The sequence below is a fragment of the Cibotium barometz genome, chromosome 6 (assembly GCF_041138505.1).
Source record: "Cibotium barometz isolate CiBa-2024 chromosome 6, ASM4113850v1, whole genome shotgun sequence".
In the NCBI taxonomy this organism is placed as follows: domain Eukaryota; kingdom Viridiplantae; phylum Streptophyta; class Polypodiopsida; order Cyatheales; family Cibotiaceae; genus Cibotium; species Cibotium barometz.
This window is the reverse complement of record NC_141051.1, coordinates 4136642-4208730: the sequence shown is the minus strand read 5'-3', so window position 1 is coordinate 4208730 and position 72089 is coordinate 4136642. Positions and strand designations below refer to the sequence as shown.

The 72089-nt window shown below is 43.2% G+C and overlaps 1 protein-coding gene across 2 annotated transcripts; it reads right to left on the bottom strand.

The window, feature by feature from the left end:
• Positions 1–22445: 22445 nt before the first annotated feature.
• LOC147637361 (putative beta-1,3-galactosyltransferase 2) lies at positions 22446–60113 on the bottom strand. Of its 2 annotated transcripts, none has more exons than XM_086799145.1 (11): positions 59333–60113; positions 58845–58926; positions 58707–58771; positions 58408–58610; positions 58206–58269; positions 57986–58058; positions 57752–57872; positions 57552–57639; positions 23342–23467; positions 23151–23260; positions 22446–23052 (listed from the first exon to the last, which is right to left on the bottom strand). In XM_086799145.1, exons 1-11 carry the CDS (start codon positions 59422–59424, stop codon positions 22904–22906), a joined length of 1173 nt encoding a protein of 390 aa, XP_086655271.1. In that variant the 5' UTR covers positions 59425–60113; the 3' UTR covers positions 22446–22903. The 2 variants fall into 2 exon arrangements, with proteins under 2 accessions (XP_086655271.1, XP_086655270.1); XM_086799144.1 differs by having other exon boundaries at positions 58408–58622; positions 59333–59910.
• Positions 60114–72089: the final 11976 nt, after the last annotated feature.

Genomic DNA, 72089 nt, shown 5'->3' with positions numbered 1-72089 from the left:
GTGAGATAGAGCTAACCCCCGGAGCTCAGCTAGTAGCCCAACGTGCATATAAAATGCCAATTCCTAAAGCCATAGAACTTAAGGAGCAATGAAGAAAACAACTAGAGCAAGGATTCGTAAGACCCAGTGTTTCACCTTGGGGTGTGCCCATTCTCTTTCAGAAAAAGAAAGATGGAACATTAAGACTCTATATTGATTACAGAGGATTAAATCAGTTAACAATTAAAAATAAATATCCTATCCCTAGGATTGACGAACTCTTGGATCGATTAAGTGGAACCCAAATGTTCACAAAGATAGATCTCAAATCTGGATATTACCAGATCAGAATCAAGGAACAAGATATCCCAAAGACAACCTTCAATACTCGCTATGGGCATTATGAATTCACAGTCATGTCGTTCGGATTAACTAATGCCCCAACAACGTTTAATCGTCTCATCCAGGATATTCTCAGAGAATACTTGGATGATTTTGTTCTTGTCTTCTTTGATGACATCCTGGTATACTCTAAGAATGCAGCAGATCATGAATATCATGTGCGTAAGGTCCTGGAGATCCTAAGGAAGCACCAACTCTTTGCAAAGAATAGCAAGTGCACTTTCTCTGCTGACCATGTCGAATACTTGGGATTTATAGTATCTAAAGATAGGATTTGTCCTGACCCCACTAAAATCCAAGTAGTCGTGGATTGGTGAAAGTCCAAAATAGTGAAAGAAGTCAGAGGATTCTTGGGATTAACCGGATGGTATAGAATCTTTATACCTAGGTATTCTCAAATAGCATCCCCTTTGACTAACCTTCTCAAAAAGAGCACCCTATTTCATTGGACCGCTATGTGTCAGAGTGCTTTTAATAAGCTAAAGACAGCTTTAGTAAACCAACCTTGTCCTAAAATTGCCAGATTTTTTCTTACCCTTTGTGGTAGTGATAGATGCCAGTGGTTTTTCCCTAGGAGGTGCACTTATGCAGGAAGGTCGTGCAATAGCCTATGAATCCAGAAAACTCAGAACGCATGAGAGAAATTATGTTATCCATTGCTTGGAGTTACTTTCAGTAGTTTATGCTCTAAAGTTATGGTGGAGACATTATCTCTTAGGACAGAGATTCACCTTGATGACAAATCATCAAAGTCTGAAGTGGATCTTCACCCAAAGGGATCTCAACATGCGTCAAAGAAGGTGGATGCAGACCCTGCAGGAATTTGACTTTGAGATAAAGTACTGACGAAGGAAAGAAAATGTGGTAGCCGATGCGCTTCGTAGGAAAGCCTCCTTGCTTGCAATAACATTGGTGTCAAATCCATTGATCAGTGAAGTAAGAGAGAAAATCATGCAGGACAGATTCTTTGCCCCCGCATTGCTACTCTACTGATGCAGGAAAGCAAGACTCCTCAGGAAATGAGTCAAGTTCTTGGGTACAAATTGGACGAAGGATGCATGTATTACAATAATTGTCTATGCATTCCTAATGATGAGGAAACAAAGGGAAAAATTCTGAGGGAAGCCCATGATAGCCCGATAGCTAGACACCCAGAGTTCATAAAGACCTACATGTCTGTAAAGAAAAGCTTCTTCTGGCCAGGACTCAAAAGGGATGTACTCAAAAGGGATGTACTCAATCATGTAGTGGAGTTTGCTTTTTATAATGCCTCTTATCATCAAAGTATCGGCATGAGCCCATTCAAAGCTCTGTATACGGACAAGATTGGCTCACACCATTAACCTGGTCCGACCCATTGATCATGGTCGAGATGTCCAAATAGATGCTTGATGACATGAAGCAGCAAATGCAGGCAATCCGCAAAGATATTAAGGCTGCCCCCAAGACAAACAAAAGCAGTATGCTGACAAGAAAAGAATGGAGAGAATATTTGAAGAAGCAGACATGGTCTTCATTCATGTACGACCCAAGAGAAGTTCTTTATCTCTAGGGAAGTACAAAAAGCTATCTCCGAGATATTGTGGGCCGTACGCCATTACTAAGAAAGTACGAGATCTAGATTATGAACTTCTTTTGCCTCCCCATCTCAAAGTACATAATGTATTCCATGTCAATTTACTTAAAAAGTATGTACCGAGCCCGAGTCATGTGCTGGATGATGAACAGTTGACTTCTCAGACTCAAGGCCAAATGGAACTCCAACCCGAAGAAATCCTTGATGTTCGGGAGAAGGCTCTCAGGAAAAAATTTCTTAGAGAGTTTCTGGTCAAGTTGAAGTTCTATCCTTTAGAGAGGACGCCACTTGGGAGAAAGAAGAAGAACTGATAAAGGACTACCCCCACTTTGCGAGATGAGGACATCTCGCGTTTTTCAAGTGGGAGAGGATGTAAGGTTCCCCCTAAGCCCTAAAAGATGTATAAGCTCTCCTCTCAGTCCCCTGTAATCATCCCCTATTTTAGAATACAAGAAAACATTGTTTTCCCTTGTTTTTGTCCTAGAGAGAGATAATTTAATTTTGAGATATTTTTGGATACAAAGTTTTTCCTTATATTTAAGATGAATTCCCCTAAAACAAAAGCTCAAAAAGAATTTTCCAATGTGCATTAGAAATTAACTGATTATGTGTATAAGAGACCTTAGCCTAAGGGTCCACATTTTCAAAAGAAATTCATTAAGGTCCAAATAAGATTCTAAAGGGCCAATACGATTAATCCAAGTGTTTCAATAAGAAAAATGCAAAGAATAAAAGACAATACCCCAAAAATGAGTAAATGCTCACATAAGATGAAGAGTTGACCAAGTACTGGGTTTATTAGTAAAAAAAATGAGGTTTATTAATAAAAAAAAATAAACTTTTGACACCTTAGTAAGGAGGGAGGGGGCTCATGAAGGAGGCACCTATTTCACATCATTACCTTGCATTTTTAATTCAAAAAATTTGAGATATTTCATCTCTCCTCCTGCAAACTAAATCAAAAAGTGAGCCAAACTCGTCCAAAACTTGTCCAAATTGGGTCAAACTGAAGCTAGAAGTCTCTAGAACCTAGTTGGACTTGGTTAGTGGCGTCCCTCACCTATAAATAGACCCTTATTCCTTTGTATTTTCATCTTTGTGTATTTACATGCCAGTATTATCTTCATTTTAGTGTAATTTTATTACCCCTCTATTTTGCCTCTACTTTGGGAAGCTTTGGAGCTTCACAAAACTCCATCCTCCCTTGGAGATTACCCCTCTATTTTATTACCCCTCTATTTTGCCTCTACTTTGGGAAGCTTTGGAGCTTCACAAAACTCCATCCTCCCTTGGAGATTACCCTCCCCATCTTGGTGGCTAATCTTTCCTTGTGGGCTTCACTTCTTTTTAAAAGAATCAAGCCAAAAACCAAGGGTAAGCCTTAATCCATGGTGTTTTTTCTATCTTTCTCAATGGTTATCTTCTTCCCAATCTCTCTAATGCTTGGGAAGCTTTTTAATCAATGGTTTTTTCTTGAAATCAAGCTTTTTAGTTATTCATAATGTTTAATTGGATTAATGCTAATATTTTATGCTTAAATTTAATATTTTTGATTAGTAAATCTCTCTTTTTGAAAGATTAATCATCTTTTTGGATGGATCCTTGTTAGAAGGGTGGATCTTAGTGCTAATCTCATTATCTTAATCAAAACTCTAGCCTTGACAAGCTAGAGAAGAAGATTAAGTATTTTTATGATTTTAATCTAGATAAAAATAATGATTAATTCTTTTAAACTTTTTTATTAAGAAAAATCATATTAGTTCATTTTAAGATTGAAAAAGAGTTATGCTAACATTTTTGTAAGTATTTTCGTATAGGAATGATAAATGGATATTTTTAAGATTAATCAAGAGGTTTAATTATAATGATGCTATGTATGCATAATAAATTTTTTTGTTTAAAAGAGGAATTCCCACCACATTTCATAATTATGAGTATTTATTTAAAAGTAGAATTTTGAGTATTCTCAGAAATTGTAGCAAAGCTATGGCAAAAAAAATTCATTAAAAAATGAATTTAATTTTATGCATAAATTTGTTAATACAAAAAGAGGAATTCCCATTGTATTCTAGGCATAAACATTTTTATGCTAAAAGAATGATTTTTATTACATTTATGAAAAATACTTTTATAGTATTTATGCATAATTGTTTAAATAGAGAAAAGAGGAATTTTTGTTATATTTATCTTTACATAGGTACATGCATAAAAATTTAGATACAAAAAGAGGATTTTTCACGATATATTATGTTGTACAAAAAGCGGCAATTTCATATTGGGTGTGTAAGTGGTGTGTTTATTTTATATTTTGCTTGAGTGCCGGCTAGGGGGCTTGGGAACTCTTTTCCCTAGTACCCGAGATAAAACACAACCAAATTTTTAAAAAAAGGGATCCCACCAATTCTCAGTGGTTGGGCGGTTGGCTAACCCATGGGCCGGGCTGGATCGGTGGATTCCTACAATAAATTTAGATACGTTCAAGTTACGCTAGTTAGAGTAAGTCCTAGGAAGATTCTTGTTCTATATGGGAAAGAATCAACGACTGTGCCTCGCTTAAGGGGAAAAAAAGCGATGATTTCTATGAACCAAGTGCAAGTCCCTTTTTTGATCTGGCCATGTGACCTACGAGTTCGGTCAGAATAGAAAGGATAGTTAAGGCCTTGACCCGTTAGATAAAATTTTCGTTAGAAGATTTTTGCTGATGGAATCACCCGTGCTTTCTGGGCGAGGGATGTTTTTTCGGTCTCGGTTTTGGAGGAACCGCCGGATTAGTCTCTTGTCCAGACATTCGTGGGGCGAGGCCCCGAGTGGGAAATCCTGCCCTCTGCATGCGAGAGGTTACTACTTCCGCTACTAGCTCCCCAGATTTCGGTGCGCGGAGGGGGCAGGGGTCTTACAAAAGAGGAGTATGAGTTGTTGAAGGATGTGGGAAACTAACTAAGAAGTAATAGTGCCATATCCTCCAAGCCGATTTCTTTTCCACATGAGTGAATCTCATCGCAAAGAGCCTACATTTTGTTGATTCTCTCATGGTCTTCAAATTTTAAAGATTTCAATTTTTTGAGTTGTACCACAAAAGAAGCTTGCTTCATGGGAGTCCAATGGTCATAGAGATCTCCAAGACACGTCCAAATGGAAGAGGCCAATGTCTCGGGTTTGATGTGAGAGATGATTGCCATTTTGTAGTTGAGAAAGACAAAAGAATTACCCCCCCCCCCCCCCCCCCGCGAGCATTGAGCTTGTCCTATATGAGGGATTCCTTCTTTCGTCTTCCTAGTTGTCATGGAGATCTTCTCAACCGGATTTGGTTGAGGAGTTGTGAGAATCTCTACCAAATCATAAGTCTCGAGAATAGACCCATAAGTCTTGAGTTGTCTCATTCTTCAAAAAGCCATATATGGTTGTAGTGTCAATTACCTCACATGGTGATTTGTCTACCATGTGTGAATTCTACCATACATATGCTGATTTTGGGCATATATGAACTGATTTAGTGGCTAGATATGCACATGCCTCTTATGTGATCAAAGAGGGGTATCTCACAAAGGATAACTGCCTATGTGTTATGTCAAACATGAGGCAAAAGTTCATTGGTGAGTTCCATGCTCTTATGTATGCAGGACATAGAGGTAAAAGGTCATTGGTGAGTGCCATGCTCTTATGTATGCAAGACATAGAGGTAAAAGGTCATTGGTGAGTGCCATGCTCTTATGTATGTAGGACATAGAGGTATCACAGTCAATGGGAGAGAAGAGGAGAGAGAGAAACACTTGATGACATGAATGCACACTCTCTTGCACAAGAGAGAAAGATAGAGCACAAGAGAACTTACTTCAAGTTGATTGCATTTATGAATAATATTACACTTTATATAGGCATTGGACCTAGCCTCAAAGTGTGTGAACTAAAGTGTATTCACACTAACCTTACATTTAATTAAGAGACTAATCACATGGCCATAAATATAACACTATACGTATGCACTCTGATGACCCCTCAAGGAGGCTCACAAGCCACACGACCAATGATGTTGTAGAAGTGAAAATGTTTCCCTTTGCTCTGGAGCTCATGCCTCATTGCACTAATTCTCCCGAATGAGCTATCCGCATTTGACCTAGTTTCTTAGATCATGATGAAAATCTCAAGTCCTCCAAAGAAGATAATGACTGGTCCTTTGGGAGAAACCCATGACCAATCAAGTGTTGCCACCCTAGATCTCCTCAGCACCAGTGTGCACTAACATAACATGGGAGAATCAATATCCCTCTGGATCTAAAGAGATGTAAAAGCCCAGCTCAAGACTAGAGGACAAGTCAGGATTGACAGATGCCATTGTATCCGCCAAAGTCAACATTGAAGGCTTCTTGTAGCTAGACTATGGAGGATAGAGCTCCATAGTGGAGAGTGCAAAAAGACAGAGAGAAGAATGTAATGCTCAAGTGATTGCATGACTCAATGATGCTGATTTGATTGGTGCATACAATGTCTTTTTTGTAGGTGTAGGACCTTATCTTTTGACTTTCACACAATCACACACACACATACATATGTGTTGCCACATGGCACACTTATCTTATCTCCTCATAAGGGGTGATTCGCATGCATACACACAAGAACACAGATAAGGACGCAAAAGAAAGATGCCATTTTCTAGCCTCATCAAATGCTTTGTCAGAGCTAACTCATCATGCACACATCCCGTGTCATGATAGCCCTTCATTGCATAATGCAACCGAGGTAGCAAGGCCAGCACTTCAGTCACCCCCTATCTCCTAACTGGGATAAATGAGAAAAGGAGCCTTTTATAGCATCAAGGCCCTTGTTACACATAGGAAAGGAAAACATAGATACATTCAGATTTTCAGGGGACTCCCCGGGGCAAAGAATCTTTATTGATCCACACATACATAAAGGTAGCTAAAATGCCCACTCATTATCTTGGAGACTTAGGCCGTTTTGCTGTGTTATGGGCTACCACACCTCCCAAGAGGGGACTCCACAAAACCATAATCGGGAGAGAAGCAATAGAAAAAACTATCGTTGGGTACTTACCAATGCTTCGAGCTCACATCCCTTGAGGCTCCCCAAGCTTGCTTTTGGAAGCTCCACTCCTCCAATCTCCACCTCTACATTGTCATCGTGGAGTTGCTCGCACCACAATGCAAGACAATCTACCTCTCACTCTCCCACACACATGCATAGAAGAGGAACATGCACTAGAGCACACACACACAAGACAAAGCAAGAGCTCTCATAGCACAAAGGGAGATTGTGTTCTTTCATCATGAGAAATTGCCATTTATTATCGAGGTCGAAAGACCTGGTTGCCAAACTCATGTCTGTAGAAGTTTCGATGGGATTGAAGCTTTTTAAGGGTACTTTTGAATGCTGAGTGTGATGTCCAAAACCCGGTGTCTACCATGTCTTTGAACGTGACATACATGTAACTCAGAAAACACTGGAGGTGATGATAATAAAGCATCATGCCTCTTTCAGATGGGCCTCTATTCATGTCAAAGCAAAGCTTCTCTGCCTCTTTCAGATGGGCCTCTATTCATGTCAAAGCAAAGCTTCTCTGCCTCAAATCCATCATAGCTTTCCCTTGGTTGATCGATAAGAACTACGATCAAATTCATGAATGTGATGGTGGCTACTATTCTAGATCTAGAATTCTACACCATGCTCGTATCCATGTGATCAGTTGATTCCTTTAACTTGTGCTATCCTGGAATGTAGATGGCAAGAATCGAGGGAAGTTGCAACAAATGTGAGAATACCTTTGCTTTGCTTAGTGGAACTAGAGTGGAGTGAGCCATCTTTTGATTGGCAATTGGCAAGTAAAGTGGATCCACTCTTTGTGTTGGTGGGGAGCAGTGGTACTGAAAATTGTACTCTGGCACTGTCAAGTACTCCTTGTGCGCCAATCAGATTGTCAGGTCGAGTTTATCTACACCATCATCCAGGATGTCTCATTGTTGCAGCACCCAACACCAACTACGAAGGTTTAGCACTATGGGATGTAAGGGGAAGAAGAAAATATCAGTTGGGTTAGTAAGGATTATATCCCCTCGAAGTATTCCTGTTACCAAGGTTGGGTCTGCATTCCTTTCTGTGTTTTGATGAATTAGTGTGAGGTCTCCTAAATTGAGGTCTTTGGTGAGGTTAATTTTGTATTGAAGAAGAGAGAGGGTTAGTGTAGATAAAAATAGGGTTAGAGTCTAAGCAGGGGCCCGAGGAGTTACTGGCAACAACAAACATATCTTTGAGGCACGTTCGATGAGTTGGTGTAATTCATTAGGTTGCTCAGTCCTTTGAGAGCATTTCTGGAGGGCGAGCTATCGTTTCCAATTCTTGAATCGTGGAATCTTTGTTTGTAAGGAGTCCGAAGATGGCTGCCTCATGCACCTCTCGAGCATCTCTTCATATCTTCGTGCAGCTTCCTCTTGTGCTATCCTAGAAGTGGTGGCTTGAGCATTCGCCTCTTCAACCTGCTTTAGCTACTCCTCTGCCAAGATTTGGCTATTGGTAAGTTTCTGGTATACACGTTCAAGTACCTGTTGATGGGGCTGACCAGCATTTGATCTATCTCATTTGTCTTTGCATTGATCACCTCATTGAGGGCTTTCAGCTTTTCAGCATGTTCCTTGTTCAATTGTTCATGGTACTCAAATCCCCCTCCGAATTTGAAACTAAGTTAAGACTTTGATTTTGATCTGAGGATCAAGTTAACATAATTCGAGGAATTTTGTTTGGAATTCAGACCTAGATCTAGAAGTATTGGGATACGGATTTAAGATTTATTCATGGTATTCAAACAAAATCAAAACTGAAAACTTGCATAGAAACCCTGTTTTCTTAAAAGGACTGTCTTACGCCAAAATGCTGGAGGGAGCATTTGGCATTTGTTCGAAGACAATAATTGTTTCTTTGAGCTCATCGATGTGTCTTGTGAACCCCTCTTCCTTGGCTTAAAAGGTAGCGTATACATCTCTCAGATGTTATGTGTGCTGTAGCTCCTTTCCTTTGTTGGTCTCCACTTCTTGCTGAAGTTGTTCTTTGGCTTGTTCTAATTTAGCCTTGAGCTCCTCATTCTCTTTGGTGGTGCAAACTATTGTCTTGCTGATTGGTGTGTTATTGCCCTCCAAGGTTTGGAGACTTGCCTTTTGTTCTCTCTGGATGCCTTTAAACCCTTCAGAATTACTTCTTTGTGCATGGCATCGACTGCTGCCGTGTGTTCCTTAAGAGCTTACACTTGTTCAGTATCCTGGACCTGTTTCTAGAGCTCGGCATTTCTGTCATGCAACATATGAGAAAGTGACAACACCATGCTCGTTGTTCTAGGGACATATTCCTTCACTTGTGGAGGTTGAACCTTCTGTTTCATGAATTTGGTGCTGTTAGCAGCCTGTCGAGTCCTTCCATGGTCTCTTCGAGGAAATGATCAACCTGTAGGTTGTGTAAGAAGGACCCTTCCTGTATAGTGTCTCCAGCATCCATTCTCCTTCACTTGCTGGGGCTTGGAGTTTTGTCAGCTCTCTTTCGCTTCTTAGCTTCTTGATCATTGTGAGAAGTTTTTGGGTGTGCTGAAGTGGCCTCTTCATTCTTTTCACCCTCATCTGTCTGTGGAAATTGTTGTTCGCCTTAAGCTTGTGTGGCACCAATCTCTGTTAAAGTGGACAGATATGAGATAACAGAATCGTAGAGTGGCGAAAGGTTTTTGAAGACCAAATGGGCAGGGCTAGAAGGTGGTGTGTGTAGTTTCGACTCTGAAGTGGCACTGGCTGTCAAGCTTATATTCTCCCTTTCCCTTGCTTCCTGTTGCTCCAAAACCTACTGAAAGGATGCAATGTTCTAGGCAACCTCTTCTTTCAAACGTTGTGTCTCTGATTCTACCTGTTGGAGATTGCCTCACATCTTTTTTTTTTCTTGGACTTCTTACCACCCTCCTTTAGCTCCTGTACAAGCTCCTTTGTCTCTTTTAGGACAGCTTCTCCTTGTTGCTGCAATTCCTCTGGAATGTGGGCAGGTGGCTCCATTACCTCTTCGGCCTGAGTTACCTCTGCTTTTTCCTGAGTACCTTGGGGAATGGGGATATTTCCTGAGTACCTTGGGGAATGGGGATATTTCCTGCATAGCTAAGAACTTTTGTGAGCAGGTAAGGATTACTTACACACCTTTGATTAGTGAGATTTCAAATAATTCTCCATCTCCCTGTGTATGTACCATGCCCAATCTTCCTGCTTTTCCTCATGTACCCTTGTGATTCGCTGGAGGGGTATCCTGTTGTATCTATCACTGATTTGACTTGTATGAGAATTGGCATTGCTCTACAAGTTCTCTCATCTACTTCCTCCCATATATTCTCATACTCTTCCCCATTCGAGTTGTAGGCGACCTTCTTTAGCATATCTTCCATGGGCATTTGATCAAGTGTATGGACACGTGATTAAATGGGAGGGGGCAATTGTAGAGCCTCACGTATCATTGTCTCTATGATGAGGATTTTCTCGGATGATCCATCAGACTTCGTGATTATACCTCTCTTGGTTTTTCTATCATAATAAGACTTGAGGAATTCCACACATAATGTTGGATTGATGGTGCGAGGGAGGACTTCTACCATCCTACAAGTCCAACCTTCTCCAGCTTGTTCTTTACATCAGTATCCTCCAAGATCTTCAGACATTGTGGGATGTGATACTAGAAAATGATTTTCCCCTTATTTATCTGTATGTTGGAGTGGATCATGGTACCTTGCAACTCCTGTGCATACATACCAAGATAAGTCAGCTTGGTGTTGCGTGGTGCTCTCTTCTTCTTCTTGGTTCTAGTGACCCTATAGCACTAGCCTGAGTCACGACTGGACTCCCCTCAAATTTTGGGTCAGAGGTTCTTGAGGAGGTCATCTATAACATTAGCATTAGGGGGTCAGCCATTGTTGACTAGTAGGAGCTCGCGGCCTTAGTTTTCTCTTTTTCTTTTTCTTTTTCTTTTTTGGGTGTGTGTCTGTGTGTGTGTGTGTGCTAGTAAGCATTGGTGTATGAGTGTTAGTCTGGTGACAATAAAGTGTGGGTTTAAATTAGTGTTTTTGTTTATTCCATGAAGCAGCAGACTGTGAAATGGCAAAGCGTGAAGTAGCAGTGTGTGAATTATTTACTCGTGAAGTTGCAGAGTGTGAAATGTTAAATTATGAACTAGGTAAGTCATGAAGTAGTAGTGCGTGAGCTGCTAGTCTGTGAAATGTTAAATTGTGAAGTGTTAACCCGTGAAGTGTTAACACATGAGGGGTTAACCCGTGAACTAGCAGCCCCCTTAGTTCGTGAACTAGCAATTTTTGGGGTCACGAAATTAGAGTGTGGTATGAGTGTTAGTGGTTTGCACAGTGTTAACCCGTGAAGTGTTAACACATGAGGGGTTAACCCGTGAACTAGCAGCCCTTAGTTCATGAACTAGCAATTTTTGGGGTCACACAATTAGAGTGTGGTATGAGTGTTAGTGGTTTGCACTTTGGTGTGAGCAATCTAATTTGAGCATTTAGTGCATTATCCCACAACCCGAGATTTTAGTTTTGACTCCGTGAAATAGCAGACTGTTATTTCACGAGGCCATTCCCTTATGCCTTTGTGAGGGGATTTGATGGGAGATGTTACTTTGAAGAATGCAAATGGAGTGGTGATGTAAACAAGAAGGAAACGGAGGAGATGCAATCATTTTCGATTTTGCAAAACTACAGAGATGTGTAATAGCTCCAAACAATGCTTTTATTACCAACAATTGAAACAATCGAAAGTGTGATTTGATCTCCTACCTGAGAAAGGATGGTCACAAGCAAGCGATCGATGATGATGAAGATGAGTAGGCCGAAAAGCACGTCGATGATGGAGAAGTGCAAGAAGACGATGATGACGGAGGATAAGCTCGTGAAGAAAGCCAACGAAAAATGCACGAAAAAGGAAAAAAATGTATTTATGATCTAGCCGCCATCAGCATCGACAGTCGTCTCAAGTGGGTATGCCACGTGTTTGCCTACTATTCGTGGTGGCTTTTTTTATTATTTCACGACGTGAACTGGCATGAGTCGATTCACGACATGAACTGGCTTGAAGTGTTTCACGACGTGAAATATCTCTAAGCATTTCATGACATGAACTAGCCTGAACCGGTTCACAACGTAAAATAGCATGTTCCCTTATGCATGACCCCCGCTGATGCCATGTGACTCAATGATCTCTCATAAATGCATCATGAAGGGAGAAACAATGCTTTACAAAATATGCATCATGTGAGCGATCATCACTAATGCAAAAATGGTACTCCGTGATAATGGTGCAAGCCTCTAGGTGTGCTAGCAACTCCATCCAAGTGTATCTCTACATGACGATAGAGGTGATATGCACCAAAATAACAACCTTAAAGTGTAATAATATTTAATCTTAAATACTATGGTGAGAAGCTTCACGTAGTTATAAAAGATATTATACCTGTTGTGAAAGGTAGTACTCAAATTGTAGCTCCTAGTAAGGCGGGAATGTGTAGTTCTCAACAAAGTCCACCACTAAGATAACCCATCAATGGGATACTCCTTCAAACATGCATGAAATTGGTGATCCTACCACCATTGGCATAATGAGTGTGTTGTATATAAGGGTAGATGGGAACACGCATGAAACTAGCAATCTTGCCACCATTGGCATAATGGGCGTGTTGTATATAAGGGTAGATGTGCTTTCTAAAAGATGTAGCAACAAAGAATGCATGTGGAGTATGTTTCTCCACAAGTTGAAATCTCTTGGATTGATCTCCATCATCGAGCTGGCACACTACATACTCATATTGCCATCAATGCTCTCTATCTCCATGTCATTGACATCTCCCTCAAGCATAAGTAGCGCTCCCAATCTCCCACATGCACCATGTATACCCTTGATACACAAAAGGTAATGATATAAGGCATCTAGCTTGTGTGGACACAAAAAGAGAGTATGAAATATCACTATCTAGTGGGCCTCCTATTGCTCCCAAAAGGGAATGGAACACATCATAGTAGAGCTAAAACTCTGCATGCTATCGATGATAACATAACGTGTCATGTTGAAGGGAGTAGCACATAAACCATGGCTTGCATTCCTTAAAAGATCTTTGGCTAATCTTGAGGTGAGGGTGTGCCTCCACAAACTGAGTATGTAACTCAATTTGACTCGCCCTCAAGAAAGCAAGCCATGTTTGATGAGAATGATTTCTTGAACATTAGTGAGGCTCAACCATTCTTTTATTTTAAACAAATGATTATACCTAGAAGCACGACCACTAGAGGCCCACAATACCCTAGCATCATCCACATCTAGACTTTGCCTCCTCAAAAACAAGGAAATACCTCTAAGAGTGTGTGGTGTGATGCAAAGAGAATGCATGATGTAGCTCTCATCTCACATGCCATGTGGGGTCTACGTATGGCCACTACAATAGCGTGATGAGCGGCCAATGCATCCAAAGTATTCCTCTTCTTGATTGACACATATGAGCGACAAATACTATTGAGGACCGGGAGTGAGATCCTGAAAAAGTTGTGAATAATCTTGGACACACGACATCGTATAGCTAGCTTACCTATGGTGGTTCTTGCCTCCACACTTTCACTAGAAGGAGGAGGAGGAGGAGGAAAGGAAGATTCACATGATTCATCCAAAACAAGGGGGGCAATAGTTGGCCCATCAACGTTAGAGGCTGCCCGTTGGCATACTCTGCACTCTCTTTTTTGCTCTCTCGCGAGCTATTCTCTTCCTCTCAGCTTCTTGAGTCTAATGAGAGTGGGGGGTGTTGAGAGATGTAATCGTGGTGTTGTGTGTATGTGGGAAAGCACCCTAAAGGTACAAGATATTGTGGCAAGATAGGAATGCCACATGTAATATTGAATGGTGTGTGAGTGTTGACCAAAAGAGTGAAAAAAGAGTTGCAACATGGATGATGACATGTAAAATGGGATAAGGCTAGAAAGCCTATATCATTGTATGGTTCATTTGTGATATGCAATAGAAGGAATTGAGTGTTGAGTGTGCATTCTCTCTCTCTCTCTCATGGAGTTCTTAGTGTGGTTTAATCCACCCTAATTATGTTGCTTAATCTATGTCCTTCACCATGATCAATCCCATTTTTGGATTGTTAACATGGTATCAGAGCTTGGGTGGGCTCTTGGTCATGGTGAATACTTATGTATAGTTTCTTGGTTATGAGTTCTTTGATTAAGCATTATTTTCAGTTATATGAGAAAAAAATTATGCACACTCATATTATCATTTGGATTTGCATTTGTGAGGATTTGAGAGAGATTTCGAGCTGCCATTCTCAAGTTTGAGAGGAGATTTGCAACAAAGAGGTTGCATAGAAGCTGCCCAAGAGAGTTGCAAATGGAGTTTTGCAACATGGAGAGCTTGCTCATCATCATGGAAGCTGAAAATGGAGATTTCAGCATTATGAAGGCTATGGAGTCTTCATCATCGTCAAGGAAAAGCTGCCAAGAGAAGATATGCTGCTGATTATGCCTTAAGAAGGTTGGTTTTGTGAAGTTTTGCCTCAAAGTTTTGTGTTTGAGCATGGAAGAATGCTCTATGAAGGGTTGCTATGTATGGGATTTGTGTATCCCATGAATCTTGTGTGGAGGTGCATGCTTGTCAAGATAATGGCAAGTGAGATGGTGAACTCAATGGAGTTCACATGTATGTGCATCAAGAAGAGGCTGTACTTGTGGATGTTTGCTCAGTGAAGAGAGCAAAGAAGGGGATGGAAACCTTGGCAGTTTCCACATGTTTATGCACCTATGGTTTCATTTGAGAGACCATGTGAAGTAGCACCCTTGAATGGATGCATGCATTGAAGCAAAAGCATGCTGATTTGGAGGCCATGAAGGCCATGGAAATGAAAATCTCAAGGAGGAGATTTGTTGGTTGAGGCAAAGAAGAGGTAATTGATGAGGCAAGGAATCAAGTTGCATGTGAAGAAGAGCATGCACAATGAGAGATCAATGGGGAGCTCACTATAGCTTGGATGTGATGTTGATAGAAGTTACAAAATAGCTCCTTATAAAGAGTAGACTGGTAGTCTCATAATATCTCAATTGCTGTGGGGAGGAGGCAATAGTAGCTACATCACTACAAAGAAAGATTCAGTGTGAAAGAGACGCGTGGGCAAGCAAGAATAAGAAGAGGCGACGACAGTAAAAGCAACTAATGATTACTGCAGAGGAGGAGAACCCAACTCATGAAGGCGCCCAAAGGCATTGGATTATGCACGAGTATCGTCTTGCTGACGAAGGAGCTGGCTCCACAAAGAGAAAGCAGAGACGAAGGCATAACAGTGTTCTGCATAAGAGTACTAAGCAAGCGTCAGTAGAAAGCAGCAATTTGAAAGGCAGCAAGACCGGTATCATTACCGAGCTACAGAGAAAACAAGCAGTAGGCGATGCAAAGAAGAATCTCGAGAACAACAGTTCGTGAGAAGGTCGATTACCATGGGAGCTGAGATGATCTCCAACAGAGAAACAGCAAGCAAGCGCATCTTACAGTAGCTATGTCGGTGGCAAAGAAGACAGCGGGGCTGGTACTCTTCACAGTCAGATTGGGAGAAAGGGGGGTTGCCTTGATCACCCCCCCAAATTTCCAGAGCTCAGCATGTGCAGAACAAAAGGAGCTTACTGTTGAATTTGATGGCGTAACCGCAAGCAGCGAGCAAGCTATTGCGATGGAAAAAGAAGCCAGCTGGCGCGCAAGCAGTCTCGAGAGGAAAGAGAAGAAGACAGCCCACTAATGTCAGGGGTCAGGGAATCCGAGAATGGCGCTGAAAATTTAAAAAAAATGAACGTGACGCGTGCCAGTAGCCTGCAACGCAAGTGACAAACATTTTTTAATTTTTGAGAGAAAATAATTCAACTTTCTAAAAAATAAAGGTCCATTCACACAAGGATTCTAACTTTCTTCAAAGATATGTTCACACATCGAGAACACCTACCCGGTTGCAACTAAAATAAATTGTATAATTTTTATTTTTTCACCCAAACATGATGATGGATAAATCGTCCACGAGCATGCGTGCTCAAAAACAACAAAATTTTGTAAATCATCCATGGTATGAGGGTCGCTCTGCCCGAGCTCACCTAGAAGCTCGAAATGAGTGTTGCGTGATGTGTGCATGAGCGATGCACGTGTGAGGTGCATGCGCATGGGTTGGTTCCCACCCGAACTTCCATGTTCAAATCAGACTCAGTGGTTCCACTGTGAGCGAGTTGGCTCAAAACGGACTTGGTGTCTAAGATGGTAGACACACGCACACATGTTTGCTTGATGGACACTCCAATGTATCATTGAGGGGGAGTGTTGAGAGATAGCGATTGCGGTTGTACAATGCTACATTGATGGGTGATGGGTGAGTTGTAAAACACCTCGATTAAGAGGGGGTGTTGAGAGATGTAATCGTGGTGTTGTGTGTATGTGGGAAAGCACCCTAAAGGTGCAAGATATTGTGGCAAGATAGGAATGCCACATGTAATATTGAATGGTGTGTGAGTGTTGACCAAAAGAGTGAAAAAAGAGTTGCAACATGGATGACGACATGTAAAATGGGATAAGGCTAGAAAGCCTATATCATTGTATGGTTCATTTGTGATATGCAATAGAAGGAATTGAGTATTGAATGTGCAATCTCCCTCTCTCTCTCATGGAGTTCTTAGTGTGGTTTAATCCATCCTAATTATGTTGCTTAATCTATGTCCTTCACCATGATCAATCCCATTTTTGGATTGTTAACAGGGGGTTTCCTTCTCCTATCAGATTTTTATCTCTTATGAATTTATGAGTCCATTCTCTAAAATTCTATGTAGACTAGACACCAAGCTATGATTGAATGAAATGGGCATAGAAGTGTGTGCATTTGTAGAAAAGAACACTATCTCAAGTATTGTATTGGATATTTTAATTCATAAGATAAGATTTTTCTTATTCAATTGGATGTTTATGTTCAAATTATATATATATATAATAGAATAAATAGATAATTTTTATAAATGATTTTTTAATAATTCATATAAGTATAACAAATATATTTTCAATTCATGTACATTTTATTTAAATAATTTTTGATATCATAAGAGTATTTTTTCATACATATGCATGGATTATCTATAAATTAAATATATATATATTATATGCATGTGAAACTATGAATAGATGCACCCATGCATGGGATGATGACGACATGGTAACTTGAGTTAATGATATGGCATGGCAGATTGTTGCCATGTCATATACGTGTGTGATATATGGCACCAACTCAAGATGATGTGATATATCCGCATGGTGGATGTTTTTATGACATGGAATGATGATGTGGCAATTAGAGTGAGGTGGCATCTCTCTCTTCTTCTTGATATATCAATGAATGTGGCATCAAATCAGGTGGCATGCCATGTAATCAATGATGAGGTGGAATGCTATGTTATCAATGATGAGGTGACACAAGATTGCAAGGCTTTTATCATGAGTTTGGGCTTCAGCAACAATGGGTTACATGTTGCATAGGCATCCGATAAAATCAAGAAGTGACACATTGAGATAGCACATTGATTTGGAATGCGTGCCATGTGTAGGTGATATGTTAGACACATGAGCACATGCATGGCCACCTTAAGGGTCTTTACCTAGGCTTGGTGGAGACCCTTAAGGTGATATGTCAGACATGTGGGCACATGCATGGCCACCTTAAGGGTCTCCATCTAGGCTTGGTACATTACCTAACCTGGGTTACTAAGCCTAGTTGGGCTTGGGTTTAGGCTTGGAAGGGATGAAACTACTCAAGTAGAGCTATTTTCACATAAAATGAAAGAAAATAGATATTTTTAAACTTAAATTAAACTATTTTTTTCAAAGATTAGCACTACCATCTCACATAAAATTATTGCATAATCACATAAAAATAAATTTTATAATTAATTTTCTAATCATGTTCAATTGCTCTAAGGCTTTGACATAAATTTCCAATAGAGATCTTGAAAAATCCGACATTTAAAAATAAGATTTGATCATATGGCCACATTGTCCTCATAATTACCTATCCTTGCATCATTTATCAAGTAAAAATAAATAATTTTTATGATAAAGATGTGCTATACAAAAAAACTACTCTTTTTGTATACTTTCAAAATATATAATAACTAGTTTAAAATAGAAATTACATGTAAACATTACTCAATAAATCAAATTAAGATCACCATTACATGTTTTTATAATATGTAGAGTGGGGATGGCATCGGAGTTATAAACAAGAAAGTTATTAATATTTTATGATCATACTATCTACCTGTTTAAATTTGGGGCATTCCATATATACTATCTATATTTGTGATGCAAGAAATTTAGCATTTAAAATTTTTCATTTTCGATCAGACCGTATGTTTAAGTGTACGACTAAGGATGTGATGTTTCATTAGGAGAGCTCAATGTTAAATTCCTTTACCAACTAGGTGAGAATGAAAAAATGAAGTTTTTTGTTAGAAAAAGGCGAACCAAAGCGAGAGGACCCTTATTGTACAACCACCCTACATGAAGATCCAAGAACCGACCTTGAAATCCTGCTTGATCCATTTATCATTTTTTGTGTTTTATGCTATGAAGAACAAGTCATCGATGTGATCCTTAAGACCTTTGGCCTATATTCCCTAAAAGTTGAAGCCATTATGAAGATACATATTGAAGAATATGGAAAGACAATTGTAAGGTGGACCTTGTAGAAAGAACAAAACTATCGATGCTATAATTTACATAATAACAGGATGGGGGCATGATTTGAGCAATACAAGTACTTGGGAAAGAAACACAAAAAGCGGTGTTTTGCGTCCCACACAAAAACAAGCTTGCAAAGTGTGAACGAAACTGAGTCAATGATGGTGGAGCAAAAAGCAAGAGATAGTGGAGCAATGGTGATTTTCATCCAACAATAAGAGGTAGCCAAAAGATGGCTCCCACCAATGTGTATCTTCCCATTGGTCTATTTTTCGAATTAGTGCTAATAATTTGTTCCTTAATATGAAAGCCTTGTTTAGTCCAAATCTCCCCTAGTGAGAATGTGTAAAATAACATAGTACTATGATATTTCCTCAAATACAATAAACAAAATAAGATATAACTACATCATATTTCTTCAAGCACCACAAAAAGGTATATGAGAGTCGATGCAGTGTTAATATATCCTTTGTCCATAGAGTGCAAGCAACTTAACTATCTCCTTAGAACTAGTGCACAAATATTTGCATGTGGAATGGCAATAACATCCCACAGATACATTTTGGAATAGTTTTCTAAGCATTGCCAAGGATTCAAACTAATATCCCAAGAACTATATAGCATATAAGAAGACATGAAATCTCATCATGAACAAACTCAAAACAATGGACCTAACAAAACACAAAACCTTGTTGAAACTCTATGCCCACTCCACAGATGAAATCTCAACATGAACAAACTCAAAACAATGGCTCAAACAAAATACAAAACCTTGTTGAAACTTTTTGCCTGCCCACTATTTCATGGTTTGTAATCAATTGTAAAAATAGAATACCTATGGTCATTTGTTACTAAGCTTAATTACCCACAATTCTTCTATAAAAAAGTAAGAAACCCTTGATACTTTAAAGTAACAAGTTTGTAAAACCTTTTAATATTAACCAAATGGTGATAACTAAATTACGAAGGGTATAACATTGACTACAACCTGCAAAAGATTAGGGTTTCAGATACAGTGGCTTTAAAAACCCAAAAATAGCACACACAAAAAGACGGATCCGTAGCACCATAGAGAACTTAAAGGTGTGCAAAAGAAAGTGATACCTCCTAGATATAAATCATGTATCCTATAGCCATGAGCCTTAGCTAGGTGCCAATTTAAACTAGAATGCTTGGGTATCCTTATCCTCTTGATTGGTTGCACCTGTGTGTTGTCAACGTTCTTTAAAAGAACGTGTGTCCTTCCATTCACGTATAAACATCTTGAAGTGCTTGAATGAAGATGGACACTGCAACCCATACCATTTCTGCCGTATGTCTTCTTTGTATGCATCTCTTTCCCAAGTTTATATGAACACTTATAGAGCTCGAACGAGAATGAACATCAAGCCTGTGATTACATTCAACACGAGGAATCGATGGATATTAACAGAGATCTCAGAGTACATCGCAAGGGAGATAATTTCAAATTCATTACCACATTTGAATCTGAGTTACACGAACGTCATTCATTAAGTCATTGGATTTTTGTGTTCGTTTGTGTGAGTGAAGTTTTAAAAAAAAAACCATACATGAAGTATGGTGGAGAATTGGCAATCCACCCCGAAATTTAATAAACATAGGAGAACGTGCCCTTCCTCCGTTTCCCAAATAGCACTTTCAATATCGAAAGTGGAACAAAACACCTTCAGTGTTGAAGGCGGCCATTAGTCCTATGTATTGATTCATGATATAAAAGTCATTTTCAAATGTGGTAATGAATTTGTAATTTTCTAATTTGCGAGGTACTTTTGAATCCCCATCAAACATAAGAATAGGCTTCAAGCTCATCCATTGCGGATGTCAGTCTAGCATTGCTTCCAAGTATGCTTTGAAATTCATGTTCATTCGAGCATTTCAAATATGCTCTACACTACATGAAGTATGCTACCCAAGCACTCACACAAAACACGGTAAAAGAATTTAAAAAAACAATCTTGTTTTACAAGCTTCATAGCAGGGAGTGCACCTAGTTTTGATGATGATGATGATGATGATGATGATGATGTGTGTGTGTGTGTGTGTGTGTGTGTGTGTGTGTGTGTGAGAGAGAGAGAGAGAGAGAGAGAGTACTTGCTTGCGTTTATGCACCAAGACATCTTGTGCATGAGGTAGTTGGGGATTCTCAAGCATATACAAGCTTGCAAAAGAGGTAGCTTGTTCTGGATGACTGGCAATACATGTGGTCCCTCCACAACACAAAATCAACCTTTGAGAGCTTTTCAAAAAGTTTTTGTGCATCTACCATGGCTACACAACTCAATAAGTGTCGTAGCCATGGATGGATCTTTGTCAAACTCGATAGAGACAAGCTCAAAGTGATCAGTGCAATCAGTACATTCCAAGAGACATCATCCTAAGAAAAGAGCTCGTCAAGCATGCATTGTGCTTTTGCTAGATCACCACAGTTGGAATACATGTCCACAATGTGATTCCCCTTTGCTATAGTGCGATCGGTGCTATCTGCGCCTACATGGTGTTCTTCTCGTAGTTTGGAGAGTTCAAAGTGTAGATGTCTCCATACTATAGCTTTGGCCTCACACGACTCGTCTACAATTATGATTCGGATCGGCCGCCTAGATTGCTTCTTGTACAGCCCCGCGTGTGCCAAAATCCTCTTCCTCAACCTCAATAACGCCAAAAAAACAAAGCTCTTACACATGCTCAAAGACAAGGTAGGGAAAACTGCTACTCGTGCTTTGCTTGCTGGAGCACAACACACATCCTAGCTGTCACTTGCAACATGCCTGACATTGTAGCCCCGACTGTGATGTGCCTTGTACTCACCATGAATATATGTTCACTTGTGCTCACGGCGAGAGGGGAGGTGATGGCTTTATCAATCAGTGCATCACAACTTATGAGACAAGGATGCCAGCCAAATTGCCGCTCTTCCATCGCGATGCATTGCACTCCCCTTTCAAGTTAATGTCGTTGAATAAAAGCAATATCGTGGATGTGGTTCTGAGACGATGCAGTGTGCTTGATGAGCGGCCCAAGATTTTTCTTTGTAAACTTAGGGTTTCCCTTACCATGTGGTCACTAGGTTGATCTCTACCCATCACCTACACTTACACACGCAGGTCGTTCCTTTGTTTTGAGATATTGAGGTAATCGCAGGTTGGTCTGAAGCTTGAGCGATGGCGATATGATGTATATTTTTGATACACATAATGCAACTACTTACATAACATATATTATGCTTCAAAGGTCAATGACCTAAGTCCCAACAACAGCTGCAAAGCTTTCTTGAGCACCAAGTACGGAGGGCGCTAGCATCCAAGCTTGAAGTGGTTTCAAAAGGTTCTTGTGAACACGTTAACGTAGGGTTCGCATTGCATTCATGTTAGGTCGCTCGCCCTGTCCACCATGAAGTGCATGAAGCACACAGGCGTGCCCACGCCCAAGGCAGTGAAGGTGTCCGCTGGCTCCTCCGCTTGCACAATGTCTGTGTGGCCAGCACTATGACCAAGAGGATCCTATATTCGATCTTTCTTCCTCCTCGCCGGTCATTTACTTCGTACCGTCATCTCCATCATGAATAGAACAGACTGCGTGCATGTCTATATAGGTACAATAAAACAATGTGCCAACTTTGTGATTATTATCTAGAGACAAAAGGCAGACATTCCATGATAAAAACCAGTATTAACAGGTAGAGCATAAGATGGAAGGCAGCATCGTGACTTTCAAGTCTTTATGCTCATTTCCAATGAAAAAAGATTTTCTTGTTCCATGCATCTAGCTGACATTACTCACACTAGGAATATGGTATGAACCTCCTGAAGAGAGAGCAAGCTGCATTCTCAAGTCATTACCTCACGTAAGGTCTGCAACTGTGGCATGAAAAATTTCATACTTCACAACATTCAATGTAAATCCGTAACTTCCAGCAATGCCCATCCTATGCTTCTAGATACTTTGTTTCTCCTGGTTAACAATGCTTGGAGCAACTTGTCACTCAACTGCTAACCATAGAATCAAATGGCAGTTATAACACCAGCAGGCATGCCAGCAACTCCCCTGCCAGGATCAGAGCTAGATTCTCGTGGACAGATCCCTTAGTGCATGTTACATAGAGATGACAATGGAGACGGGGGGAGAAAGCACAAATTTAATAATCTTTCTTTGGCCAGCTAACCTACAAAGTGACATTCCACACCACACCTTCCCCCTCAAAACACCGCTCGTGGACACCTTTTATTCTTTCAACAGATCGGCATATCCCGCTGCAAGTCCAATCAAACGATGCAGCACATGCATTGCCCATTTGTGCTTTCCACTCACAATCTGCAAAAAAAAGTTTCTACTTGTTATAAATTTATAATAATGAAATATTTTTTTAAAGAAATTCTTGAGAAAATCACAAAAAAACATTGCCAATCAACCTGGAGTCGTCCCACAGCATAATCTTCTATCATCTATGTGCTCAACATCAAGCCCAATGAACCATGATCCCAACGACACATCCTCATTGGCATATTTATGTAATATCCTCCTGTAAAATACAACTATTTTAAAAAATATTGACTTTGAGAGAAACATGACCCATTGAGTTTACATGAAAATAAAAGCTTACTCGTTTTTGTGTACATAGGTTGCCAAGTCTTTAGAGATTGCATACAATTGACCAGTTGCATGTCTGAAATATCTGTTTCCTTCATCACCAAATTTCCAATATTCAGGTTCATGATACCGGACACCCCTGACATGCCCACAGAAAAAAGATCAGTCAAAACGCTTTGAGTGAACAAGGAAAAGATGGTGATCGGAACAGAGTGTGCATGTAACGTAGGGAAGGGAGAAGACATGGCTGCCAAGAGAATGAATCAGAAGACCAGAGCTTGATTAAAGAGGAAGATACGGATCTTGTCTGCCAAGAGAACAAATCAGAAGACCAGAGCTTAATTGGAGAGGAAGATAAGGATCTTGTCCTTTGAGGGGTTATGTGGTGAACCCTATATATGACCATGGAACATATCCATAATCCCCTCTGAGTTCTCTGAGAAGAAGCTATGAGAGGGCAAGAGGGACGCATACTACAAGTCTGGGCAGGGAGCCACAGGAGCCGACAAAACCATCCAACCCTCAGAATTGCAGCCCCAGCAAAGAGGTAGCAGGAAAGGTGACTTAGTTTCAACATGTTTTCAGCTTGTAAAGAGTGTGATGCAGGGTTCCCAACGCAGGCAACAGTACATTGCCTACCAAACTAACACAAGTATAATATGCAATTAACACAAATTGACCCAACTAATGCAAATTACTGCAAGTACAGGAAGCCCTCTCCCCCTATCCTACACATCATCTGTGAGTCTTTTCGAACAGCTACCCAAGGGAGAGAAGACCTGTCTTGAAAGTTGAAGAGCAGTCCACATGTCTCCCAAGTTTCAGCCATGTGTGAGCCAAATGGGCTTTGTCATGCATTTTTTGGTGCTAGATTTTATTGCAAGGCCACCCATGTCTTCGTGCCGTTGTGCCATCATGTCCAGTCTATTATATATCTGTCATGAAACCACGATCCCAGACATACTCAAGCTCAATCATGGTTTCTCCTCATAATGGGGGCCTCTAAGGAGCTGATGGAGCTTTGTAGATTTTGTTGCAAGACCTGCCATCCCATCCAGTCTGACCTTTATATGACGTTAAACCACAATCCCATGCATATTCATGCAATGGGGGCATTCAAACATGAGCTGATAGATATAACAATAGAAAGAACCCGAGAGCAATCTTGACTCCGTGGGAGTGTACTCACAAAGGTTCAAATCCTCAACTCATGCATAGCATAGATTACGTGCTATGACATCCCCACACATTTCATCATGGCCCAAGAATAAGTGCAGGTTCATGCATAAAGCTATGCTGACCTTAGTGTACAAATCTTCATACATAAACCACTAGTGACCATTCTATCACTTCCATAGAGGTGAAAGGTAGACTCAGCCATGATGAGAAAATAGATGCTTGGCCCAACTGTCACGTGCATCCCGCACTTGGATGCCACGTGGACATATCTGTACAGCAGGTGCAGGACCTAGAGCGGAAACTGGCCCCTTGTGAGCACTAGTCTAGGACGAGTCAGCCAGGGATCCACTCTAAGCGTCCATGGTCAGGGTACATGGTCCTGGTCAAGTGTGCATGTCCCACACATGGAGCAGTGCCAGTCCGTACTGTGAGTCACCCTCTGGAATGATGATGTGGTGTTCCAAGCTTTGATAGGCTTTCAGGAAGATGCAAGGGCACTGAAGTAGCATATAGATGCATGTAGAAGCAGGAAGTGCGGGGCCATAGACTATGTCTATGTTGCCCTGCACTTGGGCTACCTTTGGGCAGCCCATGGGCCATGGCTTGGGGCCCATAAAGGCCCTAGGCACAGTTGGCCAGCCCATGGAAGGGAATAGGCCACAGTTGGCCAGCCCATAAGAGGGCCACGGTCAGCACAGGAAGCCATGTATGAAAAGGTGCCTGTTTTATGGTGTTTCATCAGGTTGTGGACCAATTAAAGCAGGCCGACAGCACTCTCTACAGACCGACCAGCATATATATGATCTATATAAGCATGGGCTTGGCAAAGGGGAAAAACATCTCATGTACTCAAGTACTCCAAGGGCCAGGATAACCAAAGGGAGGCTAACGCAGGTGAACTTGAAGGTCAAGAATAGGTCATCTTCAGGCTACTGATTTCCAGCCAAGGAAGGTCTCCAAGAAGTCAGTCTTTTACATCATTCAATAAAGCAAATACACCTGTCCTTGGTAGGGACCCTTCACAGGGTATTTGGGACCCTATCCTGTGTACTTATCTCCTCTCTCTCTCTCTCTCTCTGCTACATTGTGCTATCATCAAGAACCATTTATCCAAGTATAATCCTATATATATATACCTAGATGAATCCAAGAACATGCCCAAATTCACCATATAAGAAAGTGCAATTTACAACCTCATGTAGTCACCCACAAGACAATAAACCATCAACTCCATCATGCATAGTATGGACTAGATACTATGACATCCCCACTAACGTCATCAGTGCCCAATAGTGGGTGTAGAACTTGGTATCAATATATGCTCCCACACACCCCCCACGCACACACACACATAAGAGCATACATTCATACAAAGGTTTGTGTATTGAGTTTCTGTCAGAGCTCCGGAGATGCAGGGCAGACTCACCCATAATGAAGCCTAGCACTAAGGGATCATAACAAATAGAAAGAATTATTACTACCAAAAGTAAGCTTCTACATGTTACAGTGGTATCAGAGCTTTGCCTTTTGGTGAAGAGATTTAGCCAAGAAAAAAAAGGGGAAAAATTTTCACTTGTGTGGTTGGTTTTTAGACGTCGGTAGCACTCCCATTCCGGTGTGATTCCTGTCCCTCGAAGGACGGTTGGGCTATAGCCTCTGGAAGCAACCGGAAACGTCTACCACACACAAGGTGGATTGTTTATTTGCGGTCAAGTAAAAACTTGACCTCTCCCACTATGGCGAAATCTGACGAGATGAGAGAGAACACCACATCCTTGGAGAAACTATTTCTTCTACTGTGATTACATCAAGAAGCCAAGTTGCCAGTGGTGATATGAATGCCATGTTCTAGGAATTTATGTGCTATTACCACCAAGGGGAAAAAATGCTAGAGTACCAGGCTGTGATACAAGCCTTGGAGTAGCAGATACCCCTTCAAGATACCTCGACACCCATTCCCACCCCCTCTCCTCTGCCAATTATCACCAAGATCCATTCCTAGACCCCTTCCAAGATCTCTGCTTCGGCTACCTCCATTGCGGAGTTAACATAGCAATCCCGTGCTTGTCACGTACATCCCGCACTTGGATGCCATGTGGACATATCTAAACAAGAAGGTGTAGGACTTGGGGTGGAAACTGGTCCCACATGAGCCCAGTCCGGGACGAGTCAGCCAGGGTTCCACTCTATGCGTCCAAGATCAAGTGTGCATTCCTGCACATGAAGCAGCGCCAGTCTGTATTGTGAGTCTCCCTCTGGAATGATGTCAGGTGATCTATGTGTTGGGTTTGCGACCGGACACTAGGCGTCTATAGAAGCATGTAGGATTGCATGTAGATGGGGTCCAGCCCATAGGGCATAATCACAGGGGACGGAGGGGACGGACCCTTGGAACAGGGGGACGCCGTCCCGGGAACACTGTGGGACGGGGACGGACGGGGACAGACGGACGTCCCCAGCTGGGTGTCCCTCATAAGGGACGGCGTTCCGGGGACGGATCCAAGAGGGGACGGTTGTGGGGGACGGCTGCATGGGAACACCTGCAGGTTACTATTTGGGCAATGGTCACATTTTTGACCTTTTTTTGGCCATTTGGGAGGGGCTTTTCATGGGCCTTTAGCCTTGGCCCATAGGCCTTGAGCCTTTGAGGCTTTGGGCCTTGGCCTCTCTCTTGCCTCCCTCCCTATAAGAAGACACACACACACACTCCCTCTCACACTTCAAGCTTTAGCTTCACACACACACACACACTCTCTCTCCCTCAAGTGGCAAGCCTCAAGGGCCAAGGTCTCAAGTTTCAAGCTCTCACACAAGCAAGCTGTAGCCTCTCAAGACACACACTCTCCCTCACACACACTCTCTCTCAAGCTTCACACACACACACACACACACAACCTCACCCATCCTCACACTCGGTCTCCCTCAACTTTCAAGGCTCAAGCCTCACTATCTCTCTCTCTCTCTCTCTCAAGCTATCAAGTGACAAGGAGGCATCCGTCATCCATGGCATCCTCCTCGTGGCAGTGGCTCTTCAAGTTCCAACTACCCGTAGAAGGACGACGGGATGGACATGGTGGGATGAGGTCAATCACACCCCATCGCCTCATGGAGGTGGTGCACAGCCATGGACATGCAAGCTTTGCCCGTATAGGCGAGTGGGTGGTACTGACAAAGTAATTTTTAAGTGCCATTCCTACCCCCGTCCCCATTCCCTACATATGGCCGTCCCCCGTCCCCGTCCCCCGTTACCGTCCCCCGTCCCTTGTGACTATGCCATAGGGCTACCCCAGAAGAGAGTATTATGCTCTTGCAGTGGGCATGGGGCAGGCTTTGTGCCACCCCAAGGGGCTCGGAAGGCGTTAGGCCTTGCCCACCAGCGCATGGAAGGGCTGGGCAGGCTGTCGGCCAGCCCAAGGAGCTTGGCCAGGCCGCCGACAGGCCCCAGGGGCCTTGCCCAGCCAATCGGCCATGCACAAAGGCTGCCCAGCAGCTAGAATCCTGCGCAAGGTGGCTGGCCACAGCATGGTGTGAAATTGCATGAATAAAAAGCATATACTTGCATTTGACCTGGTCGTGAAGCGTCAAGCAGCAGGCTGACCCCTGTTGACTCAGCCGACTAGCAGCAGAAAGGGGTATAAATACCTAGACCAGAAATCAGTCCCTTCATCTCATAATTCACAAAGGGCAGGTGTGTTCCAAGGGCCAAGACAACCAAGGGGAGTGCTCCAGCCAATGTGAAAAGTGTAGGTCAAGAACCAGTCTTTATTTTCAGATTTACATCATTCTAATAAAGCAAATACACCATTCGTGGTGGGGGGCCTCCAGAGGTTATTCGAGACCCAATACTGTGTTCTCTCTCTCTCTCTCTCTCTCTCTCTCTCTCTCTCTCTCTATTTCTGCACATTTTCTTCTATGTTGTGTGTTATCTTTGTCAAGAACGATTGCTGAATTTTGAGACACCAACTTCAGATGTACTCTCAGTTTTGGTCTCATAGGCCATTATGATCTCTTAGAGACGTTAATATATCATTTCATTTCTCTCTCTCTCTCTCTCTCTCTCTCTCTCTCTCTCTCTCTCTCTCTCTCTCTCTCTCTATTTCTGCACATTTTCTTCTATGTTGTGTGTTATCTTTGTCAAGAACGATTGCTGAATTTTGAGCATTGAAGTTACTGATTCTTCCACCGAGCTTCCGCATGTTACAATGCTCTACATGATTTACAGGTACGGGAGCTTCGGATGCAGGCAGCAGCTCGCGTTGCCGCACAGGAGGAACAAAGACGACACGTGGAGCACAAGCGGTTCCTTGCAACTCTCGACGCAAGGACGGTACTGGCAACTTTCTCAACTCACCTTGTCATGTGCATGACATGTACATGCTAGTCCCACAGCTAATCCTTGAAGGGAAACAGATAAAGATCAGATTTAGGAACTTCTGCAGCTAATGTTGGCAAGTAGGAAATATTTAATCAGTGAGAGACTCTTCTGATGTGACCGTTCCTTTTACGAACCTTCTCAAAGGATGAGGACGCAAGCCCAATAATCACGCCGTTTTTCTTCTCTTTTGACGAGAATGGTGTCTCCATCTTTAGAGGCTATTAAAACCACGGAAGCATTTTCCGAGATCATTGAGTCAGTCAAAGACCGCTTAACCAAAGCTCAAGAAGCATATAGCAGACAGGCAAATAAATCTAGACGAGATGTCCACTTCAAGGAAGGGGATTGGGTCTATTTGCGTATCATGAAGCAGAGATTGAAACAAGTGGGCAAACGTTGTCCCAAGCTTTCTTTCCGTAGTTTTGGCCCTTTTCCAATAGTTAAGAAGATAAGTGATGTCTCAATGAAGTTAAAGTTGCCTGCCAGTTGGACAATGCATGATGTTTTCCATGTTTCTTGGCTAAAACCATATGTTGGTCCAGAAGTGTTTGATGTTTCAGATGAACAACAGCCAGACGTGGTAGACGAGGCAGAAGTTATTGAGCCTGAGCAGATCCTTCTTCATCGATGGAAGCATGGTTCCGGTCGACGGATTCATCAGTTCTATACGAAGTTCCGAGATCGAGGCACCCATGAAGCCGTATGGCTCGACGAGGAGTTCTTCCAGGAGTACCCCCAGTTATTGGCAGACTACTTGGAAGCCATGAACCTGCCGCCAAGCTAATCAGGAGGGAATGTCACATGCACTCTGCACTAAGTGCATGGTGACAAGATGGCTCATCATACAGAAGTGCAGCATTTGTACAGTTTTAGAACCCAATAGGATGATATTTGTCGTACGCCATGACCCCATTGTACATCCTCAGTCCAGGATAAGTCAGGCGCACGAGCTACGGAGGTCATTCCTCAGCCTTAGTGGGTCAGTCAATCAGTCAAGTCCCTTAACCCACTTGGAGAGAATCATTCATGCATGTAGAGTCAGTAGAAGCCTTAGGGTTTGCATCAGAAAGCACTCTGCATCTTGCATAATATGCATACATATGCCTGTGCATCATTTAGAACATCCCCAAAGCCTTAGGGAATTTACTGGGATTTATCTGGTATTTTTCCCATATTTATTAGTATTTATTTATCATTATTTGCATGATTGGGCATTTATAAATATTAACTTTATTAAATGACCAACCTCCAGTTAGTATAAATAGGCTTGCCTAGAGCCTCTTTTGCTCATTCAGTCTTCATTGTGCTAAGAGCTCTCCTCTCTCTTGCTTTCAGCCCAAGACTAATCCAGCCCTAGTGCCCATAAGCTTTCTTCTCCAGCCCTTGAGAACCATAGCTTCAGTCCAGCCCTAGGCGCCTGCTATCAGCCTCTAATCAGCCTGTTTTCAGCACAAAAGCAGCCCTGATTCAGTCCCTTACAGTCCCCCAGATTCAGCCCACAGTCCACCATAGTTAACGCCAGCAAATCAGCCTTCAGACCTGCGTTTTGGTGCAGCCGTACAGCAGTCTACCTGCGTTTTGCTCCAGCCATACAGCAGCAGCACTACAGTCATCTGTTGCTCATGCGTTTCAGTCCACAGCCTTCTCTAGACACCTGCGTTTCTGTCCACAACAGAATCCAGTCTTGAAGCAACAGTCTACAGCAGTTTCCAGCCTTGAAACAGTTGTTTGCATCAGTGTCCAGCATTCTCTGCATCATCAACACATTCAGCAGTCATCTGGTGAAGGTAACTCAGCATTCATATGTGTTTTCAGCATTCTAACAGTGTGTAGAACAGTCCACCTTCTTCTTCTTTGAGCCTCAGGTGTGCAACCCTTCCTCATGCCCTTGGGAGGAGTGCATAGGCTCGAGATCAAGTCATTGAGGTGTTTCTACAGCAGTGTACAGATCAGCCGCTCTCCGATCCTCCGAGATCTTGCGTTTGGCTTATCTACAGTCCAAAGTCATTCTCTCTAAAGTAATAAAGCAAATACTATCTCGTTATCGGGATAGGGGGCCCTTCAGTGGGTAATTCGGGACCCAATCTGGTGTACAGTGTTCATATCTCTCTCTCAACTCTTTAAAGTTTGAAGTAAATGAAATGGATTGCTAAACTCACGAAACTCAGGATACAGAAGACGGTGTGAGCATATTGTGTGACAGGATCAACCAATACAAAGACTTCCGCTGCATATCACATCTGAACTTATGATTTGGTAAATATATTTAATTACTCATGAGTGAGAACTACTCTTGCTAGTCCATAGAGTGATGCAAATAGCTTGCCAAAGGCCTTATAGTAGGCAAGCCTTGGTTGAACGGGACGCCAAAGTTGATTGGCATGGATCTATGACGATTGGAGCCTAAGCCCCTAAGCTCGAGGGTGGCCTACCAATGTAGGCCTACGGTTGGGTGGTGAGATTTTGCCTACTACACCTAGTTAGGACTAATCATGGATTTAGCCTGCATTTAGAAGATCCTGGATGGGGTAAGACTAAGCAGACCCCTGACATGGATTTAACCTATGTTTAGGAGATCTTGGGTGGGGTTGGGCCATGCAGAACCCTCATAGTTGGTATTGGAGCACCCTAAACCAAGAGGAAAGCTATGACACACCTCACCTATGGTACATAAAGGATAGCATGTACATGCCTGTGGGTAGGCGCAAGTGCCACATGGCAATGTTGATGTGGCGGCAATGACACGTGGTAGGTTATGGTCAGCAGGCCGACAACATATACTGGCTGACCAGTAGCATTGATGCATATATATACGTGGGTAGCCAAATCACCATAATCATTTGCTTTCCTCAGCATTGGACTTCACAGAGTGTGTTTCTTTGTAGGCGAAGTGCTAGCCAAGAGTGTACAGTAGGTCATAGGGCTATGTAGGCATATGCTCACTTATAGCAATGCTACGTGTGAACAGGGCTTAACCAAGGGCACTTTTTCCCATGTGGTTTTTCCCCTTGGATATCAAGTGCGAAAGGACACTCTATCCATATAACTTTTGTACTTCTATATTATATGGACGTGACTCACACGCAACGGTGGACTTGCATTTGTGATCACCACACACTTTGTCTCTCTCTCTCTCTCTCTCTCTCTCTCTATGTGAGCTTCCTGTTTCTGCAGCTAACCCTAATCTACAGGGAACACTACTCTGTGTGTGTGAGTGTCAGTCCCAACAATTGGTACCAAAGCCTGCAGCCCCCTTCCAACGCTCACATCCGTCAATCGGCAGCATCGCGTTCCATCCGGTGCGGCTGCCTCCGTCGCTGTTCTGCCTGGGTAAGGTTCTCCGTCCACAGTGCTCCAGCACTCCTACACCACCCTGCCGCCCTCCTCCGCTTCCATTTTGGGCGGTGCTTCTGTCCAGGGAACCACTGCCGCCCCGCCCGACGGCGACGCTCTTTCCACAGAAGGCTCAGGTTGGTAGAGCTCAGCCCCACCTGTGCCTTACGTGGCAACTGCCGGAATTTTGACTTTTTTGGACCCGTTCCATCACCAATTACGACAGCCACAGTTCCGTCCGCCGTCGGTTACTCCTCGCTGTCTGCATCTCGCACCTTCCACCCACTGCACGCCGTCCTCAGCCCCTAGCGTTGCCTCACCTACACCTCCTCGCCTTTCAGCTCGACGTTCGTCGCCTGGTCACCCTGCAGTTGTCGCGCCAGCCGTCTGCCCCTAGACTTCGTCCGCTTGCAGACTCTCTTCAGCTGTCACTGCCTCGAGCCTCGTCTACAGTGGGCCTCCACAAGTCCATGCCCGTTAGCTAGCCCTCCTCCTGTGTCTTCTGTGCAGGTAAATTTTTAAAAAAAAATTGCTTGCTTTTACAAATATCAAATACCAGACATTTGCAAGTACACAAATTTGAGGGTTTGGCAAAATTCCCCTTTGCATGGAAAATTGCAGGCTATGTTAGGAAGCACCATCTGCAGATTTCTCAATTTGATGCAGAATTGCCAAAAATTGAACATGTTGCTTTGCTTAGAATTTGGAGATTTTTCAAATTAAGGTCAAAATCAGCAAATCGAGCCTCTTCCAGTTGCAAAAGTTTGGGGCTTTTGTGAAAATTGGGCAATTGACTACACATTGAAGCAATTGTAGTGCATAAAAATTGGGGCTTTTCAATTTGGAGAATGTAATAGGGGATTACAACAGTGATTTGTCACATATGTATACACATTGAGTGTACTTGGACAATTTGGTGCAAGTTTATACTTGCTTGAAGTTGCAGGACATTTGGTTGCCTGGCAATGCACACTAGTGCTTGGTTTGCTTGTAGGTGTATTTTGTCTACATGGCTCAAAATGCAACAGATGTATTTGGTGTGCTCACCCAAGAGGACAAGTTGGATGGATCAAACTACTCCCTATGGAGTTTCGTGATCCGTAATTTGCTGGTAGCCAAAGGGCTTTGGGGCATCGTGTGTGGTGACAACACACACCCACTTACCATTCAGCAAACAATGCCTCAAAGGGGAGGTGCTCAAGCAGCTCATGAAGTACAACCTGCTCCCACACAAGAGCAGAAGAGATGGGACTCCAGGAATGCACAGGCCATGTCCTTGATAGCCCTTTCAGGGAAAAGGTCAATTATTCCACACATTCGGTCTTGCAAGACATCGAAGCTTGCATGGGACACATTGGAAGCAATGTATTAAGTATGCAACGAGGCAAGAGTTGCCTACTTAAAGAGGCAATTGGATCTTCTTTCTATGGATGAGGGTGACTCCATGTCAAATCATCTCGTCAAAGTGAAAGATTTGCAAGAACAACTGCTCAACATTGATGAGGTTATCCCAGACAAACAGTTGGTCGCCAACACTCTTAATTCTTTACCACCTTCCTATTTGGGCTTTCACACCTCTCTATGAGCTCTTGCAAGAAGAGAAAAAAAGAGCAAACCTATCTAGCAACCATGGTGGAGACAAGGCATTTACAGCCAAGGATAAGGGTAAAGCAAAGAGCTTTAAGCATGGGGGACACCAGTCTAGTAAGGCTAGTCATGGACAGCCCTCTTCTGGTGGTGAAAAGTCCGACAAAGGGGATACAAACAAGCCTAAAAAGAAGGGCAAATATCACTACTGCCATAAGCCTGGCCACTACACCAATGAATGTAGAAAGTGGATTGCAAAAGAGAAGAAGAAAGATGCAGGCAATGTAGCACCCGTGTGCGTTGACTGGTTGGATAGGGTAGAGCCCCTAGGCTCTAGGAGTGGCACAAGTCTAGGTTTGGGAAAAGTCGTTATTTGGGTTCTTTGTGTGGTCAGCCGCCTTATCCCACCCACCCTTTCTTAGTGAGAAAGGGTTCTTTGTGTGGTCAGCCGCCTTATCCCACCCACCCTTTCTCAATGAGAAAGGCTTTCATCCTTCCCTCTGATTATTTATTCTTGGTTTCGGGCGACTTGTTATGGATCCATCATCCCACAAAGCTTGCAAATTTACTTCAGGGTCTTAAAGCAAGCATGGAGGCCATGTCTAACCGTCTTCATTGGATAGAGTCGGCACCTCGAGCGCCTAGTGTTCCGGATTTGGATTTTCTACAAAGGCTCGTGGCTTGCTATAGGGGCATGACAATTCTAAGGATGAAGTGGCAAAACTTTCTAGAGGAGGATTTCCTTTGTATGCAAGTAAAGGTGTACTAGACGAGCTTCGCTCCTAGTCCACCAGTCATCATTCTACGCTTGCACGTAGTCGACATGAGAGATGCCATTCGTGTCACCGACGGTCTTCTTCGCAGCATCCCTCTCCACCAGATGCACTAGATAGTTCTCGTTCGCCTTCAGAGGCTTGACGTCAGGGTACTTCTAGGTTGCCAAGTTCTTCCTCGAGGAACGAACTTGCTTATTGAAGCTTCTAAAGCCTCCCAAGTTCAACGAGAAGATGGATGAAGAAGATGTCACTTACTAGGATGATTGCCGCAAGGCAGTCATGAAGCAATTTACTCCCGTGGACTATAACCATGAGCTAAAGCGACAATGGGAGCGCTTTGCCCAGAAGCAAGGTGAGCAAGTAACCGACTACCTAGCATGCTTTTGAAAGCTTCTACTCGTGCTCCTAGGACCATCCAACAGTCGGAGCAAGTTAAGCGCTTTGTGTATGGTTTGTAATTGTCCTTGCACACAAATGTTCGTGCACATCAGCCGCAAGATCTTTCGGACGCAGCTCGTCTTGCTACGACCCTCAAGACACAGGAGGGTTCCAAGTCTAGAACTCTGCAGAAAGTCCAGTAGCAAAAGGACAAGGAGATTCCTAAAGCTAGAGTTGTTTGATAGCAAAAGTTCTAGCGGAGGTGAAACCGATCCCGTCAAGTGGGAAAGACTCAGTTGGACACCTACCCGACCCCCCCCCTCAATATATGATATATTTATTGGGAGTATTTAAAGAATACAATGCTCCATGGGTTCTGAGAACCAGATCATGTCCATGTACATATGAAAACAGTACTAAACAAATAGCTCGAATTTCGATGTAGAAGCTCGAAGCAGATTGACCACTAGTGTGGTCCAATCGCTACGGTCCTGTGCTTTCACTGGACTCCGCGGAGAGCACCACACTGGTGTTCTGAGACCACGCACAGACAGGCGCTCTCGTACTAACGCCTGGCTCTCCCGATCTCAGCACCTTTGGACCGAGGTTCGCCCATATAGCTTGGACAACCCGGCACCGAACGGGTGTAGGCCGAGCAGGACGAATCTTTTACCAGATTTAAACATATAAATGCTTTACTCAAATCTGAAAATCACTTACTTGTAGATGGTTGATAGGAAACCAATACTTGTGGTTTGCTGAGGATGAAACCACCCTTGTTGAAGAAAGAGTAGCCTCGTAAAGACTCACCAAGACAAGTACCACTGATGAAGATTCAGCCGCCTGAGAGTATGAGAGAAACAGCCACTAGGAAGCGCCTGGTTGCAAAGAGCCGGCTGACTGTAGGAAGGGAAACGTAGCCCTCAAAAGGTGGCAGCTGCTGTGCAGGGTAGGCAGCCGCCTATTGGAGAGGAAGGAGGGTGTAGTATGCAGCCTGCAGGTAACTCCAGTGCTGAGTAGGGGGCAGCGCAGCCTATGGTGCAGTCGCCTGTAGAGTGGAGGGAGAAACAGTCGCTTCCTTGGGAGGTGTAACAGCCGCCAGATGCTGTAGATGAAAGAGCAGCCCACAGGATGACCAGCGCGGCCAGCAACAGAGTCAGCCGCCTGTAGAGGAATGGAGCGCAGCCTGCTGTTGTAGGAGATGGTTGCAGCCAGCCCCCTGTAGAGAGAGAGGCAGTCGCCTGTAAGGGATGGTTGCAGCCAGCCGCCTGTAGAGAGAGGCAGTCGCCTGCTGTGGTACAGCCGTACAGAAGAAACCGCCTGCTGTGGTACAGCCGTACAGAGAGAGAGATTACACCGAAGATAGAGGGTCGCCGGCCTGTCTTTCTCCACGATGAAGGAAGCGAGTCCTCCCTTACGAAAGGTGGTGATGTTTTTTTGTAAGGTTTGAAGAGGGAGTTAATACTTGAGATTCCCACGCATGCATGAAGGGGACTAGTGGGGGTTGGTGACCATGCCCACCCCCACACTCACTTAAAAGTGAGGCTCCCCACCTTGGCCCCAAAGTGGGTGCCCAAAGGGGGTGCCCACTTTTAAATAAGTGTGGACCCCTAACCTTATAAATCAAAGGGTTAGTATTTAAAACATTAAAACAAACATGTGCGATATACTTACCACCTGTTCACATGCACTGAAACTTGTCAGAATACAGGGCACACTTCACGACTCACTGGCAGGCGTCCCCGCTCAGTAAGTAACACATCAGGCAGGCAAACACACGAATACATGTCATGCGAAAACAGTTTCAAACATGCAAAGTATGTGTGCATGTGCAAAAAGTAACATGGACATATCTCCCGTTCATGGAACATGTACAAAATATCTGTCGGCACAAAACTGGCACGACATAAAACATGAAAACCTGGTCTTCCTATGGAGTGACAGTCCCATAGGTAAGACACAGTTCCAGGCACGAGTTTCCCTAGGTGTGACAGTCCCATAGGTAAAACACGGCACGAATACTGGCTCTTCCATGGCGTGACAGTCCCATGGATCGAACACAGTCCAGGTCATACACGGGTGGCACTGTTCTGGCTCCCGTCCATACGACACCATCCTGCTAACACACGGGTGGCACCAGTCTGGCTCCCGTCCATGTCAGCAAAATACTGGCCTCTTCACATGAGACACCGGCCTGGCCTCAAGTGAACGAGACGCAAAAATGTGGGAATGGACCAAATGGTCGGCCAATTGGTGACATCCCCCCGGGCTTCTAAAGAGTTGACCTCAACTTAAAAGCCTCAAGATATGCCTGCAACAATTGCGGATAATCTGCAAAATAATCCTCATTTACCCACTTGGCATCAATAGGTAAATAATTTTTAAACTTCACAAGGTATCTCCTGGAAAGCTTTCCTGCAGGTAGCTTTCTCTCCTTGTGAAAAACAATCTGTTCTGGCTGGAGGATCTCCTCAAGCTCTTCAATTTCTGGCGGATCTTCTGTGACAGGCTCATCAGGATCTGGCCCCACATATTTCCGAAATAGACTCACGTGAAAAGCATTGTGAATCTTCCAATGAGTAGGTAAAGCAAGCCTGTAGGACACTTCATTGATTTTGTGAATCACCTTGAAGGGTCCATAATAGCGAGGAGAAAGCTTAGGATATGATCCTTCTCGTCCTGGCCTCTTCCGAAGCCTAGCCTTCTCAAATTTCAGCAATACCCAATCACCTTCTTTGACTTCCATGTCCCTTCTATGCTTGTCAGCAGCCTTTTTATGCTTATCCTGAGATCTTGCAATGGCTGTCCGCACTTGACGAAAGGCAACATCCAAGTCACGAACATATTCATCAGCAGCAAAAATCTCATCCTTTGTACGAAGGATGGGTGGCAAGACCACTCTGCCATAAATAACCTCAAATGGAGCCTTTCCTGTGGAAGCATGGATTGTATTGTTGTAGGCAAACTCAACAAGTGGAAGATACTTCTCCCATGCACTCTTCTGATCTGCCACATAACACTTCAATAAATCCAACACAGCTGAATTCGCAGCTTCACTTTGGCCATCCGTTTGGGGATGATAAGCTGATGAAAACTCAAGCTTAGTACCCATATTATCAAACAAAGCCCTCCAAAATAGGCTTGTAGTCCTGGGATCTCTATCCCCAACAATGGATTTAGGCATACCATGATGCTTGAAAATATTAGCAAGAAAAAGCTTTACCATATGATCAGCTTTGATGGTTTTCTTGACGGGCAAGAAGTGAGCTTGCTTGCTAAACCTGTCCACAATAGTCCAAATAGCATCATTCCCATGCTGGGATCTAGGCAAATCCATAATAAAATCCATCGTGATACTTTCCCAAGGTTGCAAGGGAATAGGCAATGGCTGAAGCAAACCTGGAGGCTTTTGCCTGTCAAATTTCACCTTTTGGCAAGTAATACATGCACGCACATAAGCCTCAATGTCTTTACGCATGCTTGGCCAAAAGAAATACCTCTGAATCATGCGAGTAGTAGGCATTATACCTCTATGACCAGCATAAGGTGGAGCATGACATTCGTCCATAACCTTTGGACGGAAATCCTTCACCACACATAGGCAATTATCCTTCATGAGATAACCCTCATTGATAACATAAGAGGCATGTGAATGACCAGCCATCAAATCAGTCCATACATGGCAAAAATCAGCATCCAAATGATACAAATCTCTCATAGCAGATAGATCTCCATGAGAGGCCACTGAAACTGCAACAACATAAGGCCTCCTAGATAGTGCATCGGCCACCACATTTTTCTTTCCTGGAGTATGCACAATCTGAAAATGAAACATGGAAAGAAAATTCGCCATTCTCATTTGCTTCTCTGAAAGCTTGGTTTGAGATAGAAAGTATCTCAAGCTTTGATGATCTGTCTTGACCACAAATTCAGCCCCAAGAAGGTAGTGTTTCCAAATCTTTAAGGCGTGAATTACAGCCAAGAGCTCTTTCTCATAGATATCCATATGAAGCTCAGCATCATGCAAACGACGGCTCTCGTATGCAACTGCATGCCCTTCTTGATTTAGGACAGCTCCTATGCAATCACCACAAGCATCACATTCAACCACGAATGACTTGTGCAAGTCAGGAACAATCAATACTGGACCACATATGATCGCATGCTTGAGCTGCAAGAAAGCATCCTGTTCCTTTGAAGTCCATTTGAACACAGTTTTCTTCTTCGTGAGATCATGTAGAGGAGTGGCAATCATAGCAAAATGCCTTATGAAACGCCTGTAGTACGAACATAATCCCAGAAAACTACGTACTTGATGTACGTTTTGCAATTCGGGCCAATTCCGAATAGTCTCTATCTTTGCAGGATCCATTGTAACTCCATCTTTGGATACAATATGTCCCAGATAATGAATCTCTGAAAGGAAAAACTCACTTTTCTTGGCATTGACGAAAAGTTTGTGCTTTCGCAACTCTTCGAACACTGTGACTAAATGAGTTCTGTGTTCCTGCTCATTCTTGGAGAAAACCAAGATATCATCAAAGAAGACTCCTGTAAACTTGCGATGGGGTCGGAATATCCTATCCATCATTCGATTAAAAGTAGCAGGAGCATTGGTGAGACCAAAAGGCATTACCAAGAATTCATATAATCCGAAGGCTGTCCTGAATGCAGTCTTATGGACATCTTGTGGCACCACGCGGATCTGGTGATAACCACTCTTCAAATCAAGTCTGCTAAAGCAAGCTGAGCCATCAAGCTTATCCAAGATATCATCAATACGTGGAATTGGAAATCTGTTCTTGATGGTAAGCTTGTTCAAAGCCCTATAGTCCACACACATACGGAATGATCCGTCCTTCTTTTGAACTAGAAGCACAGGAGAGCAGTAAGGTGAGGAACTGGGCTGAACCAAACCTTTCTCTAAAAGCTCGTTTACCTGCTTCATAATTTCTTCTTGTTGTGCAGCACTCACTCGGTATGCGGGTTTGTTAGGTGGAGAACTACCTGGCACAAGATCTATGCAATGATCTTCGGGCCTTTGGGGAGGTAATTCACCTGGCAACGAGTCAGCAAAACAGTCTTTGAATGCATTAAGAAAATTCAGCCTATCATTAGACATAGCATCCACACTTTGATGATTTGGCACAAGACTATCACGCACAAAAATCAAGTACGCTGAAAGACTTTTTTTCATTGCTTTATTAATCTGGATGTGTGATACAACTGGGATGGAATCCCCTTCTTTGCCAGCATCAATAAAGTGCATGCGGCCTTTATGCATAAAAGAAATCATATTAGACTTGTAGTCTTTGCGGGGCTCAAGCCTATGATGCCACGGCTTGCCCAACAATACATCACATCCATTCAGAGGAGCAACTAAAAAATGCTCATTATCCAGATAGCCCTGAATATGAATACGCAACTTCCCAATCAAAGGGGTAACCTGCACCTCTTTGCCAATAAATGCAGCTTCAGCTTCAATCTGAGGTCCCATGTTTTCAACCTCAATTCCCAATGCAGCTGCCATTTGCATAGAGATGAAATTGTCAGTTGCACAGTCATCAAACATGAAGAGTGCGGGCTGATCCTTAACTTGCCCCCATGCCTTGCAAACCATTCTCTCTTTAGCATCATGACCTGTATTACCTTGCACATCAGGAACTGCATGAACATTTGCTTTAGTATGCTTGTCCTCGTGCTTTGGTTTGCGATCTGGGCATTGCCGGAACATGTGGTCTTTGCTACCACAAGAAAAGCATTTTCCATCCTTAGCATATTGCTCTCTTTGCTCCGGGGTTAATCCAAATTTGTTCTTTCTTGGGCCCTGTTCTTTATTTTCAGCTTTACCACCCTTGTAAGGCTCCCGAAAGCTCTTTTTAGGTGGCTGTCCACCCTTTTGCTGATTTGGGGCAGCCTTGTCCTTTGCCTTGGAACCTCCTTGATCTTGCTTGATCTTGAGCACCAATTGCTCTGTAGCAAGGGCAGAAGCTGTGAGTTGTTGCAACGTATGTTTTGGGTGTAATTCAATACCCGATCTATAAGCAGGTTGCAATCCAGAACGAAACTTCCTCTTTCTTTCATCTTCTGTGATTAGCATGAAGGGAGTCACTTCCAGCAACACTTTCCAGAATTTATTAACATACTGTTGCACACACTCATTATCTTTTTGTTCCAGCCTGTCCCACTTTTGAGTGAGAGTTTGCTCTGCATTGGGTGGCAAGAACTGAGCATAAAATCTATCTTTGAATTCCTTCCAAGTAGAGATGGGATCCTTGGTGATCTTTTCGGTGATCCACCAATGAGCAGCAGTGCCTTTCAGAAACATACTAGCATGGCGCACCTTCGACTTTTCTGTAAAGTCTTCATCGCTAAAAGCAATGTCGAACTGTGCCACAAACGCTAGCACCTTAGAGGCATCATGTTCACCATGAAAGACATCAAATTTGACAGATTTATCACCTGCTTTGAACTCCTTGAGCTTCCTGGCATGAGGCTCATGGTCCTCTCTTTTTCTTTTCCCCTTATCCAACGGGGTAGCCCTGTCTGCATGGGCTCCATGGGCCGTCATAGAAGCTTCATGGGGCACGGTGGCATGTGCTCCACGAACTCGAAGCTCAGATGCATGTGACTCTCCATGAGACAACTCAGAAGGCAAAATTTTTCTAGAAGCAGACCTGTCACCATGAGATACATATCTTGCATGCATGTGACTTTCGTGCCCTCCATGAGCACTGGCATACATATTTCTGTCAGGCTTAGTGCCTTGGGGAGAGGATGCATGTCGAGAGGTGACAGTCACCTCTTCCTTTTGCATATAAGATTTCAGCCTCTGGGATGCAGGATCTCCATGCTTCAAACGAGGTGGATTTCTGAATTTTAGTTCTCCGTCATCCCCCTCTTTGATATCACCTTTGCGAAGGAGATAGGCAAGTGCCAACTCTCTTGGTTTCTTGCCCACTTCACGAGCCATAGATTCAAAGGTTACATCAACCATAGCATCAGCCTTCCTGGCTTCAATAGCACTTTGTAGATGAGGATCTTCATGCAAAAACTTCAATTCTTGCTCTTGAGCCTGCAAAAGTTTTCTCATATGTTCCATTTCAGCCCTCATAGCATCAGGGTCTTGTTCAAGCATAACTGTCTTTCCTGGAGACAGTTGACCTTTGGATTCACTATCAAGAACCCTTTCAAGAGGCTTGTGTCTACCTCGCAGGGCATCAGACCCACGAGAAGCACTAGAGGGACCCCTCGAATTTGGTACTTCCAAAGGGTTGCCTTGGCTGTCCATTGTGTTCAAAGTTTGCTAAAAGCGGGATGTCCAATACACAGGTTCGTTTCCCCACTAGGAAGAGGGAAACAACCGTGCTCTGATACCAATGAAACCGATCCCGTCAAGTGGGAAAGACTCAGTTGGACACCTACCCGTTTAATAGCACAACTTTTAAAACCACAAATATGAAATGGACAACTTAAAACAACTTGAAATTTAAATGAACAGAAATGGAAAGAAGGACACCAGCACTGGGGCCGGAACGGGCCGACCCCCCCCTCAATATATGATATATTTATTGGGAGTATTTAAAGAATACAATGCTCCATGGGTTCTGAGAACCAGATCATGTCCATGTACATATGAAAACAGTACTAAACAAATAGCTCGAATTTCGATGTAGAAGCTCGAAGCAGATTGACCACTAGTGTGGTCCAATCGCTACGGTCCTGTGCTTTCACTGGACTCCGCGGAGAGCACCACACTGGTGTTCCGAGACCACGCACAGACAGGCGCTCTCGTACTAACGCCTGGCTCTCCCGATCTCAGCACCTTTGGACCGAGGTTCGCCCATATAGCTTGGACAACCCGGCACCGAACGGGTGTAGGCCGAGCACGACGAATCTTTTACCAGATTTAAACATATAAATGCTTTACTCAAATCTGAAAATCACTTACTTGTAGATGGTTGATAGGAAACCAATACTTGTGGTTTGCTGAGGATGAAACCACCCTTGTTGAAGAAAGAGTAGCCTCGTAAAGACTCACCAAGACAAGTACCACTGATGAAGATTCAGCCGCCTGAGAGTATGAGAGAAACAGCCACTAGGAAGCGCCTGGTTGCAAAGAGCCGGCTGACTGTAGGAAGGGAAACGTAGCCCTCAAAAGGTGGCAGCTGCTGTGCAGGGTAGGCAGCCGCCTATTGGAGAGGAAGGAGGGTGTAGTATGCAGCCTGCAGGTAACTCCAGTGCTGAGTAGGGGGCAGCGCAGCCTATGGTGCAGTCGCCTGTAGAGTGGAGGGAGAAACAGTCGCTTCCTTGGGAGGTGTAACAGCCGCCAGATGCTGTAGATGAAAGAGCAGCCCACAGGATGACCAGCGCGGCCAGCAACAGAGTCAGCCGCCTGTAGAGGAATGGAGCGCAGCCTGCTGTTGTAGGAGATGGTTGCAGCCAGCCCCCTGTAGAGAGAGAGGCAGTCGCCTGTAAGGGATGGTTGCAGCCAGCCGCCTGTAGAGAGAGGCAGTCGCCTGCTGTGGTACAGCCGTACAGAAGAAACCGCCTGCTGTGGTACAGCCGTACAGAGAGAGAGATTACACCGAAGATAGAGGGTCGCCGGCCTGTCTTTCTCCACGATGAAGGAAGCGAGTCCTCCCTTACGAAAGGTGGTGATGTTTTTTTGTAAGGTTTGAAGAGGGAGTTAATACTTGAGATTCCCACGCATGCATGAAGGGGACTAGTGGGGGTTGGTGACCATGCCCACCCCCACACTCACTTAAAAGTGAGGCTCCCCACCTTGGCCCCAAAGTGGGTGCCCAAAGGGGGTGCCCACTTTTAAATAAGTGTGGACCCCTAACCTTATAAATCAAAGGGTTAGTATTTAAAACATTAAAACAAACATGTGCGATATACTTACCACCTGTTCACATGCACTGAAACTTGTCAGAATACAGGGCACACTTCACGACTCACTGGCAGGCGTCCCCGCTCAGTAAGTAACACGTCAGGCAGGCAAACACACGAATACATGTCATGCGAAAACAGTTTCAAACATGCAAAGTATGTGTGCATGTGCAAAAAGTAACATGGACATATCTCCCGTTCATGGAACATGTACAAAATATCTGTCGGCACAAAACTGGCACGACATAAAACATGAAAACCTGGTCTTCCTATGGAGTGACAGTCCCATAGGTAAGACACAGTTCCAGGCACGAGTTTCCCTAGGTGTGACAGTCCCATAGGTAAAACACGGCACGAATACTGGCTCTTCCATGGCGTGACAGTCCCATGGATCGAACACAGTCCAGGTCATACACGGGTGGCACTGTTCTGGCTCCCGTCCATACGACACCATCCTGCTAACACACGGGTGGCACCAGTCTGGCTCCCGTCCATGTCAGCAAAATACTGGCCTCTTCACATGAGACACCGGCCTGGCCTCAAGTGAACGAGACGCAAAAATGTGGGAATGGACCAAATGGTCGGCCAATTGGTGACAGGAGGAGTCACGAACGCGACTCTGTTAGGAGGAGTTACCAAACGACTGGCCGGTCAATGTTTCAAGTGTGACTCCATAGAGCACATCACGAAGGATTGTCCAAGGACCTTGAAGGAGCAATCCCAAGAGGAGGCTTCAACCGGAAGATGAGTTTGAAGGAGATGCATGTGTGCACGTCTCAGATTTTTTCATTTCTCTAGTTGACCACACACCAAGGGTGCTTCATTGCATTAGGACACATGCACAAACAGAGGAAGTATACAGCCAAGTCTTTAAGGGAGAGTCTTCACAGTTGCCGTCTTTGCTGAGTGGAGAATCTTTGGCCTCAGTGGCACTTGAGAGGGTAGTGTGAGCTGGTGGCCGAAATGCCTACAAACTATTGGTGGCAAAAATGCCTATAAACTATGTGTACCAGAAATGTTTATGGAACACTAGGCTATATATGCCTGCGTGAGTGATTGTTTTATCTTATTACTTGAGCCCACCTCTCATCCAAGGTGTGTGGTCAGAGTACCAATGTAATATGCGGAAGCTTCGGAGAAGGATCGGTACTTCAAAACTCAGAAATCAGCACTCTTTTCGCGACGGAATTAACGCACAAACTGAAAGACTATGTGCAGAAAAATAGAGAGAAGGGGGGAGATGGAGAAGGACACAGTATTGGGTCCCAATTACCCTCTGTAGGGCCCCCACCACGGATGGTGTATTTGCTTTATTAGAATGATGTAAATCTGAAAACAAATACAAAGTACTTGACCTTTTCTTGGCTGGAAAACCTGCCCTTGACCTTCAGTCCTTCACCCCTTAGCTTTAGCAAACCCTTGGCTGTCCTGGCCCTTGTATGCTTGAGGCTCTTGGTGAATTATGAGAGATGCTTCTAATGAAACTATGGGCTGGGCTTTTATACTTCCCAAAACATGCAGTCGGCTGGTTTACTGAAGACCCACGACTGAGTCTTGTAATTAAATGTGTTCACACTTTAATAAAGTGTTTTTCACACCTGTTTGGAGCCTGTCCAGCCTGCGCATGACCCCTGGACAGCCTCCTGGCTGCTGGGCATTCAACGCATAGGTGTGGGACTGCCCCCCACACCTGGCCGCCTTCTGTCCAGGGCTTATACCCTCTGTCGGCTGCCTGTCCAGAGGGTCTGGAGCTGGCCGACTGCCCCTCCAGCCCTTGCCTTGGCTGGTGGGCATAGTCTTGGGCCCTCCTGGCCCCTTGGGGGTGGTTCTATGCCTCCCCCATGCCCATACTAATTATGCCAATGCAAACACCTACACTGGGGTAGCCCTATGGGCTGGCCCCATCTCTACATGCAACCTACATGCCTACAGAGGCCTGGCATCCAGTTGCAAACCAGATACTCAGCACATCTGACATCATTCCAGAGGGAGACTCACAGCGCGGACTGGCACTGCTTCTTGTGCAGGACATTGCACACCTGACCTTGGACTCATGTGCAGGACAATGCACACCTGACCTCGGACGACTGAGATGGATCCCTGGCTGACTCATCCCGGACTGGGCTCACATGGGACCAGTTCACCATCCCAGGTCCTGCACCTTCTGTACAGAATGTCTACGTGGCATCCAAGTGCGGGATGCACGTGACATCCCCTTCTGCTTAACTTGACGGAAGCTGCATAGCCTCCAAATAATCCGTCAATAAAGCCGGATAGTCTTCGAAAAATTCTTTGTCGAGCCATACCGCTTCATGAGTTCCTCGGACCTGAAACTTCGTGAGGAACTGTCGTAGTCTTCGGCCTGAGCCATGCTTGAAACGGTGCAGAAGGATCTGTTCTGGAACCATTACTTCGGCTTCATCAATGATGTCTGGTTCCGCTTCGTCTTTGACCTCTGAAGGGGGTGGACCTGCATATGGCTTTAACCAACTGACATGAAATACATCGTGCATAGTCCAACTCGGAGGTAGCTTTAACTGCATAGACACCTCATTAATCTTTTTCCGGATGGGGAATGGTCCGAAGCTCCTGAAAGACAACTTTGGGCATCGCTTGCCCACCTGCTTTAATCTTTGCTTCATAATCCGAAGATATACCCAATCTCCTTCCGAAAACTTCATGTCCCTTCGGTCTTTATTGGCCTGTCGAGTGTAGGCCTCTTGCGCTTTAGCCAATCTGTCTTTAACGGACTCTAGTATCTCCTGGTAAGACTCCGTCACTCTGTTCGCCTCCGGTACTGAAGACGAGGTCCTGGTTAACAACGACTGGAAAGGCCTTCCAAACGCTGCCTCATATGGAGTCCTGCCAATAGCTGAAGAAAAAGAGTCATTCAGAACAGCTTGAACTAAAGGCAAAAACGATTCCCACTTACCTTGCTGATCGTGGACATAACACTTCAGCACATCAAAGGCCAACTGGTTGTATATCTCTGTCTGGCCATCTGTCTGTGGGTGGAATGCACTGGAAAAATTCAACTTAGTACCAAAATTATCAAACAATGCCCTCCAAAAATGACTGGTAAACTTGGCATCTCGGTCTGACACTATGGTCCTAGGAATCCCACCAACCGGGTACCAATGCCGAATAAAAAGCTGGGCAACATCTTCGGCGGTCACATTGGCCCTGCAAGGAATAAGCATCACAAATTTGCTGAACCTGTCAACAATAGTCAAACACTGTGTATTACGCTTACTCGGACTGGGAGGCAGATTTGTGACAAAGTCCATCGAAATGTCTTGGAAAGGACCCTCAGGAATTGGCAAAGGCTGTAACAACCCTATCTTCTTTCCACGAGGAGCTTTCACCTTTTGACAAATGTCACAGCGTTGTACATAAGTAAACACATCACGCCTCATCTTTGGCCAATAGTATTGCCGTTCTAACTTCTCCAGAGTCGAATTCATGCCCCTATGACCACCTGTAATGGCGTCATGGGCATCATGGAGAAGAGCTGCCCGGAATGATTTCATGACGCACAGTCGGCCTTTGTAGTAAAGCCAACCATCGCGTATCAGAAAATGGCATGGTCCTGTGGCATCCAATGCCTGTTCCCACTGTGTACCGAATTCCTCGGAATCCGCGTACGTGTGCTTCATGTCTTCTAGTCCTGTACCAACAAGGTCCAGTCTAGTGGTCTGAATCGCAGATACTTGTCCCTTCCTGCTCAAAGCATCGGCCACTGGATTGGCCTTTCCTGGAAGGTACTCAATCATGCCACCAAACTGCTGGAATATCTGACTCCAGCGGTGCTGTCGATCACTCCACTGTGCACTGGGCATCGTCTGAATCCAGCGCAATGCCTGATGGTCAGTGCGAACCTCGAAGTCACGGCCATACAAGAAATGTTTCCAATGTTTCAAGGCCTGAATGACTGCTAGGAGTTCACGATCGTAGACTGAGTAATTCTTTTCGGCGGGCAGTAACTTACGAGACATGTAAGCTACTGGATGACCATTCTGTTGCAATACACCGCCAATTGCGATGTTACTCGCATCGGTGATCACCTGAAATGGTTCGTCCCACGAGGCAAGGGCTAAACAAGGCGCTTCTGACAAAGCCACCTTGAGGTTCTGGAATGCCTCCAACGCTCGTGGAGTCATTCGAATCTTTTGCCTCCTTGTTTTCACTCCCTTTAGCAGATCGGTGAGGTCTGCCGAGAGATCAGAAAACTTATCAATGTGGGTGGAATATGCCTGGCATATACCCACAAATGATCTAATGTCATAAGCAGTCTGAGGTACTTCCCAGTTAACAATCTCGGCCACTTTAGCCGGATCAAGTCGAATGCCTTCGGCACTGATTATATATCCCAAGTAATGCACCTGGAACAGATAAAATTCTGACTTCTTTTCATTGACATAGAGCTCGTTGCTTTCCAGCAACCTAAGGACTTTCTCCACATCAATGTCATGCTGCTCAACTGTAGCTGAAAATATGAGTATGTCGTCCAAAAATATGAACACACACACTCCAATCAACTCCCGGAAAATACGCATCATCATGCGGTTAAATGTAGCTGGGGCGTTCGTCAAACCAAATGGCATGACTAAAAATTCATAGTGGGCCCGTTCTGTACGGAAAGCTGTCTTGGGGATGTCCCCCTCAACAATCCGAACCTGGTGGTACCCACTCTTTAAATCCAATTTAGAGAACACCTTAGCTCCATTCAGCCTCTCGAGAATATAGTCAATTCGAGGCATCGGGAATCTGCTTTTGATAGTCAGCTTGTTGAGTGCACGATAATCGACACACAACCGAGAAGACCCATCTTTCTTCTTGACAAATAAGATCGGTGCTGCAAATGGCGACACGCTGGGGCGGATGAAGCCAGCTTGCAACAATTCTTGGAGTTGGCGGTCCAACTCCGATTCCATTGCCTTAGAAAGGCGATACGGAAACTTGCTCGGGGGTTCCGAGCCTGGGAGGAGGTCAATCTTGTGATCCTCCGGTCTGGACGGGGGAAGCTGGGGAGGGAGACTGTCCCGAAGAAAAATCTTCTGGAACTTTTCATGGAGAACCGAGTACTTCTCGGAAGCACTGGCCACCGTCTGGGCTGTCTGGACGTAAATCATCGCACATTGTGCGCCTTTCCTGACTGCTCGCTTAGCCTGCAAGTGGCTTATGAGCGGAAAGTTTGGAATACCTGGCTCACACTTAATGGTCACAGGGGTGTTTGACACATTCCGATCAATCTGGAACGTGTGCTTGTCCCACTTGACATCAGGAAGGAACTTGTGAAACCACTGGATACCCAAAATTATGTCTGCTCCTACAAGAGGGGCAACCATAAAGTCACGCACAAACTCTATGCCCTGAATGACTAACTTAGCACCTAGAGCTTCATACTTGACGCTCGTTGTCATACCTGTGCTAAATCCCTCAACTTGTTTGTCCACCGGAGTCAGCTCGAAGCGGACACGCCTAGCGGCCTCTTCCGTGATCACATCCTCCGTACTGCCGCTGTCAAACAAGACAACGACTCTCTGGCCACCTATGTAGCCAAAGGACTTGAGCAATTCGTTGCGCTCATACTCCTGGTCATGGGCGCCCTTCTGCTTATCTTCGAGCTCCCGGCTAATAATTGCTCCAACTGAAGCACCGGGGGTTGAAGAACTAGGGGTAGCCACTGGGGTCTGTGTGGGAGCTGTGCTCGCCACTGAAGCTGTGGAGGCGGCGGCGGGCTTTGGAGGCTTCTTCGGACAATCCCGAGAAGTATGTCCTTTTGTGTGACAAAAGTAACATCTACCCTCCTTCCTGTACTGAGCAAGCTCCTCAGCACTCAACTTGCCACCTGTCTTGCCTGCCTCCGCTTTCTGGTCTGGAGTAAGCTTAGACGCATTGTTCGAGTTCTTGGAGCCAGAGGCTCCCGGGCTCTGTCCTGGGGAAGACCCCGTCTGGTTCTGGCTTTTGCCCCCCGAGGCGTTAGCCTTGGGAGAAGCCGGCTGGGAAGTCTTGGGCTTGCCACCATTGTGTTTCATTTCTGCACTCTGCGCAAGCGAGAGTGCGTCCTCAAAGGTGGCTGGTCTAAACATACGCACCTCCCATTGGATGTGCGTGTCCAAGCCATACAAAAACTGCCCTTTCTTGTCCGCATCAGATAAGCCTAATTGTAGACACAAGGTCGAAATTCTATTGGCAAACTGAAGGACTGGTTGCGCATTCTGACGCGCACCCCTGAACTCGTCTTCGAGTCGCTCAAGGTAGTGGGGCGGTAAAAACCGCTGCTTAAGGTCACGGACGAACTCGTCCCACCCATAAGCTGCCATACCTGATCTGGTGTGGGCATGAGCCCACTGAGTCCACCAAGGAATGGCCTCACCTTCCAAATACCAACTGGCTAAGATCACTTTGTCAATATCTGATTTCCTAACTGCGGCAAAGTAAGCTTCAAATTGATGTAACCATGAATACAGAGTAGTGGGATCGAGTTTACCATTATACTTACTGAAGTTCATTTTCTCGGGAAAATGATTCGAGGGCGCCGCCGGTGTCAATCTGGCGTCCAAAGCTTGGAGGTAACGCTCGTGTTCCACTCGTCGCATGGCTTCGTCTTCTCGTTGTCGAATCTCCAATGCCCGTATCTGCCTCTCAAGCAAGGAGCTTGACTGCGGCTGTGACCCCTCGAGAGGGTCCCTGTGACGAGGATCTGGTATCTGGGGTACGGAAGGAGAGGGAGGAGGAGATGGAAAACGCGACACTGGAGAGCGAGAACGCTCCTCCAGAGCCAAAATCCGCGCCTTCTGCTCGTCCAACTTGGTTGTCTGGTCTGCGATTGCTCGCATCATCTGCTGGAACATGTCTTGTACACTCAAGCCGGGTGCCCTAGCTGGGCTGCCTGGTGCACTCTGGTCCCATGGTTCTGGTTCTCTCTCGTCGCCAAAGCTCGCCATAGCGGGAATCTGCAATTCCTTTCCGGAACGCAATCTGACCATCCACTATCTGTGTGGGAGACTTCCGGAGGCTTCCGGAGGCTAAGAACCAACCGTCCTTCGAGGGACAGGAGTCACTCCGAAAGGGGTAGTCCACCGGCGTCTAAAAACCAACCACACGAGCGAAAAATTTTCTGGTTTTCTTTGCTGAATCTTCGTCCTTGAAGTAGGCTCTGATACCACTGTAATATGCGGAAGCTTCGGAGAAGGATCGGTACTTCAAAACTCAGAAATCAGCACTCTTTTCGCGACGGAATTAACGCACAAACTGAAAGACTATGTGCAGAAAAATAGAGAGAAGGGGGGAGATGGAGAAGGACACAGTATTGGGTCCCAATTACCCTCTGTAGGGCCCCCACCACGGATGGTGTATTTGCTTTATTAGAATGATGTAAATCTGAAAACAAATACAAAGTACTTGACCTTTTCTTGGCTGGAAAACCTGCCCTTGACCTTCAGTCCTTCACCCCTTAGCTTTAGCAAACCCTTGGCTGTCCTGGCCCTTGTATGCTTGAGGCTCTTGGTGAATTATGAGAGATGCTTCTAATGAAACTATGGGCTGGGCTTTTATACTTCCCAAAACATGCAGTCGGCTGGTTTACTGAAGACCCACGACTGAGTCTTGTAATTAAATGTGTTCACACTTTAATAAAGTGTTTTTCACACCTGTTTGGAGCCTGTCCAGCCTGCGCATGACCCCTGGACAGCCTCCTGGCTGCTGGGCATTCAACGCATAGGTGTGGGACTGCCCCCCACACCTGGCCGCCTTCTGTCCAGGGCTTATACCCTCTGTCGGCTGCCTGTCCAGAGGGTCTGGAGCTGGCCGACTGCCCCTCCAGCCCTTGCCTTGGCTGGTGGGCATAGTCTTGGGCCCTCCTGGCCCCTTGGGGGTGGTTCTATGCCTCCCCCATGCCCATACTAATTATGCCAATGCAAACACCTACACTGGGGTAGCCCTATGGGCTGGCCCCATCTCTACATGCAACCTACATGCCTACAGAGGCCTGGCATCCAGTTGCAAACCAGATACTCAGCACATCTGACATCATTCCAGAGGGAGACTCACAGCGCGGACTGGCACTGCTTCTTGTGCAGGACATTGCACACCTGACCTTGGACTCATGTGCAGGACAATGCACACCTGACCTCGGACGACTGAGATGGATCCCTGGCTGACTCGTCCCGGACTGGGCTCACATGGGACCAGTTCACCATCCCAGGTCCTGCACCTTCTGTACAGAATGTCTACGTGGCATCCAAGTGCGGGATGCACGTGACAACCAACACGGAGTGCAAGTGGTAGAGTGGACATGACGCCTTGTTGGCACGGGACTTATGTCTAATGCCAAGGGTCATGTGGACGGAAGCCTTGTTGGTGGCAGGAGATTTGTTTTGTCTCACCCATTCACTTGGGACATGATTATGATATCTGGACTTATGGGACTGATTTGTCTCGCCCATTTACTTGGGACATGATTATGATATCTAGACCTATGGGGCTGATTTGTCTCGCCCATTTACTTGGGACATGATTATGATATCTGGACTTATGGGACTGTTTTGTCTCGCCCATTTATTTGGGACATGGATTTTTTCAGCCATATTGGAATCACTCTCTCCCCATACGGAGGCCAAGAGAATCATTGTTCATCTCACCATACATGTAGATTCATGTTGGGATTGTGACAGAGCAATTCAATGAACACTCCACCATACGCGTGGATTTGTGTTGGGATTGTGGAGTGAGTGCTTCATTGTTTCCACACCGGGCTCATTGATCAGAGTTGGGATTGTGTGGGAGAACATGGGGACTGTTGGGATTGGGAGAAAGAATTGCCTGAACCATGGAGAACCAGCTTTTCTGTCACCATGGTTTGTGCTCTCGAATGGCACCAGTTTGTGTGCATAGCACACGTTTCTATGTGACACACTAGTTTCTTGTGCATTACACTTGTTTAAGTGTCTTAGCACCTGGTTGGCGATTTTCATTGGCATATATATATCTCATTGATATTGGTTATTAAGACACATTTGGCTCTTGTGCCTGTGTCTAGCATATCTTTCATGGAATTCTTGCCCATTTATTTTGGGACATGGTTATATCTTGAGATATGGTTTGAAGCTTTAAAGTTGAGGACAACTTTTAAGTTGGGGTGAATGTCACCATTTTGGGCATCTTCACAATTCATGTGTGTGGATGGGCTTTGGATGCCCAAAAGGTCAAGAATGTACAAGATTTGAGAATGGGGGATTATCCTGTACAGAGGACCAAGTGTTTGTAGCATGGTCCAGGCACTCGAGACGGTTTCTTGGACATAAAAATGGGCTTTGAAGCTCAAGTGTCAAGTGGAAAGTATGTATGGCGAACTCTTGAGGATTTAGGAGAGATCGAGCAATGAAACAAGTTTCTACATGGTGTTTACATGTATTTCTCATGTGAACACAAAGAGATCATCTCCAAATTTTAGGGAAAGTTGCTATTTCGGCAATCTCCAATGGAATTTCTGTTCACGTCATTACCTCCAGACTTGATAGAGACCGAGTATTGCCAAAGCGCCATTGTGAAATTAGCTATCATCTGAGATATTTTTAGAGCTGGAGATTGTGGAATTTTTGGTCTTTGGATTTGGGACATGTGGCAAATAAGAGGATAAAAGTGAGACAAGTGTCCTCACACTTGTCAATTCAGCTCTTCTACACATGGCATTGTAGCATTTTCTTGCTTATTTTGAACCAGAGAGAGATATCTCTTGGGTGAGTTTGAGCTTCAAGCAAGTTTTACCTGGATGGCTGTTTTTCAGCAAAACAATCCTAAAGCTTGCTGAAATTTCTGGTTTTATGCGATATAGAGGTTGTTATATTGGTTTATGCGCTCATGGATGAGCCACATGGGTTGGTTTACAGGTTTTGGCGCTCATGGATGCGACATACAGGCTGTTATATTGGTTTATGTGCTCCCGGATGAGCCACATGGGCTAGTCTACACATTTATGAGCTCATGAATGAGCCACATGGGCTAGTTTATAGGTTTATGAGTTCATGGAAAGCCACATGGGCTGGTTTATAGGTTTATGTGCTTGTGGAAGAGCCAAATGGGCTATCAAACAAGTTTATGCGCGTATGGAAGAGCCATGTGGGCTGTTTAAACATGTTTGTGCGCCTATGGAAGGACATGTTGGATAGCCATATTGGATGAAGAACAGATTTAAGATTGTATATGGATAATCCAGCATCTCCCATGGGGAGAGTAAGGCCCTCAAAGCTTGTACATGTTATATTTCTCCTTGGATAATGAAATACTCCAAGGGGGGAATCGGCCCACTCCGGTCTCTATGGGGTGTTATATGTGCAACTTTTATTTTCAGCTTTGTGGATTATTTAGTGGTTGTGATTAAATGCCGAAATGTTTAATTGTGACCATGGTCAAGCGATGCACACCCACTCCCGCGCTTCCCAAGCGTGTTACACGCATGACCGCCCTAAAGCTTCCCCCACTGGTCGTGGAGGGTATGGATGATGTCAATCCACTTTGGCCGGAGGAGAGTCAATGTGCCATTGGTGATCGTGAAAACCAATAATCATCACCTCTTGAAGCAATTAACTGCTGAAATCCGCAACGGGGAATAGGATCAGTCGGCCTAAGGGCCTACTAAAAAGATGAGTACAATTCCTCTGCCAAAACCTAGGACTGCTAGGGAAATATCCTGTTGGATATCAATGATTCACCCTCATATTGTATTGTCCAGGCACTGGCTAGCTCATGTTTGTACAGGCCCCATTATGATGAGTAGCCATGGTTGAGCAGCCAGGGCGCTCGACATTCCCGTATTCATATGGGAAGGTGGTCTAAGAGGCCAGATGGTTTAGAGATGGCTTGGATTAGATTTGGCACATTGCCAAATAAGCTGCATGCTACACTAGACCATTATCTCATAATGGTCCACACATGGAGTAGGTAGACTTTACTCTTGGACACCTTGTCCTGACATTGTGGGGCCCGAACAGGACCCAAGATGAGCTCGGATAGCCGTGGGAGGTGGGGAAATTACTATGCAGTTTCTAGTACATCTTTAAGGACCAAGTCTACACCACAACCGGTGGCACCGACTATGCCTGCGGACCTACGTGGTCATGTCATGGCCGCCCCACGTATACAGGTATATAAAGATACATAGCCAGTCTCTTCTCCACACAATTCATCAGTCATCACTGTGAGTTTACTCCCTGGCTTCTGCTAGTATACAGCCTCAAACCAACCATCGAAGCTCCCTTCACAGGAGCACACGAGTGTGGGGCATTGCCAACTATTGTATCACTACTGTAATTCCGTAGTCTTCTCTGTCTCTGTTATTGTGCAATACGAGTTTTAAAGTTTTGTGCTGTGAAAGATCCTCCTCCTTGTGAGTATTCTCTTGTATACACCGCACGTTGTATCCTCTTACATATCATGTCGAGTAAAGAAGCCTGGCCACTCCATGGGGGGAGGATCCTATAAAGGTGTGTGCAAGTCAAGAGTTTACCTAAGCCTTGCCGAATCAAGTGCCGTCAAATCTTACCTTCGAGCCACAAATGTAACTTCCTGATGTAGGTGCGCTAGCTCATCCGTCACGCCCTCACTCCGTTGTCGCATTGGAATGCTCCTTTGCTAAGGGGATGAAGGTAGAGCTTCCTTTTCCTAGATGGAGGCAAGAAGGATATTGGCATTCGCAATGGTTCTCTCTCACAAAAAGCGGATAAAATGACAAGGGTGCCTTTAAAAAAATTTTAATATGCACAAATAATGTCTTTGCCGAAGTTTGTGATCACTAGCCGCAATGCAGTTGCAATGTTGTGGTGTGGTCTCTTCTAGCTTGTCACCTAGAAGAGCTAGTGCCATATATTTGTGGGCAGTGATAACACCATGAAGGATCCCTCCTATTCCTACCTACTAGTTCACAGTCTCTTTTCCTATCTAAATGCACGTGCTGTGTTCACCCCAAAAGAGTTATTGGACTAGGACTCACTGCTCACTTCAAGGTGTTAAGTATGGGTAAACTCATTGTTCACAATCAAGGCTAGTGTGAACACCATGTGTCATTCACGTTTGTGAACACCATATGGCATTCACACTTCCCTGTAAATACAAGTTTCTTTTTGTTCTCCTTGCAATGTAAGTGTTTCCTAAGGGCTTAGATCTCTCCCTATCTATCAAGATACACACAATGAGAGGGGTTTCTCTCCCAATGGATCTCACAAAGCTTCTCTCAACTCCCACCCTTCTCTTATTCACTCTCTTAGTCATCGCTCATAGCTTATTTAAGGTTCAGCACCCATAGCTCACAAGCTCCATTCTTCCCTTATTCCCAATTCACTCAAGCATGTAGAATCAAGCAAGAGAACATTCTTTTTCACTCAAGATGCTCTATGCAAGCTCTAACAGCCATAGCCTAGAGCTCAACAAGTGTGAAATATCTTATTCGTTAGCATATAACTTCCAATAGACCACACACTGCATTATCTAAAAGTGTGAACTGTATTCTAGCTTTCCCTCTTGCAATTTTCCAATGCTATGACCCCATCATGCAATCAAGTTTCGCTCATTTGATGTTGGGAACCCATCTTTGATTGATGTAGATGCTCGGTCCAGCTTAGTTGCGTTGACTTTGCAGTGTGAAACACTCTTGGGTGCCCAACCCTTGGCATGCACCCATAAGCATCATAAATCACCTTGTCAGAGCCTTGGATCTTGCCCAAACTTTGACCATGTGTTGCCCTTAGCATCCCAAACACTAGGTGACCCACTTAGGACCAACTTACTATTTTTAAAAACACTATTTTTGATATTTGATCCGATTCCAAGTAAATTTAGTGATTGAATAGATGAATCCTTGCTGTCCCTTTGACCATTGTGTCCGGTCTGACCACTACCAATCACAACCTGCTATTTTTAGACAATAAGTGCTTTGATCCAAAATGACATGTGATGTGACCCTTTAACATTTCTTGACCATTGACCAGTGGCTGGGTTAACAGCTAGCTTAAATTCAACCGTAACAAATGCCTCATGTCTCTCTGAAATGTACCTCTTCTAAGAGATAAACATGTTATCTTGCATCTCTGATATCAATCCATAAGCACCTAAGCAGTTATAATGCATGGGTTCACCATGTCTTGTCTTAAACTCCTTTAGTAGCTCTTGAACATATCAAATCTTTTCCTGATGATCTATAATCGTTAACATACACGACACCCTCCCTCTCTGAAGCAATAAAGAATGGCATCTGAGGGGACTCCTTGAGGAACCAATTTTTGAGACAGACTCCTCAATCCACTAGTACCAGGCCCATGTGTCCTGTTCAACCCGTAAAGCGCCTCCTTAGCATACACACCTTGCTGCAGCTGACCAGCAAAGATGCTTTCTTTGATGCATTTGAGCTACCCAGGTTGGACTCCATGCCTGACCATGTTCGACCCATATTTAGGCAGGTTTTATCACTTGAGCGCACCGACTGCTGAGCGCCCACATGCTTGTAATCTTCATTTGAAGACTTTTTCTTGCCCCACACTTTCACAAGCCAATTTACTGCCTCTGAGTGCAAAATCCCCATCATTGGCAGTGCATCCTACAGCTACCCTTGTGCATTTTTCACTCAAACCCTCATAACTGAATCCAAAGCCCAAGATCACTAATAACATTAAGAGCAATACCAAGAGCGAAAGCTTGAGCAGACTCACTTCTGAGCAAGCACCGGGCCTGATTTCATGCACCCTATGTAGACACGAGGTTTAGTTCGCAACTTGATTAGAATCTTACATAAAGCCCCTGCAGGTGCACACATAATCATGATAAGCTTGCTATAACCATCGTATTAGTAAATAACATGGTCAATTTAGTATGCAGTGCACAGATCTTCTTGTCTCAATTGATTCATTACCAAGATTGACATGCACATCATCATCCACCTTAATATAAAAGTCAGCATCCCATATGGAAACTGCTGTAGCAAAATAAAGCTTTGTTTTGGCAGACAACTCATGATAACCCTCGACGTGTCCCTGATTATCATCACATCAAACCCATTAGCATCTTCCCAAGTGTTCACAAACAAGGAAAACCCATGATAATGACAAGCAAGGATATAATAACTACAAGGTTAGATGGTGCTAACCAGTCTAAGGATATCATGATGCTGGTTGCTTTCTGCTTCAATGGCCCGATCAAGAATCCCACCAGCAGTAGCGCTGCAACCGCACAAGAAACAAAGCTGTAGGCCAGTTATTCTAAATTTACATAAACAACCTCAAAGAGTAGCATGCAGCACTGTATGTATGCGTGTATGCATGTATGAATGTTCTAAACACAGCAACATGTCGTGGTGTGCATTTGACCTGTGCCCAATGACGAATCTAATAACGATTCCTTTCTCTTCCTCCAACTGCTTCAGCTTGTCACCTGAATTCCAAACAATCAAGTATGCCTACAATTTTACAATCTCACTTATCCACAGACACTTCCTTAATTTTCTTAAATTGAGCTGATGGCATGCGTATGGTCACATTGATGTTGAATTGCATGGCCTAAGGATCTCACCTTTAGGCATCCATGTTTCTCGCACAGAATCTCTACGCTTTCGGCTGCTAAATGCCGTGTTAATCCCGATCACAACAAATGCTTTATGGCGGCCTTCCAATGTTTCACTTCTGAAACTATCTACGAATGGAGAGGCATCTGGCAAATCTGACTGAATGTCTTCATTAAAGTCCAAATCGAGCTGAAGCTTGGACCCCTTCGATCTGGCAACAAATCTTGACTTTGGTAATGACTTGTTAACATTGTAGCAGAATAGTTAGAGTAAGAAAGTGCACAAAATTACGGGGCCATAAACTGACCCGACAGATTTCTGCTCATCAACATCAGTCCCTATTGTAGCCTTTGTTTCCGATTTGCTATGTTCCTGATAGAAGCAATACCGGCAAGGGTTACAAATCAACACCATATGCAAAAAGTTACTTTATCTCGGGACTTACAGCTTTATGTCCGCAACCAATGCGCATACTTTGCTCTTCATTCAACTGCAGCAGGCTCTGATTCTCCGGAAGAATCCACATTCTGTTTCATCCCAAGTAATTATTATGCCAGACAAACCCCATTGACTAGTGCATAGGTTTGCACGTGGGGGTCGTGCTTGTGCCCATCCATGTGCATATGCATGTTGAGATGGTGCCTTCAAGAAGGTCACATTTGCCACTCTATTGAAATGCTGATCACAACTCCAGGTATCTAACCTAGTGGGAAGCGCACAGGTGAAGGATTGATGGCTACCACGGCAGGCAGAGTGTGCTTGACCCATTCACCATGCTACCTCCCCCCCTGCATGCATGTAGCCTGAAGGCAAAAATTCTCACCAGCCTGCATGTATTCAGGAAAGGGATGGATGTTGTGTGCATGCACGTGCATGTGTAATGACAATGAGAGACCTTGCAACTTCACTTCAGATGAGAGCAACGAGACTAACCTGTTGGTGAAGAAAAGGCCAACACAGAAACTTGCTGCACATAGAAGGATGACCCATTTGTAAGGCAATGCTCCTGATCCTTTGGCCGGCATTGCTGATTGCAAAAGTCACGTCGATGCAGTGTTATCAATCTCTATTTTTCTGCCCAGAATTTGATCACCAGAGCTCCATCGTTACCATGTGCACAAGTAGCATTGACGCTGAATATGTCCCATGAAAAACATCAATTTTCAAGTGCATGCTTTCATCACAATACCTAAAGGGATGTATCACATGGCATGATACATCCACTTAGGCAAATTAAATGGCCGTGGCTAGCATCTGTATGGCATGTGGCATTCCCTACATCAGGAAACCCTAGAAAGCTCAATGGAACGACTAAGTATGGCCTTGCCTTAACACAATGATTAGTTTGATCAACAGGAATGATGAAATTTGGGATCAGCTATAATGCATTGAGTCAATATTAAACGCATCAAAAAAAAACCCTAAAGAGATCAGAGATGACGACTAAGAAATAAGACTGTAATTGGGCTGATTAATACAAGAAAACATAAGAAATCCTTGGTTTTGACACACTGATTAGGTTAAATTGGGGTTGCTATCGATTGGCAGATCATGAAGCAAGGTGAATTGGGGGAAATTATGATGAAAATTACTGTTAGAGAGATGATTGGAGCGAAAAGCGTGATTAGGGTTATGATGGGGTTTTTGACGAAATGGGCTAAACGGGAATCAGTGGGAAAACGAATCGAAAGCGGCAGTTGAAAACGAATGCCATAAGTGCTGATTTTGATTTTGCTGACTAAAAGAGTGTTTAGTTTCTAGTGTCCTTCCTACTGCATTTTTGAGGGTGTGGACCGTGGTGCACATTTTCCTTCCAAGAGCCCCCCCAAAAAAAAATGATGATGAGAACAATGAGTTAAAAAAAGAAAATCAATTAATTAATTATTTAGGTATATTTTATTATAAAATTTATACAGGTAAAGCTTTTAACACTTCTTATCGACCTCCCAACCTCTTGACAACGATTTCATACATACAAATAATGACATCCCATTTGCAAGTGAGGGCTAAGTCCATGTGCAATCAGACACAACACAAAAGGATCTGGAGGTGCACTTAGTGTAGTATTTTTACTGGATAAACATCAAAGTACCACACATTAACAAGGGGAGTCGTTTCCTAGAGTATTTAAACCCGTCTCTTGAGTAGGAGGGGCCAAATAGAAGACCAAAGTCTTTTTGACCAGTGATCAGCCACAATGATTAGTATTGTCCTACAAAGAGTTGTGTCCACATAGACTTGTGGAAAGTTGTGGAAATCAATAAAGCAAAGCAGGTGAGCCTGCCCCACTAATGATTTTGCACTTACTCCACTAGAATGCAAGTTGGTTAAGTAAACCCAAGTCCATCTGTTTTTGAAATGAGCTGCTCTTACTTAGTCAATTTACATGAAGTAATTTCTTTTTCTTTGACCCCACTAAGTAATTTCTTTTTCTTTGACCCCACTACACTTTGGTTTTTTAAAGGAGACCCCCCACATAGACCCCACAATCAAAAAGTCTTTGAGTGTGCAATAGAGGACCACCTAGAAAATGTCCATGTAAGGACTCTGAATGAAGAAAAGACCTCAAGTTTACACTAAACTTGTGGTCAAGCCCTTTTGGCTATGTAATGATGTACTTGCACAATTGATGAGATGATAATACTATCGCAATCAAAGCCTTCTCATTTAGCCCGTTTCATCATAACCCTAATCATGCTTTCCTCTAAAATGATGAAAATTATATGGTGACATATTTATGTAGATATTGCACATGATCTTGTGTGTGAATAGGCTTCAAGAGTGTTGCAAACATTTCTTATGTACATTTATTTTATGGATTGTTCTTTCGATGTGGGATGCATTTTTCTCTTATGTATAAAACAATGTAATAATAAATGCATTTGAGGATAATTATTCTGCCTTGTGTGAATCATTGTTTCTATTATTGTTCAAAGTGATTTTGAGCATGTCGTGATGGCATTATGTGGTGACATATTATTTTCATATTTATGTAGATAGTGCACATTATCTTGTGTGTGAAGAGGCTTCAAGAGTGTTGAAAACTTTTCATATTTATTTTATGAATTGCTCTTCTGTTTTAACACTCTTATGTGTGAAGAGGCTTGAAGAATGTTGAAAACTTTTCTTATGTATATTTATTGAATTGTTCTTCAGTTGTGATTAAGCTTGACTGTAATTTCCTATGAGTAATTTATGTGGATATTACACATGATCTTGTGTGTAAAGAGGCTTCAAGAGTGTTGCAAAATTTTCTTATGTATATTTATTTTATGAATTATTATCTTGTTTGTGACTAAGGCTAAATGCAATTTCCAATGAGTAATTTGGAGCCTCACAAGTGGTGTTAGGCTATTTAAGATAGAACTTGATAGTTAGAATGGGGATTGTCTAAGATGGAAGGGTTGAACATAAATAATGTCTTGAACTAAATTGGGGATCGCCTAAGATGGAAGGGTTGAACATAAATGATGTCTTTAACTGAATTAGCGATTACCTAAGATGGAAGGGTTTAACATAAATGATGTCTTGAACTGAATTGAGGATTGTCTAAGATGGAAAGGGTGAACATAAATGCTATCTTGAACCGAATGGAGGAATAATCCAACATGATAAAGAAGGTTATTTCCCATAATGAGAGACTAACTCAAAACTTAATCCCAATCAAGAAGTTTGCTTGGAGGACTAGAATAAGGGTAGACATAAATAGAGAAGTAGTTAAGGCCTGTTTCAATCACTCCTAGAATCACATTCACAAAAGCTTACCTTCTTGAGCTACAATCATTGTGGGAATCTTTCCAATGGCATGGACGAGGTCAAGCACACACTGCTTCAAAAGCTCCACACCTCCATGGGTAGCAATCCATTACCATCTCTTGTGTGAGCATTGTCACACCGTTGCGTTGCACTATGGGTCCTCATCTCTCCTCTCACCTCAAATCACTCATACGTACTCACTAGCATGCATTAGAGAAGGTAATTAGCAAGAGGATTAGTAATAGCAAGACTCTATGACAATGGGAGAGTATATTACATAATGAGAGAAAGCGGCTTATATACAAGGTCGGGCACCCAAGGCTCATAAGTGGCCTATTACTTATATAATGATGAATTTCATAATATATACATGAAATACATTTGTAGGAAATCCATTTTAGCTTGTTGCCACATGCTCTTGAAGTGTGAATCGCTCTATAAGTACTCTGTGAGACCATTTTTGGGTGCCTATTCAAGTTGCAGATTTGGACAATGTTGCTCCATAGATTGATCATACATGATTTTGGTGTCTCTGTCTTTGCTATTTGATGTAAGATTATAGTCGCAACTCTTGTTAATCCCAAAATGGGTTACACTTCATGATCGCGGAGGTAGAAGACTTTGTTATGGGAAAAATTGAGAACCTATTGTTTTGATGCTTTTGATGTTGCATGAATGTTCAATGGTCATTGTTCCTCTCGAAGGAATGGGAAAGGCTAGTTAGTAAATGAGGTGGGGATTTCTGCGAGTGATTATTGTTTCTTTTTTCATTAAAACAAGAGAGTAAATCTTAGTTCCTCATTTGATACATTAAAAAAATGTAGCTTCTTAGTTGTTACTTTCCTTGTTATAGGACTTTATCAAATGATTATGAAGAAGTGGACATGTCCATGTATTCTTTATCCCATGTGTTTTTTAAAAATATATAAATATCTTTTATACTCTTACTAGTAAATATATAATGAAGTACTTTAAAGTGAGTTAAGCAACTCTTGATATATTTGTTATTGAAGTTAAAATCAGGTGTGAAAGAATTATATTGACTTGCAAGGTTAATGAAAAAGTTCTTCACCTTCTTTAGAGAATTGTGGGATTTTATGGTGAAGAGGGTATTGTAGAAGGTCTCATTGCTAGTGAGGTTTGGATGGTTGTCACACTAAGGACAGCCTATTGTGCTTACACCTTTTTTAGGAAAAGGGTCATACCACAGACTAGGCTTTTGCCCACCATGTCCACCCCATCCAAAGATATACTTGGAAGGATGTTGATGGTGAGGCTATGATGCAAACTTACATTTTTATCACCAATGAGTGAGTAAGTATGTTTACTCATGGAGTAACTACTACACTAGTTAGCCAATTGAAAGAAGAATAATAAGCCAATGAGCTTACCCGTTGATGTAATTGGCTATTGATGACAATGTATGCTTTGGTCTCTTTTTGTCTCTCTCTCTTTCTCTTTATAAAAAATAAAAATTCATATAGTTGATATTGATTGGTTAGTCATATCAGCAATTATTAATATGCACTAAAGTGATCTACAGGCTTGTGTAGTGATCTGGAAGGGTTCCATTTGGTATGAAAAACTAGACTAGTTTTTCACGGCATGAATATATCAAGATATTCACCTCACCACTAGGAGCTTATTGCTCCTCTGGTCGAGCTTCATGACCACTAACTACATCTTATAAACCTTTTACAACCAAAACATGACACATTGATGATGTATGACCATAGAGGGTAGTTGGAACCATCCAACTTGTGAGCAACTTGTCCTCTGCTACCAACCAATTAAATACATTGATGCCAGCCATCACTCACAACAAATGCACTATCTGAGCAAAACAAATGCCATTGCACAACACAGACACCCACCATGTCTATTGAATAGCAACTTTGAGAGATGCCAAGCAAGGCGTTCTTTAGCTCCCCCTCACGTGGTTGCTAAAGCAACTACACGAGGATCATGCATAAGGAGCTTTAATGCCTATTCCTCATATAGTAGGTTACTATGTAACTAGGAATTTTTTACAAATTTACATGAAAGGACTTTCTCCTCTTTATATAGGAAATTAAATTTCCTATATAGCCCAAATAGATCTATATAGGAAATTGCATTTCCTATATAGCCCAAATAGATCTATCTACCTTTTACACGGAGAACCGGATGGACTATGCATTTTTGATATACGAAATGAGGCCTTTATGTAGTAAATCAATAAGAACTTGTCCTTTCTATATAATAAAATTGCAATTACCTATATTGGAATTGAGAAAGGACGTTGTATTCTCCATGTAGTAAAATGTTTTCTTTATGGAAAATGAGCTCAAGATATTATAGAATGGAAAAGAAAAAAATTATTTCCTCTATAGGAATAAAATCACTATTTAGTAAATAAGGGAAAAATATTGAAGTTAATATTAAAGATTATTTTTACTATATATATATATATATATAAAGTTAATCAATTAACATATGCACTAATATTTAATATAAAATCTATTGACATACTTGTTGAACTTGAGATATATATTTTGATTATGATAAAATATAAAAATTCACATGTTAGTCTATGTGTTAGTAAAAAAATTGACACATGCTAAAAAACTTTATTTTTCCAAAGCATATAAAAAATCAAATCAACACTCAGACTATTACATAGCCAAGGCCTTGGGGATCAAACATAGAAGGAAAGAGAGGATTTGGGGAAGATGTGATGTGAGTTCTTCAATTCCCTTTACATGGGGGGAAAAGAGGTAAATGTGGATAATAGGAGAAAATAATGAGGTCCTTTGTGCAGTCTCTATTAGAGGAGGCATCTTTGAAGCATCACGTTGGATAGGTCACATTGGATTGGTATAAGCTACTTTTGTTCATGTGAAAGGTGGGGATAGGAAGGAATAACCTCCATAGAGCAAGCTAAAAAGAAAATGGCAATGATGATATGGCAAAGGCGACTGATAGGTGACTCTTTTTATGTCCTCCTATGGTATCACCTTTTCATTGGGGTAGAATCCTCTTAAGAATATAACTAGATGCTTGGCTCAAAAAGGATGCGCTACAGATGAGAGCTATAGATAAAATTCATTCAAAATATAGTATGTGCTATAGACAAAGGATTTGTTTAACATATATTTGTATCTAGGTAAAGGTTTCTTCAACATCTTGTTGTTATAACCTTCAATGGTTTCTAATTTACTAGCCAAAGCTCCCTTACTTTCTCAAAAAACTTTATCCTTGTGATTCCTTGGAACTCCTTCTTTCATGTAAATGAAGGTTTGGCGCATGCATGCTCAATATGGATGCAATTTGTGGATATCCCTCCATGGCTATGGCCCTCGCTTAGTGATTTGGTTAAGGCTTTGGTTCGCCTTGCTGTTTATTCCTCCTTCCAAATCCTTCCATGGGCAGAGGTTAGAGACAAGTTTATCTAAATTGGGATACTATTTTCCCAATTTTGGATAGATTGAAGATTCAATCAGGCTTCTTTGGAAAATTAAGGATGAAGCTTAGGTTTGGATCTTTTGCTAGTGCTTGTTTCCATCGTGAGAAATTTGGTCATTATTTCAAAGATTGACTAGTTTACAAAGAGGACAAAAAGTGTTCTAAAGAGACAAGGAGAGTGGTAGGGATCCTAAGGGTACCAAAGGAGCCTAATGGGAAAGGAGAAGCGAAGGGAGTTAAATGAATCAATTGGTGGCTTAGGGGAAATCTAAAAGGGAAAGAAAAAGACTTGGATCCTACTAATGAATTAGTAGAAGAGTCCTCCACCTCTTGGCCAAGGCTAAAGATGAGACTCATGGAAGTAAACATCCTTCCATTCAAATCAAAGGAGCTCAATAGCAAGGAAGGCCCTAGGAGGAAGGGTGGTTTTAGCACAAGGTTTCTCACAAGAGGAGCAATAAGAAGGGCCCTTTTTGAAGTAGCTCAACTAAACCCCCTATCCTTCTACTCAAAATATCTATGAAATCCTCAATAACTTGAATGGTAATCCTTCTTATGTACAGAGTGATGCTAATCCTATGGTGACTATTATGAGTCAAAGTAAGGTTGGAAACAACATTCAAATGGTAGATGAGACCATGATGTTGCAAGACTCTTCGTAGGGAATAAGGGGTCCCATAATAATTTCTCAATGAAAGGGGGCTTTTATAATGTTAAAGGGCTATGTTAAACGATAAGGAGAAGGACCCCTTTGAAAAATATAGAATGACAAGAAGCTTGATGTATTTGATAAGAAAGAAGAGGAAGGTCTACTTTAAAGGATTGAGAGTGTTCTATGGTGGTCAACATGGATATAGTGAAGTGATGCAAGGATCTTAAACCTAAAGTAATTATTATAACCACAAGGATCAATAATTATTATACCTACCCCTTAGGGAGATTTTTGGTGATTGAAATCCAAGTGGATGATGAACCTTATTAGCTTGTGAATGTTTATGGGGCTTGAATAGATAAAGGAAGAGGAGATCTTTGGTCCTAGATTAGGGACCCAGATAGTCAAAAGTCTTGGTTGATGGTTAGTGGTGGAAAGAAAGGTAAAGAGACAAAATGGGCACCCATAATGTTTTAAGGTTATAGGATGACTTGAAATGTTATGAAATTAGTCATAGGAATGACTATTCTTTTGGGGAGAGAGAGATATACATAAAAAGCATCCTAATTCAATAGCTTATAGGCTATTTTTAATCCCAACTAAAAAGAATGTGCATGGTTTTTTCATTGGCTTCTTCTTCTTTCCATGTGTGCTTATGGATCATTGAGTTAACCATTGCACGCTCTTAGCTCATACACATATTTAGTCACTCTTCATACCTCCCTTAGTGCCCCATAATTGTGTCATGCAAAAATGATCATTATGGTGGTTTTCATTGTGTAACTAAATAAGCTTGGATGACGACCACACTTTACAAGAGTGAGGGTGGGATTCAAATATACACACTTGTAAAGTTTAGTTATTATTCGAGCACCTTTGGTTGAAATGTGCGGGCTAGACACCTCATTTTTAATGTGTCTTGGCCTTAGAGAGACCCCTCAAAATTGGGCCTTTGGCTCGCACATTGTAACTAAATAAGCTCAGATGGTGACCAAACTTTGAAAAAAGTGAGGGTGCAGTCCACGTGTATACACTTGCAAATTTTGGTGACCATCGAGCACATTTGGTTGGAATGTGTAGGCCAAACGCCTGGTTTTCAATGTGTCTTAGCCTTAGAGACCCCCCTTGAAATTGGGCATTTGGCCTATACATTGCAACCAAATGAGCTTGGATGGTGACCAAACTTTGCAAGAGTAACGGTGGGGTCCACATGTACACATTTGTAAAGTTTGGTCTCACCATCAGAGCACATTTGGCTGGAATGTGTGAGCTAGAAGCTTGCTTTTTAATGTGTCTTAGTCTTAGAGAGTTGTCTCAAAACTGGGTATTTGGCTCGCACATTGTAACTAAATGAGCTCGGATGGTGATTAAACTTTGAAATAGAGAGCATGGGAAACACTTTAAATTTTTAATCACCATTCGAGTACATTTGTTTGGAATGTATGGGCCAGACGCTTGCTTTTTAATGTGTCTTGGCCTTAGAGAGCCCCCTCAAAATTGGGCCTCTGGCTTGCACATCACAACCAAATGAACTCAAATGGTGACCAAACTTTGCAAGAGTGAGCATGGGGTACACACTTACAAAGTTTGGTCACCATCCGAGCACATTTGGTTGGAAAGTACAACCCAGGCGCCTACTTTTTTATGTGTCTTGGCCTTAGAGAGCCCCCTAAAAATTGGGCCTTTGGCCTGCACATTGTAACCAAATGTTTGAATGGTGACCAAAATTTATAAGAGTGAGTTTAGAGCCCATATGTGCACACTTGCAAAGTATTTGGTTAGAATGTGCAAGCAAGATGCCTACTTTTTAATGTGTCTTAGCCTTAGAGTGCTCCCTCAAAAATTAGACCTCTAGCCTAAACATTCTAACCAAATAAGGTCATATGGTAATGACCAAACTTTGCAACAGTGAGGGTGGGGTCCACGCATATACACTTACAAAGTTTTGTCACCATCAGAGTATATTTGGTTGAAATGTGTGAGCCAAATGCCTACTTTTTATTGTGTTAAGGCCTTAGAGAGCCCCCTTGAAAATAGGGCCTTTGGCCTGCACATTGCAATTGAATGAGCTTAGATAGTGATCAAAAATTATAAGAGTGAGGGTGAGGTGAACATGTATACACTTGTAAAGTTTAGTCACCACCATCTAAGCACATTTGGTTGAAATGTGTAGGCCATATGCATGCCTTTTTGATGTGTCTTAGCCTTAGAGAGCCCACTTGAAATTAGGCCTTTGGCCCACACATTTTATAACCAAATGATCTTGGATGGTAACCAAGCTTTGCAAGAGGAATGGTGGGTCCACATGTACACACTTGCAAACTTTGGTTACCCATCAGAGCACATTTGGTTGGAATGTGTGGGCCGTACACTTGCTTTTTAATGTGTTGGCCTCAAAATTAGGCCTTTGGCCAACATAATGCAACTTAATGAGCTTGTTGGTGACCAAAAGTTATAAGAGTGATGATAGGGTCCACACGTATACACAAAGTTTTGTCACCATTCACGCACATTTAGGTTGAATGTGCGGCCAAGACACCTGGTTTTTAATGTGTCTTGGCCTTAGAGAGCTCCCTAAAAAATTGTTCCTCTAGCGTACACATTGAAACTAAATGAGTTTGTATTTATGGTGACCAAACTTTGTATGAGTGAGGGTGGGGTCTATATGTACACACTTACAAAGTTTTGTCACCATTAGAGCACATTGGGTTGGAATGTGCATGCCAAATACCTTCCGTTTATTGTGTCTTGGTTGTAGAGAGCCCCTTGTACATTGTAACCAAATAAGATTGGATGGTGACTAAAATTTTCAAGAGTGAGGGTGGGGTCCATATGTACACACTTACAAAGTTTGGTCACTATCTGAGCACATTTGGTTAGAATGTGTGAGCTAGAGACCTACTTTTCAATGTGTGAGCTAGAGACCTACTTTTTAATGTGTCTTGACCCTAGAGAGCCCCCTCAAAATTGGGCCTTTGTCCTACACATTATAACTAAATGAGCTTCATACGCTGAGATTAAACTTTTCAAGAGTCTATATGCATACACTTGCAAACTTCGGTTACCATCCGAGTACATTTGGTTGGAATGTGCAGGCCAAACACTTGCTTTTTTAATGTATCTTGCCTTATAGAACCCCTTAAAATTAGGCCTTTGGCTTGTACATTGTAACCAAATGAGATTGAAGGCTCCACATATATATACTTGAAAAGTTTAATCACCATCCAAGCACATTTAGCTAGAATGTGTGGGCTAAATGTGTGCTTTTAATGTGTCTTAGACTTATAGTGCCACCTCAAAATTGGGCCTTTGGCCTGCACATTACAATCAAATGATCTTGGATGGTGACCAAAATTTTAAAAATTGAGAGTGGGATCCACATGTACATACAAAGTTTCATCTCCATCCGATCACATTTGGTTAGAAAGTGGGTTAGACGCCTGCTTTTTAATGTATCTTGGCCTTAGAGAGCCCCCTCGAAATTGGGCCCTTGGCATGCACATTGCAACCAAATGAGGTTGGGGCCCACATGTACACACTTATAATGTTTGGTCTCACCATCGGAGCACATTTGTTAGAATGTGCGGGCCAGACACTTACTTCTTAATATATCTTTGCCTTAGAGAGCCCTCTCAAAATTGGGCCTTTGGTATGCACATTCTAATTGAATGAGCTCAGATGATAAGACCAAACTTTGCAAGAACGAAGGTGAGGTCCACATGTCACCAATCGAGTAAATTTGGTTGGAGTGTATGGTTTATATGCCTACTTTTTAATATGCCTTGACCTTAGAGAGCCTCCTTAAAATTGGGTCTTTGGCCCCCTTATTGCAAAAAACTAAGCTTGGATGGTGACCAAACTTTGCAAAGTTGAGAGATGGGATTCACATGTATACACTCATAAAGTTTAGTCACCATCCAAGCACATTTGGTTGGAAAGTATAGGCTAGACGCTTGCTTTTTAATGTATCCTGGCCTTAGAGAGCCCCCTTGAAATTGGGCCTTTGGCCCGCATATTAAACCAAATAAGCTTGGATGGTGTGACCAACCTTTGTAGGAGTGAGGGTGGGTCCACATGTACACACTTGCAAAGTTTGGTCACCATTTGAGCGCATTTGGTTAGAATGTGTAGACTAGACGCCTGCTTTTTAATGTGTCTTGGCCATAGAGAGCCCCCTCAAAATTGGGCCTTCTGGCCCGAACATTGTAACCAAATGATAAAACTTTGCAAGAGTGAGGGTGGGCTCCATATATACTCAATTGTAAAGTTTAGTCACCATCTAAGCACATTTGATTGGAATGTGCAGGTTAGATGCATGCTTTTTAATGTGTCTTGGTCTTACAGAGCCTCCTTGAAATTGGTCCTTTGGCCCACACATTGAAATTGGTCCTTTGGCCCACACATTGAAACTAAATGATCTCTCACTGTGAAAAAAATTTGCAAGAGTGAGGGTGGGTCCATATGTGCACACTTGCAAATTTTGGTCACCATCCAAGCACATTTAGGTGGAATCTATGGGCCAAACACCTGATTTTTAATATGTCTTAGCCTTAGAGATAGGTTAGGGCATAAAGGCTATGCAAAGACTAGACCTAGCTATGGGTTTTGACTGTCATAAAGCTATGTGAGGACTGTCTCTATGGAAAATCTACACATCATATGTTCCCACATTCAAACTTCGGGTCCACCCATCCACACTGTAAACTAGTACACTCTAATTTGTGATGGCCTATGCCTATGCAATCTTTAACCAAAATTCACTTTATTTTTTGATGTTATTGATGACTATACAAAGTTCACCATGGTAGCTTTCCTTAAACATAGATTTGAGGCTCTAACTTTTTTTCAAAACTATGATACATTTGTAGAGCATCAACTTAGTCAGTTCCTTCAATCCATCCAGATTGATAATGGACGTGAGTATGTCTCTTAAGATTTCCAAGCATACAATTAAGAGCATGCTATTTATCATAGGCTTATTGTCCTTGCTACCTCTAAGCAAAATGGGATAGTAGAGAGAAATAATAGGAAACTTATTAACTTTGCTAGGAGTATGCTTCAGGTGGTAGGCCTTTCCCACCCCTATTGTGAGGAAGCCATTTCTACTACATGTTATATTTAAAACCATAGTTACACATGCATCCTTGTAAATAACATCGAGATTATGTATTTGCGATTTAAAGATAGGCTATGACAAGTATTAATATCTTTTCTTTTCTTGTGTTTTTGCAGGTGAAATAAACATGGTGCTAAGCAAAATGGGATAGTAGAGAGAAATAATAGGAAACTTATTAACTTTGCCAGGAGTATGCTTCAGGTGGCAGGCCTTTCCCACCCCTATTGTGAGGAAGCCATTTCTACTACATGTTATAATTAAAACCATAGTTACACATGCATCCTTGTAAATAACATCGAGATTATGTATTTGCGAGATTTAAAGATAGGCTATGACAAGTATTAATATCTTCTCTTCTTTTCTTGTGTTGCAGGTGAAATAAACATGGTTCTAAGCATTGTCGAACCTCCAATGGTTCTTAGTGTTCTCGGGCCCCTTGTTGTTGGTCGTGATATCTAGCACTACTGTCTCATCCCAAGGTTGTTTACAAAGAGGGAATCAATCATGAGGGAAGCATTGGGTGAACACACTATTGTAAGCATGTTGAACCTCCCCAATAACACTACAACAACTAAAGTTTCATAGCCTCACTTCAAGAGGAGGCATCCATGGGGGGCATCATAAAAGGAGCCATCACCATAACCCAAATCTATAGTCAGAGCCGTAGAGATGTTGCCGGCAGATAGGAGCATGAGCTATAGACGTAGTTGGAGCCCTTGCTG

What these genes read in the sequence shown, in the direction of transcription:
- LOC147637361 (XM_086799144.1), bottom strand. Translation starts at nt 59,424, where the DNA reads ATGCCGGCCAAAGGATCAGGAGCATTGCCTTACAAATGGGTCATCCTT. An exon ending in AGATTCGTCATTGGGCACAG is followed by an intron (nt 58,059 to 58,205) that starts GTCAAATGCACA and finishes GTGCGGTTGCAG; the next exon opens with CGCTACTGCTGGTGGGATTC. An exon ending in ACCTATGTACACAAAAACGA is followed by an intron (nt 23,261 to 23,341) that starts GTAAGCTTTTAT and finishes TGTATTTTACAG; the next exon opens with GAGGATATTACATAAATATG.